The 72,089-nt window shown below is 39.4% G+C and overlaps 1 protein-coding gene across 1 annotated transcript; it reads left to right on the top strand.

The window, feature by feature from the left end:
* The first annotated feature begins 37,707 nt into the window (after window positions 1-37,707).
* Med30 (mediator complex subunit 30) lies at window positions 37,708-58,967 on the top strand. The gene is made up of 4 exons (XM_021642843.2): window positions 37,708-37,965; window positions 45,735-45,893; window positions 47,471-47,575; window positions 58,556-58,967. The coding sequence occupies exons 1-4, from the start codon at window positions 37,789-37,791 to the stop codon at window positions 58,649-58,651; spliced, it is 537 nt and encodes a 178-aa protein (XP_021498518.1). The 5' UTR covers window positions 37,708-37,788; the 3' UTR covers window positions 58,652-58,967.
* The last annotated feature ends 13,122 nt before the right edge of the window (window positions 58,968-72,089 follow it).

Raw genomic sequence — 72,089 nt, 5'->3', positions numbered from 1 at the left:
GATGACTGGTAGGAAATTGTCTTTGGACCTAATAGTTGTGCCAACTGAGGAATCCAGGTAAAATGTGTTTCTGGGTTTTGGAAGCTCATGTTTAGGAATGGCGGTAGGCTAGGGGTCTGAGGGGGTCCACAGGAGGGAGGAAGACAGAATGCTCAGCAAAGATATGTTTATTTTCTCTCCTTGGAATGGGGGAAGATAGTGAAAAGAGGTCACCTTTGAGGGTCTGCTATAGTGCTGGGGATGAGAGGGGGATGATTCTAGAGACAAAGAAGGAAAGGGAAAGATCTACAGACAATATGACTGCTTTCTTGTCAGGAGTAGTCTGTGGATTATTGAAGAGTGCCTGCTAAAGTTAGGGGCAGAGATAAAGTAGGATAAGGGAGGTTAGGAAGAAGAGGTCTGTGGGCAAAGGGAAGAAAGCAGCTGCAGAAGGTGCTCTGCAGAAGAGCTGGGAATGAGCCTTGGGAATTGGTTCTGGGGAACAGAGGGAAAGGCAGAGATTTGCAGGCAGCCTAACTGGTCTTTGAGTAATCATGGCCTGTGGGTTAGCAGGGATGCCTGGGATATTGTGACAAAGGTAGGTTAGAATTGGAAGATCTGTGAGATCCACAGGAAAGGGGAGCAGGGTGGCCAGGAAAGGCTGCCAAGGGTCCTCTGTTGCAGAACTGTGGATGAGACTGGGTGCTTAGATTTGGAGGGACGGAGGGAGTGATTAAGGTCTTCATCTGGCTTACCTGTTTTCCTGGCCATGCTCAGCTGGTGTTTTTTCAGTGGGTGCTTGTTGGTATTAGAGGCTGGGATACTGGGATGACTTGGGTGACTGAAGGTTGGAGGAGATCTTTGTGATCCACTGGGCATGGAGTCAGAAAGGAAAGGGAAAACACAGCAAGTTTTCTGTCTTTATATTTAACTTTAACATGTACTTTAATAAAGACTTAGAAATCTTCATGAACACAGGCATTCCTAAGTACCACATCAGGCCTCAATACAGAAAAGAATATTAAAGAACCCCTGCTCTTCTCGTTTCTCCCCTTCTTATCACTACTTTGCTCATAGAAACCATGTTTCATGACAGGACATGAATGAGTCCTTCAGAAGTTATTACAGAGATGGTCTGTGTTGTCCCTTTACTAATATACAAATGAATCTAGCAGAAGGAATGTCCTTTGCATCTTTACCAAGAGAATCTTGATAAAGACAGCAATATCAACTAAAACAAGCACTTATGAAAAGCTTCCCTGCATCTATGTTGTTAGTTTTGATGTTGGCTTAAAGTCCCTAATGAGCCACCTATTAATTTCCTGTTATATATCATTATTCTGACTGTCTCAACAACAAATACTGTGGCATGTGGCTTCTCACCTGGAAATCTCTGACTTTTAAAACTATTTGGAAGAATGATCAACTAATTACTTTTAACTCTTGCCAATCTTCCATTTTCTTAGGCTCTGGAGTTTCAGCAGACCTGTATCTCTCCCTATTTACTCATGTGAGCAAAGCTCCCCAATGGGTCCACTTTATAAGCAAGTCTTTACACTGCCTTGTTTCAGGATGTACATCTGCTGTATATTTTTAGAAAAATAAATAAATTAGTTTCCTATGAGAGGTAAGCTATTGACACCATTTTATATTGCATGATGGTTCTTCTCTACAGGCCAGAGAGGTTCCTATTATCTTAGAGACAACTTGAGAAGTGACATGATCTATGCTAAGTTGGCTTTTATTGTCTTTACAGCCATCTTAATAGGGCAATGACTCAGTGTAATAGAGAAAGTAGTTGGCAGTAAAATGACTTGTTTGTGCAAATTTTATAGCAAACAACTCCTGAGATGGCCAGGCATGAAATCTTCCCTAGAACATTACTAATAATCCTATAGACACATGCTAACAGAATGCTCCATACACATGGACATGTGCACACATATATAAACATCCAAATATTTAGTCATTGTGGCTAAAACTCATGAGTACTCTTATTATTAAAACCAATAGGACATAACTAAGTAGAATCAGCTATATTTCCTTCCAAATGTCATTCTATTTAGTTATAGAATATTGGGCAAGGAGAAGATGATTCCTTGTAATGCATAATAGAAAATTAAAGACACCTCCAAATGGCATAGTGGATGAAGCATGGGAGGAGGACAACATAGTGTCTCCTACAGAGTTAGCATCAGGCTGATAGACTGAAAATGAAGAATTAAAATACACCACAAGCACAAGGTTTGGTCTTACCAAAGATGTATAGAACAGAAATGGTTAGGAGTCAGAAAGAACAACCATCTATTAGCTACTAAGTTTGATCTTCCATAATGTAGAATTTCAATTGAAAACACTTGCATTTTAACAAGGTTGCTATATATAGTATAATTTGAGTGACATTGTTTAGCCCAATGTTGTATTAATATATTCCACTGAGATTGGAACACTTCATCATGCAGGGAAGCTCCTTAAGCAGGAAAGTAAACAAGTCAAAACAGCTACAGGAGGTCCTTGAAACTGGCCATATTTACCAGTCCTCTCCTTATCAGATTTTGCAATAAAAGCTAACAGTATCTTCCAGACTAGCAGAGTCAAGCTGCAAAGAAGATTCTCACATCATGCCACCTGCCTGAAAGAAACAAAACCTAGCAAAGCTGCCTAGAGGACTTTTAGGCCAACTGAGGCACCTGGAAAGGACACTCTCCAACCTGCTCAGATGCCTGAAGGCTGTTCAACATGCTCCAGGTTCTCAGCTTTGTGAACCGTCACACACGCTGGCCTGGGCCTTGATGATGCAGTTGTCTTTTAGTCATTTCTGCTCCTGAAAGCAACCCCTCAGCCATATTCCTCTAAGTAACTTCAATAAAACGTATTGGTTCACCAATCAGACTTTAGTAGTATCCTTACTTTGGTCTGTCATGAGATCCCTCTCTGGGGTGAGTAGACATGTGTCTCTTACATCTCCCCAGGAAAAGTTTTGTCACATAACACACAGTTATAAGGGATATAATGTATATGGTGAGATCGTTGTCTTCAGCTTCAAGAATAGAGTGTTTACCTGATTTTGAGCTCCCATAAAGCTTGAGAGAAACTAACATTGACCGTACACATATGGGAAAAATATGAGTGCAGTGTGCAGATATGCAGGACCCATGATTTCACATGGCATAAGTCTCTCCTTAAGGAGTACATGGAATGAGCACTCTGGTAAATTGCCTGCACCAAGTCAAGGCCTGAGGAAGGAAATTCAAGGGAGTTGTAGTTTAAGCAGAGGTAAGAGTGTCATATCAATAAGAATTTAAAGAATGTGCATAAACAATTACTATTGAAAAAATCTCTTTGTTGTGGATTGCAAAGCTTTTGAAAATGACTGATCTACACTAAAAAAAGGAAAGGGAACTCTAAATTCAGATGCCAAGCCCTGAACGCCATCCAGTTTTAAAAATCACTATGAAATCCTTAATGGTTAATGAGGAACTGGTGGCAAATTTTGAAATGTTCCGCTTTGCTAATGGCTTGCCCTATCCTGTTTTAAAATGAAATCTCTAAAACTTGAACACATAGTAGCTGACTGACATATTTGTTAACTCCTATGAGGTCTTAAATGACAATAATTGCAAGAATGAGAAGACTCCACTTGGGGGCTGGGAACCATGAAGAACCGTAAAGAGTAAAAGTTTAAATAACCTTCCTCTTTCCACGATTCTTGATTCTGTGTCGCATGAGTGAAAAGGGACAGAAAAACAAATGACCAAGGTCAGGTATTTATCTCCATCCTTACACAGAAGCTTCCAGCTGGAGAAATCCTACTTACACCTGTTTTCAAAAGGTAGGATATTTAGGGTCATGTCCAACAGCTTCCAAGCTTTCTCATCTTCACATCTGCAACTGGAGTGTACACACACACACACACACACACACACACACACACACAGGGGGGGATAAGATGATGACTCTATTTCTTGAATGAATCTGTACTAGATTTTTGTGTAGCAATTAGCAGATGGCCTGTGATTAAAGATGAGAGCTGAGCAAATGTGCTGGGGTAGTGGTGGTGATTGTGTTCCCTCGTAAAGCTCAGGGCCGGATATCAATTCCAGATGCTGAGTCAAAATTCCGGGCTTACTTACTATGACACATTTTAGATTGAGTATTTTTCTTTGCTTCCACTGAACTCCCCATTTAAGAAGAGATTAACATTCCCAAATTAGCTGGCTTTCAATAGAGAAAACCCTTTTCTATAAACAATGATTCCTCTCTCTCTCTCTCTCTCTCTCTCTGTCTCTCTCTCTCTCTCTCCATCATTAATTTAATGTGAATGGTGCAATTATAGAAATTAAAGAAAGTGCAATCACAAACACTTCTCTGCTGCTCACTCTTACTGTGATTAAAAATAAAAGATACCCTTCCAGCAAATGTTCTTTACAAAAATATAAGTTGCATATAGAATTATTCCATGACTTCAAATGAGCTGTCTTATTGTAAGAAAAAAACAACCCCCAAAGTTTCTAAAAGTTTAGCTGAGGTGCAATATAAACAAGCAGTTTAAATATGACTAAGACAGTATCTTCCTCCACCCCGTCCAACCGTTTATTAAAAAGCACACACTTTATTTCAACATTCTGAGCAGGTCCTAGACAACTCTGTGCATATAAGTCCCAGAGCAGACATAAAAACCAGATGGGAAAGAGATTTACAAGAACCAATCTCAAAAGAATATTTGCAAGCAGAATGTCAACTCAACATTGATTTCAGCAATGTATTTTGATTTACAATACAGATGTCTTTCCAGAATTTCCATTTCTCCTTATGTATGAACAAAGTGCAAAGAGGATATAGTCCCAGATGCTCGCTTGAAATGTTCCAGCCCTAAACAACAACAAAACAAAAAACTCCCCAAATTATCATTTACTTTGTTCTTCTGGGAAGTTCAGGAGTTTCTGTAGACTTTATAGGCAAACTGTTAAATTGAACAGGTAGTTCCTGTGTTTATGAATTTTTCCTGAGGCTGTGATGCTGTTACATCTCAAGGACCTGAACAAGGTGGAGAGAAAAATCAAAGTATTTTCCTTTTTAACTCTCCCATTATATAACAAAAGTGTATTTAGTTCATAGTGGTGACACTGGGCACTGTGATAGAGACAAACGATGCACAATACACCTTCAAGGAGTTCATCGTCTTCTTGAAAGAGAGGTGAGAAAAATGAAATGTGAAGTAGACTATACGAAGGATTATTTGAACACAAACAAAGCAGTGCATAATTCAACTAGGTGAGACAGGGAAACTAGGAGGGGATGAGCCATGTTGAAACCTAACGTTTAAAGACTGCTTCTTGTTTATCCTCATTGGTCACAGGAAACAAAGTAAGTTCTGAAGTATAATCATCAACAAAAATTATTGAAAATAAAATTAGAATATTTTCTAGTTCATAAGTAATAAGTGTTCCATAGAAATTCTGAAACAGTTTTGTAGCTTATGTGAAATATGCCCCTAGTTTTGTAACAATATTTAAATTTGTTTTCTGGAGCTTATTTTTTTTATTATTTTGTTTATCTACTTTGCATCCCTATCACAGCTTCCTTTCCCTCCTCTCCTCTGAGAGCACTCTGTCTCCCGTGCCCTCCCTCACTACCCCCTCCCTTTCTTCTCTGAGGCACAAAGGCCTCCCATTGGATATCAACCAGCCTTGGCATGTCAAGTTGGAGTAGGGCTGGAGCATCTTCTTCTGTTGAGGCTAGACAAGGCAGCCCAGTTAGGGAAAAGGGATCCAAAGGCAGGCAATAAAGTCAGAGGCAGCCCCCGCTCCTGCTGTTAGGGGTCCCTTGCGAAGACCAAGCTCTACTTCTGTCTGTAGGGAGCCTAGTACTGTCCCGAGCATGTGGAGCTTAATATTTCTGTCATATGTAAGCATCATCCAACATTCCAAGGTTTACTGAGTTCTCACTAATGTGACTGGATGCACTGTGGGTAAAGATAAAATGTGGTATGAGTCAAATGACGCTCAGACTGATCACAGTCAGTATGTGTGCATTCACAAAAGACTATAATCACAATCTAATATTTTTGGAAGGCTGTATGCATTAATTGGTATATATGAGCTTTGATGGTGCTACTTTAAAAGATCGTCAAACTTTACTGACTCTATCACTGTATTATAATTTTGAAGGGTTTGCTCATTCAAATAAGAAATCCACAGTAATCCTCCAAAGATAAATTTTTACTTTTACTTTCTTGCTTGCTTGCTTCTTTCCCTCCTTGTTCTTTCTTTCTTTCTTTTAATAATTGAAGAAGAATGAATTTGGAAGAAAAAAAACCAGTTGGTTTTTTTTAAATTCCTTTTTGTGTTGAGAGACACAAATTCCAGTGTCTTGAGAGACAATGGCTTTGATCTCTAATCGCTCCAATGTCATTTTTGTGGCCACCTCACTTGGCCAGTACTTCCCTAGTCTTTGGTGTGAAATATATCCCCAAAATGATAGTATCAAGTCTACCTGTGCTACAGCCAGCCAGTCACCCTACAGTCATTTCTTTGTTTCGCAACCAATTTTCATCATCAGTGTCCATGATTTGAAAGCACTTTTGCATTCATCATTTCATCTACTCTCTGAAGTAAGAATCAGGGGTTAGTAAAGTGTTAATAGGCCTATTTTTAGATGAGTAAACATTTTCAAAATACTTGTGTATCTTAGCAAAGGTTATGCAGCCAGCAATGCATATTCATATTGGTGAACTCTAGACCTAATAAGAATAGCTGAACATGGTGTACACTGTTTGTGTCAATTATCCAGTTTTTCTTCCTTCCAACTCATTGAAAATATGCAATCTAAGTATAATAAAAAGGGGCACTCAGGATTAGCCAGGATATTTGACTAACCTAAATGCCCTAAAACAGTGTTGACTATCCCAGTTTTCATGTTTTAGAAATACAGCTCAACTTTGTAAATGACTTTAGGAAAGCAGAGCAACCCTGGGTTAGATTTTCTGAGGTGTAAATTTCCAACTTTCCCTTGAAAGCAATAATTCATCAAAATGCGTGTTTGATGAAAAGCTGGGCTGAGACCTTGAAGGCATGTGATTACAGTCGGTTCATGCTCTGAGCTTCCAAGAACATATTCCACACTGCTGACAGCTTCGGGAATGACAGGGAGATCTGCGAGAATTTTTCTTTCTCTCTCCAGTTCGGCCTCCTTAGATTGACAAATGGGCTTCCCTGCATCCTTTCTGAAGGACATTACTCAGGGCTCTGCGGATTTCATTGCCCAGCGCTGGGTAGAGTCCAGGAAGAGATCTTGAAGGAAGGTAAGAACTGGGTGTCAAATTCAGACTCCAGTGGAGGGAGCTCTTACTTAAGAGCTCTGTGGGCCTCAGTCTGAGAACATTCTGAAATTCTTGACTTTGATTATCTATGCTTAAGAAAAACACAGTATCTCCAACACACAAAGCTGCCTCTGGGTCTGTGTTTGCATGTTACAGAGGAAAGTGTATTATTTTTCATCTGCTAAGGCTTATTTGGCAAACTGTTTCTGTATACAGCTCCTCTATTGGTTCCACAAATGCTTACTATTGAAAAGACCAAAGAATTAACTGAGGAATCCTGATTCTAAAAGCAAAATTTTGTTTTAAAAGGCCTGTCTCGTTTTGCTGTGGTAATTCCTTTTAAAAGTATTATTGCTCTCTCCCTGAATTTTTAAGGCAGGCCTAGAAATAATTTTATCACTATTAGGAAATATTTTTTGTCCCTTTGTGATCAAATACTTCTAAAAGATTCTAAAAGATTTAGCAAGAATAAGCAAATAACCTAGGTCTCCAAGGAACTCAATGCTCTCTACAGGCAATACGGTACTCATCGTGCACACTAGTGGAAGTCTGTTGTGATGAGTTCCTCAAGGAACGCAAGGCACATGTGGTTCTGTGTAATTATGAAGGCATTGGCAGAAACCACTTCCCAGTCTTCCCTGGCAGAGAGTAGTCTAGCTACTTCACAGAAAACTAGCAGGGGTTGAGTGGGAGGAGGCCAGGGATCAGCTCTAAATCCAATAGTGACCAAATGAACACAGCCTCATGCCCATTCTTCTTCTCCAAACCCTCTTTTCAGTAAATGTGAGAAGGAAGAAGAATGAGAAAATGTTAACTCTCCTTAACAGTTAACTCTTCTTCCTGATCCTTAGTTTTTCCAACCCACAGGACCTTGTTTATGTGTCCATGCTAGCTTCTCTCACCACACTATTTTTAATGAACTTGATGGCTATGGAGATAACCTATGAGAAAAATGGACACGTTTTTAGGAGGGCACTGACCGTCATCATTCTGTCTCTATTTCCTTCCTGTCTCCTGATTCCATGTACTAGGTTGTGTGTGATTCCGTTTTGTATTCCCTAACTGCTGCCCCCTTCTTGTTCACTCTGCCTACTCATCAACACCCCATCATGTAGATGACTTGAAGGATGTCCATATGATCTAGAGTGCTGCTACTTCACATTTCAGGGACTGAGAAAATTCTGTCTTGAGGCAAAATGATAGGAAAAAATAGGGTGTCTGGTTTTTGTGAATGGGAATTATTTCTAACCCCCTTTCCTTGCTAAAAGAGAAACAAAGACACACTCACTCTATCAATGGATCTATGTTAACTAATCCATATTCATCCTTTCTAGCAATGAAACAATGCCACATGCAGTAGATATCATTAGTGCTACAGTGCAACTGACTTGTGGTGTCTGTAGTTATTTCCCAAGATACAGATGGTTTCTCTGTGGGGAGAATGAAAGGAGGCTGGGATGTACTTCAGACCACCACCACAGAATTCTTCAGATTTTAAAAATTAACATCTTCAACATCTGCCCCCTAGGTAGGGTACCTTGTTTTACTTATGAATATGGCCAGAGCATAAAGAGAAGTTTCAGCTTACTCAATACAATGGCTTATTATGCCATGATACCAGGATAAAATATAGAGATTATCATATGTCAATCTCAGTTATAAACATCAAATACTATGTCATTCTCAATGATAAATTACGGACTTCGGGTGACCATTAGGAGCCTACAGATTTACCAAGTCAAAACATCCATAATTGGTAAAGGCTTATTATCTGCCTCCAATATACTCCCCCAACATAAAGATGCTTTCCATTATTAGATATCCATGTCAGTACTGATATTACTCCAGTCTCAAGACAGTTAAGTATTATGCTTTCTTCAATGTAAAGTCACACATCTAGGTTGTTAGGTCTGGTGAAGAAGGACTGGAATGATCCTTGTGGTAGGCAACTGGCCTCTTAAGTCCCCTATCCTATTCACTCAACAGTTACTGCTTTTCAAACTATCTTAGGTCCAAACTTTATTCAAAATAATATGACTTTATTTGAGCAATAGGCCTCAGCCACCTGCTAAGCAAGCATTCCTCTTTTGTTGCAATTTATCTATTTTGCCCAAAGCATGCTCAGTAACCACCCCCATAGTTCTCTACAGGCCAAGACCCGTTGGCTAGCTTTCTGATCTAGTCTGTTCTTAAAACATATATATTATTATTTTGTGGCCGTTAGTGTTAAAAAAAGAAAAAACAAACAAACCTGTATCCTGATCTCTATTGCTTTAGGAATATTCTTTACACTTTGCTATCAATGAGCTGGGTTCTATAATGGTTTGTTTCATCTGCCTCCAGCCTTAGCCTACAGTAGAGAGCAAGTGCTGAACTCCAGAAAGATGCTTGTGTTTCAACAATGTACTCCTCTGTCACGGGTGAGCATGTGGTTTGGAAGCCCCCATGTAGCAGAATCTTCAGTTGCTTCATCTGGCCTCCACTAATATACCCGTTTTAGCATGTCAACTTTACTGAACTGTTGAATTTCACTCAGCAATGTTTTAACTCATTGTGGGACATCGCTTTGTTCAGAGACTGAGAACCATCCTAGCTACGCATTTGGATCATCATCTAGAATCTTTTCTAAGATGTTAAATCCTATGTCCCAAAAGGATACCTTGGAGTAAATAAACTTCCAATAACCAATCATAGGTCTTGATCTCCTTCATCTAGTTTTATAGCCTCCATAATTTCACTCTAGTCCTTGCTGGATAATTACAGTTAAGACTCACAGCTTCTTTTGAGTAGATTCCTTGCTCTCCCTTATCAAATGAATGTTCACTTAACCTGGAGGTACAAAAGCAATAGAAGTGTCTTCTTGCAACTGGTGAGATGGCTCAGAGGTTAAGAGAACTGGCTGCTTTTTCAGAGGTCCTGAGTTCAATTCCCACGAACCGCAGGGTGGTTCATAGCCATCTATAATAAGATCTGATGCCCTCTTCTGGCCTGCAGGCATACATGCAGGCAGAACACTATATACATAATAAGTAAAATAAATCTTTTTTTTAAGTGTCTTCTTAAGTGTGCTATCTATTTTCTTATCTCCTGAATTTTGAGGAATAAACTAGGCCTGAGGGGAGAAGTTGTCAACTTTTACAGCCTCAGAAGATCAGATAAAATCTACAGGCAAGTTTCCTGTACCACGTGCCACATTTCTAGGTGTGTCCAATTAGTCTCTTGACTTTCACGTAACTGATCTTCCTCACTTACATATTCAGCTGCCTTTGAAAGACAGCCATCTCGTGTTTGATCTTCATTCTTTTGTATACTGTACCTATTATGAAAGCTAAGGACTTCTTTAGGTAGTACAAAAATTTAGTGAAACTTAGCGATCTGATGCCATTTTCTTGAACGTTGTTACTCTAAGATATATTGAATTCCTGGGCAAGTACATATCTTCTAGGATACCACCCTTACTGAACATCTCACCTCACAGTGAGCGAGCATTTAACTAGCACACAACCATCTTGTTCTGTGAGGAACTTGTTCACCATTAGCAGTAAGCCAATGAGTAGCCCAGTTCCAAAATCCCATCTAAATACTTTCGGTACCAACCATGCCATTATGGACTTTTCAAGAAGGACTAGTTCAAATGTATGAACTACAAGAAGTTTCTTAAAGAGTGGTTATTGTATGTGTGTGTCTTTCTGCTTCTGGGATAGCTCACTCAGGATGATCCTTTCCAGATCCCACCATTTACCTGCAAATTTCATGATTTCCTTGTTTTTAATTGCTGAGTAGTATTTCCTCCCACAGAGGGCCTCTGAAAGGCTCTGCCCTGCAGACTATCAAAGCAGATGCTGAGATTTATGGCCAAACTTTGGGCAGAATGCAGGGAATCTTATGAAAGAAGTGGGAAATAATAGTAAGAGCTGGAGAAAACAGGAGGTCCAGAAGGAGAGCAACAGAACCAAAAAAATTGAACACAAGGGTATTTCCTGAGACTCATACTCCAACCAAGTACCATGCATGGAAATAACCTAGAACCCCTGCACAGATGTAGCCCATGGCAGTTCAGTGTCCAAGTGGGTTCCATAGTAATGGGAACAGGAACTGCTTCTGACATGAACTGATTGGCTGCTCTTTGATCATCTCCCCCTGAGTGGGGAGCAGCCTTACCAGGCCACAGAGGAAGACAGTGCAGCCACTCCTGATGAGACCTAACAGACTAGGATCAGAAGGAAGAAAAAGAAACCCTCCCCTACCAGTGGACTTGGGGAGGGGAGTGTGTGGAGAAGGGGGAGGAAGAGGAGGGATTGTGAGGGGAGAAGAGAGGGAACTAGAGGGGGATACAAAGTAAATAAAGTATAATAAAAAATAAAAAAGAGTAGTTATTGCCAAAGGAAGAGAATAGATATGTTCCGGGAATCCACTGCACTAAGAAAGAGATCTCACAAATTTCTCAGTCCAAAGAACATATCCAGAGTAAAGATCACTCATGTGAAGACTGCAGTGATGAACACAGACAAGCTCTGATAACACCAAATTTAGCCATTGGTCAGGAGTGTCCCTGGTAACTAGGTAAACTATACTAAAGAGGTGAGATAGCTTATTATGAAACAGGTAGTCGAAGACTTTCGGCTAATCACACCCTTTGAGCTTGGTGGAGAGTCCATAATGTTTCTTTTCATTATTATAGTTTTAGTTAGCATGCAACATGCTAGAGTTAACATGACATTTTCACAGGTGTATATCATTATACTTTGCTCTTATTCACTCCCTGTTCTCCTACTTCCTATGCCCACCAGTCCCTTTCCTCTGAATAGTCCTCTCTCTGCTTTCATGTCATATAAACAGTGATGATATATGTATGAATAGGTAGATGATAGATTAATACATACATTCATACATACATGTATGCATACATATAAAGACTGACTACAATGTGAAATAAGAAAATATCTGTTGATAGACATCTACATTGATCTTGTATGTTGGCTATTGTAAATAGTGCTGCATTGCACATAGATGCGAAAGCTTCTATGCAAATGCTGAATAGGTTGTCAGATACACACCGTCTTAGTCAGTGTCCTATTGTGAAGAAACACCATGAGCAAGACAACTCTCATAGGAGAAAGCCTTTTGTTGGTATGGCTTACAGCTTCAGAGATTTAGTCCATTATCATCATGTGGGGAGCATGGTAGCACCCAGGCAAACATAGCCTGGAGACATAGATGAGAGTTTTACATCCAAACCCACAGGCAGCTGGAAGGGAGAGCCACTGGTCCTGGTTTGGGTTTTTGAAACCTCAAGTCCATTCCTAGTAACACTTTCTCCAACAAGGCCACACCTCCTATTCCTTCGTAAGCAGTGCCACTGCCTGATGACTAAGCATTCAAATACATGAGCCTATCAGGGCCATTCTTACTCGAACTACCACACACATGTCAAATGTGGGATACATGGATTATGCAGTAATTTCACTTTGACTTTTATTTTGTTTTGTATGAGGATTCTTCAGATTAATTTCCATCACGGTTGTACTAGTTTACATTACCATGATTGGTGTATAAGAGTTCATTTCTATTCTTCTACTCCTGCTAGCATTGGTTGTCTTGTTCTTAAATGGCATGAAATGGAATTCCATATTCTAATTTGAATGAAATGGGATCTCAGAGGAGTTTTGGGTATCATTTTCCTGATGGCCAAGTATATCGATATCATCTGCTTCTTTTGAGAATTGTCTATTAAATTAAATTGACAATTTATTTATTAATTTATTGACAATTAAATTTATTGATAAGCAAAAATTTTTATTCTGGTATTCAACTTTTTGAGCTCTTTATAGATATTACTCTTCTGTCAGATGTACAGTTCATAATCCTTCCCATGTTAAGGCTGTCCCTTCATTCTCATAATTACTTTCTTTGCTCTTCTGAGACTTTCTAATTTCATGCATTTCTATGTATCTATTTTTTCAATTATTTTTCCAGCTATTGGAACCTTTAATTTTAAATCCTGGCTTAGCATATATTTTGAATAGATTTTCATTTCGAAGTTAAATATTTTTAGGGATTTTTATTAAGGCCTTTTATCCATTTTGAAATTAACTTCATAAAGGATGAGAGGGATGTAGTTTCATTATGCTATATCCAGTTTCTCAGTAATCATTTGTTAAAGGGGTTATCTCTTTTTCAGTGTATATATTTTTGGCAACTTTGTTGAAATTCTGTAGCCCATAACCATGTGGAGTTATGTTTAGATCTTCTATTCTATTTCATTCTATTCTATCTTCTTTTAACTGTTTCTATTTTTTTCTAGTCGGTCTGTGTTGTGACAGTACTGTGAAGGTTTTGTTATTATGCTACTACACTGTAAGTTGAGATTAGGTTTTGTGTTATTTCAGCACTGTTCTTTCTACCTAAGATTGCTTTGCTCATTCCGGTACATATTAAAATTTATTTATTTATTTTTATTTTTCCTCTAGCCAAGATGTTAAACACTATATTTAATAAGAATGAGAAATTTGACACTTTAGCTCAGTCCTGATTTTAGAAGAAATGCTCTCGGTTTCTTTTTCAGAATAGCATATACTAGCTACAGGATTGCCAAATGTTAGCTCCTTTTAGTCTTAGTTTGCCAGGGCTTTTAGAAGAGAGCAATGATGAACTTCGTCAAAGGCCTTTTCTGCATCTATGGAGATGATAATGCTAATTCTGCTCCTGGGTCTCCATACACACGATAAAGCTCTTATTGATTTGAGTATGTTGAACCATCCTTGCATTCCCTTTGTACTAACTTGAGTGTGGTGTATGACTTTTAGTGTAAATTTATGTTATTAAGTATTTAATTAATAATTTTTGTATTTTTGCTTATTGGGAAAATTGATCTAAAAATTTCTGATGTGGTCTTATTATGTTCTTATCTAGTTTTAGTATCAAAGTTATAATAAATCCATAAAATGGGTTGATAGTGTTTCTGGTTTGCTTTTTTTATTTAATAGAACAGGTTGAAGAGCGTTTGTTTTTCTTAAAAAATATGAGAAGTATTTGGTGAGTATTTCCATCCCTAGCCTTTTCTTTGTTTAGAGACTTTTTTATCAGTGCTTTAATTTTATTTCCTGTTATATATTTGTATAAGTTATTTACATCCTCTTGATTTGATTTTGTATCTCATGCAGTTTGAGAATTCATCATTTTCTTCTAGGTTTTTTTTAGATTTTTAAAGTACTCTCTAATGATCCACTGGTCTTACTTGTATCTATTATAACATCTTCTTTTTAATCTCTAACTTCATTTTCCTCTTCTCACACATTCCCTTGGTTAGTTTGGCTAAATATTTGTTGATATTGTTTATCTAATATTTCAGATCTAATAGCATTTCTAAAAATATTGCATGTTTTTTGTTTGGTACATATATGTTCAGATGTCCACCATGACAGACTGTATTGCCAGTGTTCTTGGTTACCCTCTAGAATGTGATGCTAAGAACCCATTGCAGAAGACCCGTTATACTTGAAGCATAGAACATGGAGGAATCGATCAGGTACTCACCTTGAAGCTTCATTCTTACTGGATAGCTTTAACAGTGCTGAGAGGTACTGAGTACTGGAGTACTGTGTACTCCAGAGGAGAAATAAAATCATCAATCTTACCCATGTGTGAATCTGGAAAACTTCAATAATGGCCAGCCTGGCAAGACATTGTCTACTTGTGTAATTGTGGCACTACTGTCATGGAAGTAATCAGCTGTTAGATTTAAAGCCAGCACCATAAAACTAAGCCCATGCCTGGCCAAGAACCCATTGTTAATCAGGCCATTGGTCTTAGAGGAGAAGGAGTCTTAGTATTACTCTACTAAATAGACGTATATTAAACTGATTCCTAATAACTTCTTATTATACTGATATATTATTACATCTTTCAACCCTTTTCAGATATTTTTTTTCTTTTGCATTAGGTGGTAACAATTAATACAGAGACCCAAAGCTGGTCAATGTGTGGCCCCTGGTAGGTTAAGGTACTTCATTAGGAGCCACACATTAAAGAGTATACAGGCAGCACAAATTGCACTTGATCCATTATTCTAAAAAGCACAAAAACCATTGAGCAAGGAATTAGAGGTGGATCTGAGAAGAATTAGGAAGAGGGGTAAATACAATAAAATATATTCTCTAAAATAAAATAAAAAGATGGCAAATCTATTTTAACAAAATTCAGTCCCATTTTACGTGTCAGTTTTTTAACTTGAATTTTTTATTCTTGTCATATGTTTTTAAAAATATGAAAATAGATTAAGGGAGTTAGTATTTTAAAAGTAGCTCAAGCTAGCTCCCCTGGTTCTTTTTCTTTTAGAAAGTTGGGCTATAATTCTCTTTAGTTTTAAAGGATAGATAAGGCTAACGCTTGTACATGTCATCTCCTGCATGGCGGTGAGATTGTTGACTCAGAGGATGTTTAAGCAAGATCAAGCAGAAATGGTAACTCCTCTGTCTTTCCTGATAACTGGGTTTGGAGTGCATTAAAGGGGGCTGTAGAAAAGCATATGCCATAAGTAGCTCAAATAAACCATTTTACTGGTAAGTTTCCTCCGTAGCCAGAAGAACACTGAAGTTATTATTGTACCATTATATTTGCAACCAGCTGATCTCACTAGTGCACAGAGCTGTTGAAGTTGTAAGTTTGTGCAGAGATCCCTAAAAATGACTTCAAGCTTCCATGTAGGATAGAAAGCTCAGAAGTTCTTCCTCTCAGTTTATCGTGTATTACGAAGTCCCAAATAAAGATGAAAAGTTTTAGAAATCACCAAATTTTAAAATTCTGAGCATAAAATAAATGTATTTTTAAGAGTGGTAACGAATGTTGGTTTTTTTTTTTATATAAATGATGGAGAAAATCATTCTCCCTTCTTTTGCTGAACTAAAAGGCATTCTTCTTCCTTAACTACACATAAAATATGAAATGCAAACGACTGACTGAAATATTGGAGAGATAGGAAATATGAGTGGTTAATGATTAAAATGGACTGTTCTCTAGTGAATGTGACCAAAATACACTCAGGAGAAGGATCTTGGAATGAAATTAAAGTCTATAGTTGGAAAAATAACTTTGGACGGATGCCATGGCAGACTTAGAGGCAGGCAAATTAACAGTAGTGAATTTCAAATTAATTTCACAGATGGTATCCAATTCTGGTATGGCTGGCAAGAGTCCATGTTATGTAGGAAACATAAAGAAAAAGAAAAAAAAATCTTACTTTAATTTTCTTGAGAGATGTAAGATGCCTGATCTCTGTAATTGTATGTCTCTGTGTGTGTGTGTTTGTGTGTGTGTGTGTGTGTTTGTGCACATCAGTGTGCATTGCTTATGTGTGTCTAGTCAATATGGTATAAAAATTAACAAGGAGAAAAAGTAAACCAGCCTGCTAGTCTGCTAGAAAATAAATTCTCAGACACTTGTCAAGGGAAATATCAAGTAAATATTTATTGGATCTAGTTTTAGGAACTGCCAGACACAGCTTGTTATGACATTGAAAATAAACTTGATCCTTACTCAGGGGACATAACTGTACACAAATGACATATAGACTAGAGCTGAAGTCTTGGATCTATGCTACTTATGTAGAAGTAGGAGAAAAACACAGCTGCCTGGAAACTATATAATATTCAATATTTAATGGCCAGTATCACATATATGCACATTTCACTATCCCAGAGAACTGCAGGACATTATTTTACTGATAGTTACATACATAAGGATGGTTTATCTGGTAATTCATTCTTGTCCCCTGAGAGATTTTCCTGTCTTTAAGTATTGCTAAGCATATCTATGTCAGTTTTGAGACTTCTTAGTTCCCCAGCATTATAGTTTAAAATCCCCCACTCTATATAGTCTCAAACATAAAACTCACATCAGATTTAAATAAAATTTCCTTATATTTTTAGACATTTTTCATAAATTTTAAATATGAGATTTCTTGAAGGTAAATGTTTACTTTATTCTCGGGGTTGACATTTATAATGTTCATATTTCAGCACAGATGGACTGAAATACACTTTACATAATATTGTACTGTGGGCACTTAGTTATACTTGTATTGCTTTCAATTTTTTAAACTTCTTCCTCCTGATTTGGAAGCCAATGTATGTTTTTCCACATTTTAAAAGTTCCATTGACAAGGTGGTAGACTCATCGCTGAACTTATGATGCCTAATGGAGAAAACGGCTGTTATGTCCCCACTAATGATGCTATGCTTGGTATAAAACCAAGGTTTCTACACTGCCTAAAATATTCCACAGGCCCCTTTTCATACATTTCTCAGTTTTGTCTCCTATATTCTTTTTCTTTTGACTTTGTCTAAGTCACACTGAGAATGTTTTGTTTTGTCTTAAGAATCTTCTTATGCTAAAAGGAAAAATGAATTTGTGAAAATATCTATCGAGGGAACTGTTTTTAGTATTTCATTGTGATTTGTACAAGACAAGGAAGATCAACCATGCTTACAGGCGGACAGGAAAAAGCTATAGAGAAAAATGGGCAGAAAACACCAAAAGACCTCCTTTCTATTACTGAACTTCTTCCCTAACTTAGTGCCAGATAAAACTCTAATGAGAGTTGTAAGTCAGGTGCAGTGGCACATGCCTGAAATCTTAGCAATTTGGGAGGTGGTGGCTTGATGATCAAGAGTCTTTGGCTAACATACCCTCAAAGGAAGAGCAGTGAATCTGGAAGACCTTGTCTCAAACAAACAAAATGATAGTGTTACATAGTGTATAATCCTTGCTCCTTTGGTAGCAAGGAGACATGGATTATCTTTTACTGGCAAAGAGTTTCTAGTAAGCTTTTTTCAAGGGACAGTGAACAGGACTGAGTTCTTGGGAGGCTGCTCACAGATTTCACTGCCTACCTGCCTTCAGCCACAGGCTCCCTTGTGACATAGGGTGCACTGCACACCATACAACACAACAGCTGTCTCTTCTAAAAAAAAAAAAGTTGTCTTAGCAACTGTTCTGTTGCTGTGAAGAGACACCATGACCAATGCAACTCTTTTAATGGAAAGCACTTACTTGGAGGATTGCTTACAGTTTCAGAGGCTTAGTCCATTATCATCATGGGGGAAGAGCTTAGTGACAGGCAGGCAGGCATGGTGCTGGAGAAGTAGTTGAAAGCTTACATTTAGATCCATACAGAGCATGTAGTTAGAGACAGAGAGAGGGAGAGAAAGGACAAGGGATGAGAGGGAGAGAGAAAAGAGAGAGGGAGAGAGAGATGGAAAAAGAGAGAGAGAGGGGAGGGAGAGGGACTGTCTTGAGCTTTTGAAACCTCAAAGCCCCCCTCACCTCCTCACTTCCATCACTGTGACATACCTCCTCCAGTGGCCACATCTACTCCAACAAGGCCACACCTCCTAATAGCTTCACTCTCTGCCAACAAAGTATTCAAATATGGGGACCATTCTTATTCAAAGCACAACAAAAACCAAGGCATGTCCTTACAAGCAATACTTCAACACGGGTCCTGTGTCTTCTGCTCAAACTCTAGGAAAGAAGTTTCACCTGGGCATGGCTCTCTGGCAGTAAGCACTGCATCAGAAAGCCACAGTGATTTCTACTAAAAGAGTCAGGTTATCTTAGCAAAAAATAAAATAAAATAAAAGTAACATTTTTTAATTTGTATTTTTTTATTAATCACAGGTTATTTACTTTGTATCCCAGCCATAACCCCCTCCCTCATTCCCTCCCAATACTACCTTCCCTCCCTCATCTCCTCCCTGCTCCTTTTCAAGTCCACTGATAGGGGAGGTCCTCCTCCCATTGTATCTGACCTTAGCTTATCAGGTATCTCCAGGATTGGCTGCAATGTCCTCCTCTGTGGCCTAGCAAGGCTGCTGCTCTGTAAAGTAACATTTTTTTAAAAGTAGAATAGTCATCCCTGTTTTATGCATTAAAAAAAATCCTTACTGAAAGTGGCATTTGAACTAAAATTTGAAGAAAACACAATAGAAATTCGAGCATGCCTGGAAAATACTGTGAAATGAGAAGCAGATGTATAGCTGTTTCTGGTACAATTTGAGGTTTCCAGAATTTTAATGAACTTGAATGATGTTACTGAAAAGGAGTTTCTCTTCCATTACACTGAAGAGTTTAGGTCCATCATCTATGTGTACAGAAGTATCCAAGAAGGAAATAATTAAAATAATATCTTAGAAAAATACCCCTGTTAACAGTGAAGAAAAACTGAGCATGTGAAAACACGGCAGTCAAGTACCATCCTGTAGCACGTTCTGCTCCTGTAGACATGGTGCTCTGAACTAAGTCAGAAACTGTGAAAGAGGAGAGGGAGGGGCATACGGGGCAGATATAGACAGGGATTGAAAGAAAAACACAACGAAGAATCGAAAAACTCCTGGCCTGCACACCTGAGCAGATGTTGTTGCCACGAGTCAGATAAGGAAAGAGAGAATGGCTTCCTTTGTAGACACACTGAGTTTTAAGGACTTTATAGCACATCACAGTTCAATATGGACAGGCTTGACTCCAGAGACAGGGGAAGGAGGAAGAGACACAGCTTTGGATGAAGACACGCAGGGCTGAATTTAGTTTGATGAATATTTATTAAACGCTTGCTGTGTTCTTGGCAACATCTTGACTGTGGTGTTATAACGCGTTGTACTGAAGCCCTAACACATAAATGATTTTATAAAGGAAAAATGAGATGTTCTGATTTATCAGTGAGTTCAACAGCACCATTCTCCCCACACACTGTCCTCAGAATCAATTCTGAACTTTCAAAATGAAGACAGCGCAGGATCGGAACGAAGAATGAGGAATACGAACAGCTGATACACACACCAAGCAGCTGTTTCACTGTGTTGGAGTCATCTACACTGTTTCCTTTCCCAGAGTTTACTTTATTGGTATCTATTTCCTCTTTATTCAATTAGAAATGTAGCCCATAATTTGGAAGTCAGTCCACACTTTATGTGAGTTAGTTTCACATGAACGGTTAACAAAATGTATTAAAAGACAATATTCAATGAATCTTGTAAGCACTGACTTGATTTCTAGAATTAACATGGCTAGTTACATTTAGCACACAATGCTTATATAGCTTAGCCCAGTTTGCATTTCACAGCTCAGTTAATTAAAGTTTGTAGTTACTTATTAAAAGTGTAATTGCACAGTACTATGTTTGGGGGACTTTTAAAAATTAAATTGTTATTTACCCAAGTGGTGCTGAAGTTTTAGTGTTGTGTCTTAAAAGTGAAATATTTAAGACATTTTCCCCTCATTAATCTGCTCTTTAAAAATTATATATGGCTACAGCTGTTCAGTTTGGGTAGCAAGTTAGTTTGCTCTGTCTCCGTGTGTGCTCCTCCCTGCTTTTACTCTGACTTTCCAGGAGCATGACTCCAAGATCTTTCTGTATTGTGTAAGGATGCTACACATATAAAATTTTGTTTATATTTATACCCACTTCAGAGGTGGATTATTTGGTAAAGGGCTGAACTTGAGTTTGGATTCCTAGCACATATGTAAAGAGTCAGCCATAGGAAGAGCCCTATCTCCCTAGCACTGAGGAAGGAGGAACAGGATGATCATGGAGTTCCCTGGCCACCAACCTAGTCAAACCGGTGAGCATCAGGTTCAGAGAGAGACCATGTCTGAAAACGCAGGGTGGACAGTGACGGAGGAAGATGCCCAATGTCAACCTATGGCCTCCGTATGAACACACATTCAAACATATACAAAGAAAGGCACACACACGCGCACACACACACACACACACACACACACACTTTTGTACAGGCCATCAATTTCAAGTCAGTTTGTTCATTTTAACCATACAGTTTAAACCAACAATGTTGAAATTTTTAAAAGCTATTAATGCTACCTACTGTTTCCAAGAAGTCATCATCACAAACCCACAATGGTTCTAACAATGACTCCAGATAGGGGAAAGAAAAATGAAAACACTTGGGATTAGGTTATTATAGGTTATTAAGTATAATTATGTGTTTTATCACATTGTCATAGATGTATGTACTGTCCTTTGACCATATTCACCTACACTTCCCTCTTGTTCACTTCCTTCTCTCCTCTCTCTCCTCTTCCCCTCCCTCTACTTCTCCCCTTCATTCCTACCATCCTCTTCTTCTTCCCAAACCATTCTCCGTCTTTTACAGCTTTTCTCCTAATTCAGATGAACTGAATTTTTTTTAACTGTTGTCAGCAGAACATAAAACTTCTCTTCTTAAAGAGTGAAAGAAAAAAAAGAGTTGTTTTTTTCCCCACAAATGTGGAAAGCAACACCTCTAAACCACAATAGCAGCTTTTTTGAGGGATGGGGGAACTCCTGGGTAAAGGTGGAAGTTAAACTCAAACAATCCCTATAGTTTCAGGTTGTGTGAAATAGTGTGGGTATTTATACCTTCCCCTTTTAGGAACTCCTGAGAAGTAATATTATAGCTTTACATCACATACTTGGCTACCTGTACCTTTTCTTTAATTCCCATTTGACTGGTGCTTTATAGAGATGTGATTGTGGAAGCAGAACAGACTTGAGCCTCACCTGGCACCATGCTGAACACACCTAGAAGCCCCTAGGTACCTCTAAGATGAGGAAGTAAGTGGTAGAGAGAAGAAAGAGAAAGAGAAGCAAAATGGTGTGTTCACAATAAAGAAAGGCAGATCTAGAAAATCAAAGGTAGTTAGTGACAAGCAGCTTGATGTGAGTAGCCTGTGATGCCACCTGAGAGGTGAGGTCCTGGCTCATTCTGCTCTTGAGGAATGGCCATGTCTGGGTCCATGGCCATGTAGCACTGGGGGTTTTTGTCCATGTCTCCCCGTGGCCTATGTTACCCCAAAGGCCATGCCCATGTTTCTGGTCTGGGCTGCTGCCTGAGGCCATGTTAATGTCTGAGGGCTGTGCAGAGCTGGCCCTACCCCTCATCTGTAAAGCATGGGAGAGCCGGCCCTGAGGGCATGAGAGCAGGAGAGTTGTCCCTACCCCTCACCTGCTGTAGCACTGAATAGGAGGCCCTGCACCTCACCTGGGTGTCACATTGACCAACCAGGCTGGGCAATCACCCAGGCCCAAATCTAGGGCTTTGAGTTGGCCTACCCCAACATCTACCCCTACAAACTACCGGAGCACATGAAGGGGATGATCCCCCAGAAGCAAAGCTGAAAAATCTCCACAACACAGAGCAACAAGCAACAAGAAAATATCTAAGAAGAGTCCAGTGAGGATCCAGTATTGTTAGTGTAGCAGAAGCCTGAAGCCTAAAACTAGACCAATGACACTTCAATGAACATTTGCAAGAAAAGCTGTTTGGGAAAAGAGTATACCATGGCACACCTCAGTTAGTTTTTTTGTCTGTCTGTTTGTTTTGTTTTGTTTTCTTTGCAAGGGCAGAGGACAGATATTGAGGGACAAGGAATTAAATGAAATTGAGGTGCAACAAGCTCTAAGAGCAACAATCAACAAATGGGACCTCATGAAACTGAAAAGTTTCTGTAAAGCAAAGGATACCGTCATCAAAACAAAACGACTGCCTACAGATTGGGAAAGAATCTTCACTAACCCTTTATCTGACAGAGGACTAATATCCAGTATATACAAAGAACTAAAGAAGCTGAAAAGCAGCAATCCAAGTAATCCAATTAAAAAATGGGGAACAGAGCTAAACAGAGAATTCTCGACAGAGGAATATCGAATGGCAGAAAAACACTTAAAGAAATGCTCATCCTCATTAGCCATCAGGGAAATGCAAATCAAAACGACCCTGAGATATCACCTTACACCCATCAGAATGGCCAAGATGAAAAACTCAAGGGATAACACATGCTGGAGAGGTTGTGGAGAAAGGGGAACCCTCCTCCACTGCTGGTGGGAATGTAAACTGGTACAACCACTCTGGAAAGCTATCTGGTGCTTTCTAAGACAAATAGGAATAGTGCTTCCTCCAGACCCAGCTATACCACTGCTAGGTATATACCCAAAGTTTGTTCAAGTACACAAAAAGGACACTTGCTCAACCATGTTTATAGCAGCTCTATTTGTAATAGCCAGAACCTGGAAACAACCCAGATGTCCATCAACGGTGGAATGGGTACAGAAATTGTGGTATTTTTATACAATGGAATACTACTCAGCAATCAAAAAGGAGGAAATCATGAAATTTGCAGGCAAATGGTGGGATCTAGAAAAGATCATTCTGAGTGAAATATCCCAGAAGGAGAAAGACAAACATGGGATATACTCACTTATATAGACCTATAAGATATGATAAACATAATGAAATCTATACACCTAAAAAAGATAATCAATTGAGCGGACATGGGGTAAGATGATCAATCCTCATTTAGAAAGACAGATGGGATGTGCATTGAACGTATGACAGGAGTCTACTGAGCGCATCTGAAAGACTCTAACTAGCAGTGTTTTCAAAGCAAAGACTCATGACCAAACCTTTGGCAGAGTACAGGGAATCATAAGAAAGAAGGGGAGTTAGTCTGATGGGGAAAGGATAGGAGCTCCACAAGGACCAAATATATCTGGGCACAGGGTCTTTTCTGAGACTGACATTCAACCAAGGACCATGTATGGATATAACCTAGAACCTCCACTCAGATGTAGCCTGTGGTAGCTCAGTAACCAATTGGTTTCCCAAAGTGAGGGGAACAGGGACTTTTTCTAACAGGAACTCAATGACTGGCTCTTTGGTCTCCCCACCCCCGAAGGGAGGAGCAGTCCTGTTAGGCCACAGAGGAGGGCTTTGCAGCCAGTCCTGAAGATACCTGATAAAACAGGATCAGATGTTTGGGGAGGAGGTCCCCCCTATCAGTGGACTTGGAAAGGGGCACGGTGGAGATGAGGGAGGGAGGGAGGGACTGGGAGGGAATGAGGGATCGGGACACGGCTGGGATACAGAGTTAATAAAATGTAACTGATAAAAAAAAATAAAATAAATAAAATAAAATGCTAAAAAAAAAAAGAAAATGAAAATCACATTGCTTTTGACATAGAAACTAAAAAGGAGTATGGAAACCACATACATTCATGTTACAGCAGCCCCAGATAGCTATAAATAGCTCAACAATAAGATTACTATTCATTAAGTAATGTTAATGGCTGAAAAGCTTTTCATTGCTTCCAAACTAAGTCTGGACCTAGCTTGGTAAGGCGATGCCTGTATTCTAAACACCTGGGAGCTAGAGCAGGAGAAAGGGAGTCAAGGTTTTCCTTGGCTACTAGTGAATTTGAGGCTGCTCCAGAGATCTAAGACACTGTCTCAAAAAACAAACACAAGCGCTAAAGGGGAAAACCCACAACTTCCTAAGACTTGGAATAAAGATATACAAATTATACCCAACAAAACAATAAGCTAGCTGTAAGCCAGTCCAGGATGGTAAGGTTCTAGAAACTCAGTCAAATGCATCACCTATAATGATGAGAACAAAGGAAAATCGCTGTAAAAAATGAGTGTTTTAGTTTGTTTATATGCCATGTACTGTGCAAACACCTAATTTTCATATTAAAATTTCTGTGAAATATTGTAAGCTTAAAAAAAAAGAAATTGAGGTGCAAGATGTGAAACCCACAAAGAATAAAAAAAAAAGAAATATGATTGTAAGATTTTTGGTTCCTTGCATTCTGTATTAATGCCTGCATAATACCTATACATATTCTCAATTTTTAGATTTAAAAAAATGATTGAAACATTAAAGTAATCATATTTTTAAAAGAAATGCAAGCATACAAGCAGTATTAAGTAAAGAAAAAAGACATCTATTTTACTCACTGTATTTACTGTGAACGTACCACGTACAATGCCCGACATATAGAAACCATTAAAAAACTATTTTCTGATTTAAAGATTTATCAATGACTGGAGATTTATGTTGCATTATAAAACCTAGCCCTATACAAAAATAAGAGAATCGGGAAAAGGAAAGTAAATAGGCAATAGGATGACAATTCTTCTTTGTGGCATGGCATGGACACATAGAGGGAGGTCAAAATGAAGTGTAAGTACTGAGATATACCAGGACCAAGGATGCATCCTAATAGGGGATCCGTCACCCTCTTCTGGCTTTCACAGGCTCCAGTAGTCATGGCACATACCTACATGCCTCCATACAGTTAAAAAAAAACCTTCTAATAGTCACAGTATGTTTGCCTGTTGGAACAGCAACTTCTGTAATGCCCAACAAATAAAAAGTAGTGAGCTCAAAGCATAACATTAAGAGATGAAAACCAGATGTGGTGCTACTAATTCTTCCAGCCTCTAGCTGAAAAGTTCTTGGTTCTAGTTCCCTCACGTTGACAGGTGAAATACCTGATTTCCTTCTAGGTTTACATTTTTCAATAAGCTCAATAATGTTTATTATGCCTTTGTATGATATGCCAAAATACTTTATATTTACATTTTTTCTTATTACTAAGACTTTTTGTTAATTGAAAAGAAATCCAGTATTCTTTGCCAAAATGTTCTGCCTCACTTCTCATTCCTCTGAATACAATGTTCACCCCTTTATCTTGATTCAAACCCCTCAAATCATTCTTACTTTTGTGCTCAGTAAACATCCCCATCTCTCCTGAACTATATTGCTCAGTTATTGGTTTAATCTAAGGAACACACAGACATACTGTGCCTTGTCCTATTTTATTAAAGAATAAGAATTGTCTTGAGTATCCATCTATCTCTAGCTACTCTGTATTGTTCTTCACTTTTAGAGAAAATCTCTAAAAAGTGTTATCTAAATTTGCTATCTGCAGTCTCCTTCCATCAGTTATCTCTGAGAGAGTGTGCAAGCAGTCTTTTGGACCCTCTACTCTGATTGGACTGACTTCACATTACCATGACTTCCAATGGCTTCCACGTTGCAGCTTCTTGCATTATTTGATATGACAGAATCGCTAGCACATTGATTGCCAATGCCTGAAGTCTTTTCTGCCTTTGGGATCTAGGAAATAACCATGTCTTCCTTTGCTTCTCACAAACAAGAGGCCACACATTGATGTTTAGAGGATCTCTCATTGATGTTCCTCATCTTATGTACCTATTTTAGAGCATCCTGAGGACAGTAGGATACATGGGCTAGTTACATTTCTGTTGAGGTGAAGAGATACCATGACCAAGGCAACTTATAAAAGTAAACATTTATTTGGGCTCATGGTTCTCAAGGGTTAGGTCCATGATTATCATGACCCTTGAGTATTAAGATCATGGCAGCAGGCAGGCATGCCACTGGAGCAGTATCTGAGAGCTTAAATGTTGAGACAACAGCACAAGGCAGACAGAGAGTTAACTCAAAGTTGTGGGCCTTTTGAATCCTCAAAGCCTGCTTCCAGAGACAAACCTCCTCCAACAAAGTTATGCCTTCTAAGCTTTCCTAAACAGTTCCACCAGCTTGGAACAAAGTATTCAAATACACGAATCTATACAGGTCATTCTCATTTAAACCACTACAAAACATAACCAAACTCACAGTATTAAATGACAGCTACCCTGTTTACATCTTTAGCCTAGTCATTAATTTAAATTCTGGATTTTTGTACCCAGCTTCTGACTCATAACTTCTACATGGGTATTTGTAGGCCATTTCACACTTTACATGTAAAAGCTATGTTCTCATTATTTTCTCCCCAGTGTGATTCTCCCACAGCCTTCCCTGTCTTCATTAATGGCAACTATATTCTTGCTGCTGCTGCTGCTGCTGCTGCTGCCGCTGCTGCTGCACTGACCCCAAGTTTAGAACCATCTTTGAGTTCTTCTATTATCTCATAATCTGTTCGTCAAGTCCTTTCATCCCTCCTTTCAAAAGGTACCACTGTTGTAAGCACTGTTCCTGTTTTCCCCCGTCATCGCCTTGACTCAAGTTTTCAAGATGTTATTTCAACAGCCTCACCTACTTTTACTGTCTGATCTCAATTTCCTACAGTTTCTCACGTCCCAAGCAATCCTGCTAAATAAGGGTTAGACCATTTATTTCCTCTGCTCAAACCACCTTCATGCCTTACCCAGAATAGATGCTTTTTGTGGTTTAGAATTCTCTCTCCCTCCCTGTCCTTTAGCTTCCTTCCCTGCTCGGTGCTACTCCCAGGAAGATTTCTGCTGAAACCCTCTACTCAAAGCCCCTTTCTAAGCCACTTCTTCAAGTCATTTGTTGTATAAGACAGACGGTAAACTGTACTCTGGGATGCATTTTTATCCAACACCCCTACAATGGATTTCTTATATTTTTAACTCTTTTGCTCTAAGCTTATATGGTATGAATATAAATTTTTCTTTAATTACCTTATTTAAAATGATGCAATCAAGTTTTCCTTTCTGATTTTATATTCCTTATGACCACCGAAACATTATATATTTTACTTTTTTGATTATTATTGCATGTAGCTAATCATTTATTGTGTGCTTCTCCCACTCACATGCGTAGCAATGATTTTTAAATTTTATTTGTTGTTTTAGACCCAGGTCCTAGAACATTGTTAGCCATTTTTTAGATTATAAATAAATATTTAGCAAGTGAACACTGAATGAATCAGAGAAAGAAAGAATAAAAGAAGGAAGAAAGAGCAAGCCATTTGGGGACTAATCATTGTTACAGGCACAAATATAAATACAGTATTATGTTAATAATATTAAAAATTCATAATATTTTCAATAAAATACAACTGACAAAGTCCCCCCCCAAAATGAACTCCACAAAAGAGTAATTATTTTAAGGCTATACAAAACTTCTTGATTTTGACATGTTTGTCTATTAGTCTTCATCGTTTCTTATGTGAAAAGGGACAAAAAAGAAAAAAATCTTGTAAGTGAAGGCAAACCATTGATCATCAGACACAGAAAACAAGCTCCTAATGAGTTCTGAGTCATTACAATGCCCACGTTAAGGTACAAACAAAGGAGCTAATAGATCTAAGCTCTGTACAATTCTAAGCAGGCATGGTTCGTTCAGCAATTCACTCGATCACACTAATACTTTCCCAAGGACTCAATTCATTTCAGAGAGCATCTATCTATTCAAGGTTTGTATGAGTAAAGACTTGGAGTGTACATTCTGATAATAGGAGAAGTGCCTAGGGAATAAGTCTCAAGTGTTTATGAGATCTGGAAATGCATTGCATGAATGAGTATCACTTGGAGGGATGTCTAGTTCCCTAAGTCATCAAAATTAAATGATGCCATGTCTAATAATATGGAGAGATGCCATTCTACAATTGGAGCCTGAGAGGGAGGTTGATGAAGCAAGCAAAAGGCAGTGCTTAGATGACAAAAGGAACCATTTTACGGGGACTAGAAAGGTGTCTCAGTGGTAAGAACAAGTAATGATTTTGCAGAGTTCCAGAGTTGGGTCCCTAGCATCCAAGTCCTGTAACTCACAATAGCCTGTAACTCTAGCCCCAGGGAGAGCTGATATCTCTGGACTCTGTAGGCGTCTTTTCTTCCCCACCACAAACCCTGCCTCCCTACCTTTTCTTGTCTGTCATGTTCTTTCATCTGTCTTGATTACCTATAGTTATGAAGAATCAGGACAGAAAAACTGTGACCTGATCTCTGAACCCCTGCTCTGGTTCTAAAGTGATGGGAGTGAAAGGGAAAATATGATAAAATAACAGTGTCATTCCTAATATAAAAAAAATAAAAATTATTAAAAAAAAGTGTTGTTCCACTTACAGTATGATGATGTCACTCCTCCCCAAACAAGTCCTCACATCTCTTATATTTTTGGTTGTGAGCCTAGCCTTTATCACATCTCAATCACAGACCCTGGACAACATCCAGATTTAAGGGTTTTGAAGAGTAAAGTGGCAGACTATAGAAGGAATCAGGAACTTAAATAGGTGCTGCTCACATTTGTGTTTCTTTACAGCTTTGACTTAGAAATGGGTTGTGGTCCCAGAATCTCAATGTAGAATAGGAAACTAAACTAAAGGATGCCACAGCGACAGACACCACAGGATACTAATGATGAACCCTTAGGAAAACAGAGAGGCATATTTTGTTCTATATCTGGGAACCAAATGAATGGCTCAGATTTATCCCTTATCTCTACAGAGAGCAGATTTAAAGCAACACAGCATAGGCTTAATTAATTGTGGTAAGATTTCAGTATTGTCCACAGAAGGCACACAGAAGATGTCCACGTTTTGGGGGAGAGAAGGAAGGAAGGAAGGAAGGAAGGAAGGAAGGAAGGAAGGAAGGAAGGAAGAAAAGGGGGAGTTCAGGGTCCAGATTGAAGGAAGAGAACAGAGAAGGCGAAGAGGGAAAGAAGGACACCAACAAACTGCCCTAGAGAAATATAATGCAATATAGAATGTATACAATAATATAATGGAATCTAGAATTTGTACAATGAAACCCTCAGAATGCTTATGATAGAACGTAAACTCAAAACAAAATGAACCAGAAGCATAAAAGACATTATTATTTACTAACTTAAAGTTCTTCTGTAAAGTTCTTCTTAAAGTAAGAAACTGAAAATATTCTGCAGTTATGACAGGAAAGACTTGAATTAAGACTACATAAAGAATTTTTAAAGATTTTTTTATTTTTATTTTTTTATTATTAGTTACATTTTATTAACTCTGTATCCCAGCGGTATCCCACTCCCTCATTCCCTCCCAACCCCTCCCTCTCTCCCTCCCTCATCTCCTTCCTGCCCCTCAAAAATTTTTATAATGTTCCAATTAAAAATATAAATAGTTTGAAAGAAATTCCACAAAAAAGATTTATGAATGAACAATGAGCACATGAAAAAGAAGTTCAAAGCCAGGATGGTGGCCTACACTCAGAATCTGCTCACACCTGGAATCCCAGAATTTAGGAGCTAAGGCAGGAGGAGGATAATCCCAACTCTGAAGCCATCCTGGGATGCATAGTGAGTTCCAGACTAGTCTTGCCACAGGGTGAGAGAGACCTTGTCTCAAAATGTGGTGAAAAAAAGAAAAGTTCATTATTTAGCATCAAGAGAAACATGAAAACAAGTTACCTTTAAACACATTTTTAGAATAACAAACATTAACCAGTGTCCAATGTTGAGAGTAATGTGCCCTAATAAACTGCTGCTGGAAGTGTGAGGGGTGAAACAGCCAGGCAGAGTTCCACACATCCACATAGAGACACTGCAAGCATGTTCAAAGAATCTTTTCTGTGACCATCCAAAACTGGGAAAACCAATAGTAGTGACTAGATAAGCAAAAGAGATGAAATTATATAACACAACTATAATCAACAGCCAAAAGGTGTTCTTCTCTAGTAAAACATGGATGTTCAATACAGATGACTTTACATCAAATAAAAGAATACTGTCAAAAAGAAGAACCTTTTACATGTTTTCATTCTTTGCAGAAACTTTGGTTTATTTCATACAAAAGCAAGCAGTGGGTCTGATTATTAATGCTAAGGCACAACATGTGCCCTAGATGCCTGTTTGAGCTTTAATTGAAAAGTACATTAGAACTGTGGTTAAAAATGCACCTTAACAGTTCCCCAGTGTTTACTTCAGAGCTCTGCATTCTTGTTCATTAGGACAATGATCATAGAAATTCTGGTTTCTTCCTACAAAGCTCCTGATGTGTGATGGGTAACAAGAAAGGGGGTCTGACCCTGTAGCTGACTTCTGGGGCCTCATCAACATTGGAAGGAGTAAGTGAGGAATTGGAGCTCTTGGCCTGGACAGCTCATTCCTAAGAACTTGGCATGTGGCACATACATATCTCCTTACATCTTGAATACCTGTGACTTCCCACTTTTGATTTGACAGCTGCTGCCACTGTCAACACTCAAGATATACTCTCTTCATCATTATCATCAACTCCTCTTTCAAAAGTTTGTTTAAGCCAAAGGTGAGGGCTTATACCTCTCATCCTGCAGAGGAGAAGCTGATGCAGGATCACACATGAATTGAAAGCCAGCATGAGTACCCTGTAAGAAGCTTTGTCAAAAATGAGGAGATAAAAAATATAGCAAAATCTTGTTTCCTTGAGTGCCTCCCAAGAGCAACCCCCTCACTTGACATACCTTCACTTTTTATCCCTTGGAGTATGAAAATACATTACAATCTGGATATATTTTACCTAACATTGTTATCCAATGTAAATGAAACCAATAAAGCAATACTCTCTGAAGTAATTACCTCTGTTTTTAGAGTCCAGTATGTTTATAGCAAATCTCATCTCTTACATACTAAAGCTGTAGAGTTTGTCTGATTTGGAACAGGAGAAGTGTAAGCAACAAAAGCATTTTTTAAACAGATGCACAATTTCTTTGCATTACAAAATCTTAAGACTACTCTGTAAGCCATTAACAATAATGCCAAACACATTTCACAAAGAACCCTCTGAAAAATCATGAGAGCAGGAAACTTCAGAGGAGGTGTATGAGAGAACACAGCAGAAACCCTGGCACATGGATTATTTGCTTTACACTGCCTCAAAAACTACTCCTCTTGAAATATTAACAATCACAGGAGCTTAATGTGTTTTTTACTGGTTCTTTTGATGTCTCTAAAACTTTGAAAAGAAGATGGGGAACTGACTTCTAGCATAGCCGAGAGTTCCTCCTCATCACGCACTGGGATATGTGGTTACAAAATGAATCAACCGCAAGCAACAGGCAAGCTCTCGTGCAGTGAGTCCTTTCATCCCAAACCATGTTTATTTAATTAAATCAGATGCCCTCGTTAATGGTGTTTCCAAATATCTTTTGATCCCAGCTAAGTGTTTCTAAATACTGGACTTCAGTTGGCAATAACCATGACATTAATGGAAAGATGTTAGGCATCTAAATTATCCAAAACAGCTGAAGAAAGCTTATAAAGTCACTAAACTGGCAAGAGGAGCTACTCTAGAATGTGAAGTTGTGATTTAAATCTTGCACGTCTTAAGTATGGGATTCTAAGTGAGCATTTGGGAAGCAAAGGAAACCTTCACTAATGAACCTTCAGGGACCAGTTAGCACAGTTTGTTAAATTGGAATGCTAATTAGGTCTAGGCAATAGTCTAAATCAACCTAAGTGCTTGTTAGTTTGACCAATTATAGGTGCCCAATAAGAGTTTGTTAAAATTCAATAATTTTGTGTCCAGAAGGGATAGTCTATGAGTGGCTGAACTGAAAAAAAAAAGCTATTAGTCATGAATAAATTGTAACAAACTTGGGCATTTTGTCACGACCACTACAGGACCAAGGTCACAACAGTGATGGCTCAGTTTTTGGAGGGAGGGGACAGGCCCTGTGCCCTGGTGAATGTGTGAATGCAGGTAATTTTGTGTGGCATATGTCATCTAACCAAGAAAGCAAGAGCTTAAAATCAAAGGCAGTACTTGGGTTATTAATCGGTCCAGGATATCAGAACATTTAATAACTGTGGTTGTTTGAATGATAATTGATCCACAGGCTCATATGATTGGATAAAATTGTTGGGTGGAGCTGGTTAGGAAGTGTAGCCTTAGTAGAATAGGTTTGTTACTCGAGGTGAGCTGTGAGGTTTCAAAAGGCCACACAATGCCCAATTAGAATTATCTGTCTGTCTATCTATAGGCTTGGGGATCAGATGTTCCACAATGGAAGTTCATAGCTACTGCTTCAGCGCCATGATTGCCTACCTGTTTCCATGATTTCTGCCTTGATGGTTAGAGATTCAACTGCTCTTTGAAACAATGAGCCCCAGATCAAATGTTCTCTTCTATGGGTTGCCTTGGCCATGGTATCTTAGCATGACAATACAAAAAAGTAAGACAATGACAAACCAAGTCTAGAACCCACCGGGGTCACCTGTGGGTAGAGTGGCTTCCATCCATATTGTTTTTTAAATATTTCCTCATTTTATAACTTCCTCTTCTGTTCATAAAACCTGCTACCTTTTTCACTCAGTGTACTTTCAAATGCTGATTCTTGGATTTAAACAAATGGTGGCCTGTGGCCTTTCAAAACACCCATCACAGTGTCCTAATTCCACAAACCCCTCTCAAGAATTGTTCATAATTTCCTAGGTGCTAGAAAATGCAAAGGCTGGCATTTCCCATGACAACATAGACATGGCTGACTTAACCTGAAATTACATAAGAGCCAGGGGCACTGCTATAGGGAGTGGGCAAGGCAAAAAGAGTTCATATGCCTTTTAGGTAACTTGAGTAGAGGCAGTGAATCACTGTGTTGGGGGAAGCTGTTTTAGTTTCAGACACAATTGTTTGGTATTTAGGGCAAATGTGACCAAACTGCTGGCTTCAGCAGTAAGTATTGAACTTAGTTGCAAGTAGCATAAAACCCCTAAGCAAGGATTTACTTGAGAAACAGTCATGATTTCTCTCTTTCATTTAATAGGAAGAAAGAAACAGGGGTCTTTTTTACACTAAGTCACATTCACTTAGAGCTCACTAGCTAGATGTTAGTGAAATAGCCTCAACAAGATGCAAGGCAGGCTGAGGCCTACCGCCTTCACCTCAGGTATCTTAATAAAAACATGTATTCTCTCATTCAAGAAGATAGTACAGAGGGATAGTAGGTGCTTTGTTTTATTCCATCACTATCTTTGGGACGTTGGGTAAGAATTTCCTGCTGAAAATCTGCCCTTTGTAAAAGAAGGTTGTCAGTATGCCACACACAGAGCAGATATTATATGAAAGAGATTTATTGGGTGGAGGTAGAGAGATGAAGAGGGAAAGAAGAGACAGACATAGTGGGGGTAGGCAAGGAAAGAAAGTGAGGCAGAGAGAACAAGAGGAGAGAGTAAGAGAGAGACAGAGTGGCAGGTTGGTCCTTTTATAGCCTGTGCCTGTGCAGCTGACCCACATCTGCCACACCCCTGGTGGGCGACACATGATGACATCATAGGTTAGAGGCAAGCTGCCTACACGCTAACAAAGGTAATATTTATTGTCTTGGTTTATTTTCCCATTGCTGAGATAAAACACCCTGACAAAAACAACTTATGGCAGAAGTGGCTTATTCTGGCTCACAGTTCAAGGGTATATAGTTCATAGTAGAAAAGGTATATAGTTCATCAAGGCGTCAGGATGAGCCTGAAGCAACAAGACATATTGAATTCACTATCAGGAAACCAAATGACTTCAATATGTGTGTGTGTGTGTGTGCTTAGCTCATTTTCTCTGTTTCACAGAGTCTTGCCCAGGGAATAGTCTTGCCCACAATTATTGCAGGGCTTTCAGGGTTCTCTCTGTCTCGATCTCTATTTTTATCTTTCTCTATATCTGTGTTTTTCTGCCTGTCTCTGTCTCTTTTTTTCTCCCTTTTTCACCTCTCTCTCTCTCTCCCTCTCTCTCTCTCTCTCTCTCTCCTGTGTGTGTGTGTGTATGTGTGTGTTTCTTGTTTGTGGTTTAAGACATGAGATTTCAGCTTGCTTTTCCAGCCTGTGACTACCTGCTCTTATACCTCTGAAACCATAAGCTCAAATAGACCTTCGTTCTATACATTGCCCTGGTCATGGTGTGCTATTCCAGAAATTCAAAAAATCTAGTGCATTTGTTGTAGCCACAAAACAAATCAACAGGCAATTGATAATAATAATAGCTACTGAAAACACTTACGCGGAGACCTTGAGGGATAGCTGAGAGTTTAATTCCCCAAACAGAAGGAATGACCAGAATGGGAAGTCCAAAATGAGCAGAGGCCTCTTTGGCTGGCATAAAAAGAGAGGTGAACAAAATAGCAGGAGAGTCCAGGGCCAGCACATATGGAGACGTGCATGCCATTCAGCTCTTATTTTTTCCCTAAGAATGATGGGAAGACACAGAGCTAATATTTAAATATCCCCAGAAAGCTTCCAGGCCTGAAGTGTTGATTCTTCCCCACCTACTCTAACTTTCCTCTAGTATAATTTTCTTCATCTCACTAACAGGCACTTCTATGTGCTTACTTGCTGGTCCTGGCATTTCTCTTTTCCATCCCAACGCTAAACTCCACTTGACGTAAGCTAACTTTTACATAGTAGTTGGTCTTCCAAATCAGGTGGCTGAATCTCCGCTCAAAGGTAGTTTAGAATGGAGGTGGTTGGTAAACAGAAGAGCTACTTTCCCCCCAAATATTTCCCTCCTGACCTTCTGAATCTGTGACTATATATTATATGACAAGGGGGCTAGAGATTAAAATAGTAAACAGAACTGTAGCTGTAGAACATGTGACCTTAAAATTAAAATGTATCCTGAACTATTTGGGGCATTCCAATGCAAACGTAGATTTTTAAATGGAGAAGGGGAAAAAGACTCAGAAGTAGGGGTAGTATTGTGAGAGAAGCTCAGTGTGGGGTTAGGGGGAGTCAATGGTGGCCCCAGAGAGTTGGGTTTTGAGCTAGTATGAAACAGCAAGACCAGAATGGATGCAGCCCTTAGTAACTGGAGAAAACATGAAATCAGAAACTCCCTGATAGTTTAGAAAAGGGCACAGGCCTGGCAACACCTGAAGTTGGTTTGGGGATCTGAGCTCTAAAACTGTTAGTTTTGGGTAATGCTTTATCACAACATTCAGAAAACAATAGAATGCATAGTTTCTTTGCATCTCGATTTTTTTCTTCAGGGCGTCCTATCTTGGTAAATGGTGGATGCTTCAGCCATTTATTCAGGGCAGAAATAGGTGCTTCCCTTGTGCCTTCTCGACATGCAGCCATCTGTGACAACATCGGGTTCTCTAGATCTTCAACACCAAGTCCTTCACCGTGCCCTGCCCCAATTCATATCATCAGCCTCAAGACCATTCAGAAGAATAGAGGGAGGCGGTGCTGACCCACCAGCCACTCTCCGCGGAACAGCAAGAGTGAAGTCTCCTGCCCTGAAGATTTCAAGTGTTTAGACCTCTCCTCAAAACACGGCTGTGACTTGCTTTTTCACACAGTCGGAGCTTCTTTACAGTCTGTTAGGTTCTCCAATGCTTATCTATTTTCAATCATATTCCCAATACTTGTCCTCGTAATAAATTTCTTTTAATGTCCTGGAAAGATTCCCTCCAGTGCTGGGGATGGATTGCGGGTCTCCAAAGCTCCAATTTGGCTGTGATTAACACTCCATTTTCATCTGTCTTTGAGTCCTAGATTACTCCCTTCACCTGTACCAGGTCCGCTAAAGAGCTAGCACCCTGACTTGGACCTTGGGCTTTCAGTCCAATATGATCATCACAGTAATTAGTGTTTATTCCCCATGAGAGCAGTTTTTACTGAACTCTTTCTCTATGCTACTTCTATCCTAGCACAGACTAGGGGCTTAGTAAATGCTCGTTTGCTAATGATCTATCACCAGAGCAGCAGATTAATATTGTTGAAATCTCTAGTGTTTCCTCTGACATTTCTAGTAGCCATTTTCTGGGAAGTCTGTATTACATACTTCGCATTTTGTCCCTGTTATCAATTTTCATATTCTTGATATGTTTTTTTTGTCTTTGAAATGTGCAATAAGTTGTAAGACAATATTTTTTCTTTTCTTTTTACAATTGTTTTTTCATTCTTTGTGCTACTTAAATATCATTTAATAATTACTTATTGAGCCATTTCAGTGTGCCAATCATTAAATCCTGAAACTAGAGTAAGTAAAAAATAAAAACAGAGCAAATTGTTTTTACTGAAATTTCATTTAAGCATGTTCATAGAGTAAGGGAAGGTCAGAAAGTAAACAAAACCACAGTATTAAGCAGTACAGCAACCCTTCTTTACTTGAGATTTCACATTTTACGATTTTATGTAGCTTAAATCAACTAAGGCTCAAAGCTGTTAAATCAAAATTTCTAGAGAGAATTGCCAAGTTTAAAATAACTGTAATAATCTAGTGTTATACTTACACTTTCATTAATGTCAGACTGCGTCTAATTATGTTCATATTTTTATAAATATTTTTGTATAGAAATCCAGGGAGATATCTGGGGTCGGGTACGCTGCAATTTTGAACTTACTTTGGGGTCCTCCTTATGAAGGTTTATTGCTGTACTTTCACTATCAGAACACAGTGCATGTGAATAGTTGCGTTACTTAGAGAAATTTCGAAAATATTCTAGCAGGAATCAAAAGTAATCCCGGGATGGGGTTCTTGTTACAATGAAGCATGCAAGAACAGAAATCATATTTTCTGCCTTTGAACAACAGATTGCTCGGGCAAGGTACATGCAGCTGACAAGTACTTCAAACCCTCTCAGCCTGCATTTTACCTGTCAAAAGACAATAATCAGACACGCCTCATAAGTTTGTTACAAGAAAAAAAAAATGCTCTGCAAGAACCCAGCACAAAAGCGGAAAACACATCCTGACACATAATTTAGGGCAAGACAGACAGGACTCTGGGAAAACCCGCCCCATCCAGCACTGGTACCGCCCCCTGGACAGAACTCTACTGGTGATTGGGTAGTTCCATGTCCGTCTTTGCGCGTAGCCCAATCGTGTCAGGCGTGGCGACATGCTTCCGGTAGGACGTTTGCGTCGCGGCGGGCGGAAGCAGCGCCGCTTGTTTGAAATCGGCGGCGAGGGCTCCAGCCGGGCTCGAGCCCCTGGGTGCCATGTCCACCCCTCCGCTGGCGCCCGGAGGCATGGCGTCCGGCCCCTTCGGCGGTCCGCAGGCGCAGCAGGCAGCGCGCGAGGTCAACACGGCCACGCTGTGCCGCATCGGCCAGGAGACGGTGCAGGACATCGTGTACCGCACCATGGAGATCTTCCAGCTGCTCAGGAACATGCAGGTGGGCGCCTGGAGTGACAGAGCTGGGGAAAGGGGGACTTCCAGGGCGACCTCAGGGTGCCTGGGTCGCCTCTATCCCCCAGGTCCTCATCCTCTGTCTGCCCCTTGCCCTGGAAGACCTCAGGTGTGGGCGTCCCACCCCCTTAGTCCTGTCCTGGAAAACCTCGGTGGCCGTCCCCCTGGCCACCCATGTACACAGATAGCATGTGTCTGTCCCATACGCTGGGAAACCCTCAGGCATGGACACACCCCCTTACACACAGTGTCCCCAGCATGCATCCAGCCCCTGATCAGGTGAACACCCTCGTACACCGTATGTCCTCCAGGATGAGTCTGCCTCCTGGCCTGAGCGATTCCAGACACGGTCACCCCCATTTTCCCCAGCACTTTACCCTCACATGCGTCTCTCCCCGACCCCAGGTACCTCCTGGAGTGGCTATGTCCATTACACCGAGAAGTGGCGCCAGCCTATGTCTGCCCAGCCCCCCCTATCCCAGGAGTCATCAGGTGTGGTCACCTTTACCACCAGACCCAAAGTATCCCCAGTATGTGCCAATCCCCAAAGATCGTGGGCTTAGTTGGTGGTGGTATTGAAGGGACCTTTCCTAGATTGGACCGAGTTATGCGGTTGTTTTATAAACTTTGGGTTTTTCAAAGGTATAAATACACCGTGCTTGTCTTTTAGGATATAAAATTTTTAGAGCAAATGCCCAGAAGCTGAAGAATTCAGACAATAGTTGTAACACTTTCTACGCATAACTAGATTACAGTAAGCTCTATTGATGTAGAGTTTTGACATATTTAGGAGTATACTTGTGACTTAGTCATAGTCACAATAGTGAAAATAGCCTTTACCCAAAAAGTTTCTTTACACCCCTATGAGTCGTTTGCCTCCATTACTCGGAGCCACTTGTTAGCATGTCCCAGTTTTACATGCTAGGAATCACATAAAGCATGTGAGCATTGTAGGACAAGGTTCTTTTCATTTTCTTTTTTTAAATTGAATTTTATTTTATTAATTACACTTTATTCACTTTGTATCTCCCATAAGCCCCTCCCTCCTTCCCTCCTAGCCCTACCCTCCCTCCCCCTTCTTCACCCATGCCCGTCCCCAAGTTCACTGATAGGGGGGGTCCTCCTCTCCTTCCTTCTGATCTTAGTCTATCAGACCACATCAGGAGTGGCTGCATTGTCATCTTTTGTGGCTTGGTAAGGCTGCTCCCCCATTAGGGGGAGGTGATCAAAGAGCAGGCCAATCAGATTATATCAGAGGCAGTCCCTCTTCCCATTACTATGTAACCCACTTGGACACTAAACTGCCATGGGCTACATCTGTGCAGGGGTTCTAAGTTATCTCCATGCATGGTACTTGGTTGGAGTATGAGTCTCTGGGAAGACCCCTGTGTTCAAATTTTCTGGTTCTGTTGCTCTCCTTGTGGGGTTCCTGTCCTCTCCAAATCTTACTATTTCCCACTTCTTACATAAGGTTCCATGCATTCTGCCCAACCGTTGGCCATAAGTCTCAGCATCTGCATTGATAGTGTGCAGGGCAGAGCCTTTCAGAGGCCCTCTGTGGCAGGTTTCTAGGTTGTTTCCTGTTTTCTTCTTCTGATGTCCATTCTCTTTGCCTTTCGGGATGGGGATTGAGCATTTTAGTCAGGGTCCTCTCTCTTGATTAGTTTCTTTAGATGTACAGATTTTAGTAGGTTTATCCTATGTTATATGTCTATATGAGTGAGTATATACCGTGTGTGTCTTTCTGCTTCTGGGACAGCTCACTCAGGATGATCCTTTCTAGGTCCCACCATTTACCTGCAAATGTCATGATTTCCTTATTTTTCATTACAGAGTAATACTCCATTGTGTAGATGTACCACCATTTCTGCATCCATTCTTCAGTTGAGGGGCATCTGGGCTGTTTCCAGCTTCTGGCTATTACAAATAAAGCTGCTACAAACATGGTTGAGCAAATGTCCTTATTGTGTCCTCTTTTGGGTATATGCCTAGGAGTGGTATGGCTGGATCTTGAGGAAGCGCTGTTCCTAGTTAGGACAAGGTTCTTTTAGTGTATATTTACATGCCATTTCTCTTTATTATTTTGTTGAATGAATACGTGGCAGCTTTTGCATTTGTACATCTATGGGTTCATGTTTGGGTTGTTTCCACTTTGAGCCGTTATAAACAGTTCTTTCCTTATAAATAATGTCAAAATTTGTTTTTCACAGACTATTGTGTGGGCATTTATTTCGGGTGGTTTCAGAGTGTAATAACTGAATCCCAAATATATCTTTAATTTTTTTATTTTTTTTAATATAGCTGATCTACCTGAGTTTCCATCCCCAAGCAGTTTCTGAGGGTTCTAGTTTCTCTTGTCTTTATCATTTGTTACTGTTTTACTTTTGCCAGATACTTCTGTCAGTCTGTGGCCCTCACTTCCTTTAATTCCAAACAGTTTTTGAAGAGCAAACGTTTTATGATTTTGGTGGAACCCCCTTGTTGATTTGTTCTGTAGATCTTGCTTTTGGTATCAAACTTAAAAATCTTTTGTGTAACCCAAAGTGGTGAATGTTTTCTCTAGAAGTCTTTGAGTTTTCCCCTTCTTTATAATCTGTCTTAATTCTGGATGGATGGTTATGGCGATCAGTTTGGGTCTACATTCATCTTTTTGCATCAGATATCCAGATTGTTGGGATACAGGTTGTAAGTCGTTATTTGTTGAGGATTCTCTAGGCCATAGAGGTAAACTGACTGCCCCAAAGCTATGTGGTATGGTATAATTGAAGCATGTCTTAAGACTCTTAGCAACTTTTACTTCTACAGATGCCCTAAGGAGTATTTTATTGCTTTGTTTAAGAAAAGATAGTTGAGATTTTCGTCTCTCATTTTTGTAAAAGTGATTCTTTTTTTGTGGAAATCTTTTAGTACTGTGTCAGTAACTCAGTGTAAAAATGTTATACAAAGAGTGTATCATTATGAATCGACTCAAAAGAGAAGACTGAAATTCTTTGGCAGTTTCAAGTGAATAGATTCAGAATGAAAATGAGTGGAGTGTAGATTACGTGATGTCTCAGAATTAAGCATGCCCTGTATTTCTTTCTTTTACTGTGTTAGCACCCAAATTAGAGAGTGTAGAAGCAGGTATGGTCGCAATCACAAAACACTTATCAATCGCTTTCCTTGGCCAGGTACATGACTGTAAGAACAATTTCAGGAGGTATTTTTTATTCCTATTTTTTAGTTAAGGAAACTGAGGATTAAAGAGAGAGTGAGTAGAGGATCCACCATCACAGATGATGCTAATAACCTGTTGCTGCAGCACTGGAGTTGTTGAGTCACTTGTATTACTAAGAGAGATAGAACTCAACTCCATCACCCGCACATGAAGAGACTTTTTCTGAAAGTTCCTGCCCATAACTGGGCTCCAGGTAGGCCTGTTTTTTCAAACTGATTTATAAGGGCTGCAACAGTTACATGTCTGCCTTTCACTTCAGGCTCAAAGTCCTCTCTTACCTTTTGGGGGACAGTCCAGTGATCCTAAAAGGCAACAACAGTGTGACCCTTGAGTTCCAAAAAGCAGAAGTGATGATGGAAATATGTTACCTGAACAATATGACTATTCATTTTAACCATAGGCTGCTTGTTCATTCTCCATTCTCTATGGTTCATTGTGGCTATTTTCACTGTTGTGACTATAATGAAGTCACAATGTATTCCTAAATATGTCAAAACTTTACATTAGTACAGCTTACCGTAATCTAGGATATCGGAGATATTTTAAGAAAAGGAATGCAGCAAGACTGTTTGTACCTAGCCTTCATTACAGCACTCATTGTTCTGCTTTATTAACCTTGTACTTTGTCATAGTCTGTATACACAGGAGCAAACCCTGTGAACAGGGATCTCATATCACAGTTTCTGGCATCTGCTGGGCAATGAGGCTTTTACCTGGATCCCAGCAGGAGGGACTACTCCGTGCTCTTCAAAATACTCAGATTTCAAAGCATTTGTCCACAAAAGGGAAGCAACATAATTGCACACTGCTATAGATACTTCTCGGATTTCCTTGAGAAAAAATGGTTCTTTGTGTAGTAGATGTCCTTTAGCTGCTTAAGATTCTGAAAACTAGATTTTCTTAGAAAAAAAATAGTAAACACATTTTTGAAAAGAACATTTTCAAGGTGTTAAGAAGTATCTACCAAATATCACTGAATCCCAGATTAAGATTCCCTGTGGAAAATAGCATTGCTTTGATTATCCTTTTAATCTTATTTCATATTTTGGCTACATAATGTATTCATAATTTAGGAACAACAGTACATTGCAGTGAGCATTCTCCTTTCTATTTCCTGTCTGCTGGGTACCTAATGCATCTCTGTAAGCAATGGTCGCTAATGATTCTAGCCACTGTTTATTGTCATGTTCCAAATGCTCTCTGTGTTTGTTTTCTCATCCGCCTTTTGCACAGATAACAGTATGATGTGCATGCTATTTTGTATTTTGTCTTTTTCATTTGATATATTTCAGAATTTATTTATATGTATATAGAAAGTACTCCTTCTCTCTCTCTTTCTTTCTTTCTTTCTTTCTTTCTTTCTTTCTTTCTTTCTCTCCTTCCTTCCTTCCTTCCTTCCTTCCTTCCTTCCTCCCTCCCTCCCTTCCTCCCTTCCTTCCTTCCCTCCTTCCCTCTTTCTCTCTCACTCTCTCTCTCTCTCTCTCTCTTTCTTCTTTTTTAATACCTTTATAGTATTCCACTGCATGGAAATACTCTAGTCAGAGCCTTTATACTGCTTTAAATGTCTCGCTCAATGATAATGCCCAACACAAAGGAGCAACTGTAACTGATGATGATGATGAAGAAAACCTTTTAGAGTACCTAACTTCAACTAATCAGGGCTCCCAGGGGCTCCCAGAGACTCAAGTGGGGTCTGCACTAGGTCCCTGCATACACCCTGTGGTTGTTTAGCTTGGGCTTCTTATGGGATTCCTAACAGTAGGAAAGTGTTGTCTCTGACTCTTTTCCCTGCTCTCGGAACCCCTTTTGTCCTACTGTACTGCCTTATTCAGCCTTTCTATGAGGGTCTGTGCCTAGTCTTGTAACTCCTTAGGCCAGTTCAGTGAAAGGATACATGCCTTTTTGTTGTTGTTGTTTTGTTTTTCTGAAGGGAAAGGATGAAGAGTAGTTCTGGGGGTCAAGGGGCAGTGGGAAGGGGGACTGGAGGACTGGATGGAAGGGAGGCTGTGGTTGGGATGTATTGTGTGAGAGAAGAATAAAGAAAAAGAAAAACAAAGAAAGCTCACCCCACTCCTCTATTGGTCCAGTTACAGCTTCTTACAAATATATGTGACTGTGGATGTTGATTGTTTTTCCCCGCAGCCGGTATCATTGATGCCTGGGTGCTTTATTCTCATACACTTATATTTTATGTTTTTAAATATTTTTTATATTTATATTTTATATATTTTTATATATCAAAATAGGAGTTCTTCGTTTACTTTTCCACATACAACTTAGATCCAGAAAAACCTGTTAGTGGTATTACTAGTGTATCAGCCTAGAAAACCTTGACATTGTTGAGTCTTAGTAACCAAGAACGTGGGATGTCCTTTTCTTGTTTGGCATTTTGAGTTTTTATTTTTCTAAGTTTATTCCTAGATATTTTTTTTATTATTGCTGTTGTAATAGGTTCTTGCCTTTCCATTTTCATTTTAGAGATGAAAGCAAAGCTATGATAACTTTCTGTTAATTTTATACTTAACTCCTTATAGCATTAGTTTATCATTAGTAGCTTGTTATGATGTCACTTGTAAACAGCGATCACTATACTGCTTCATTTTTAGTGTTTCAACCTTTCTCTCTTCAACCTGGCTGGCTCCCCTGCAACAGAATGTATCAATGGTAACTGTGGTCTTAGTATATGTCTTTTTCTGTTCATGACCTTAGTGAGAATTCCTCCAATGCCTGCACATCAATCATGAGGCTGACTTTATAACCTAAATATGTTTTTCATATATTGGGAATTTTACTATAAGAATAGATGATGAATTTAGTTGAATGCCTTTTTAGTATCTGGGAGTGTGATATATTTATGAGGGTTCATCCATATTCATGAGGGAGATGGTTATTGATGAGCTTTCCAGCTGAGTAGCTACGCCACAGCATGCAGCAAGGGATCTTAGGCGCTATTACCATAAGTTCTATACAGTATGGAAGCCTCATCACTCATTTTCCCTGCCACTCCTGCGTCCAGAGCAATGCTTGACATGCGAAAGGTAAGCAGTAAGCTGATATTGTATAAAAACTAATATCCAAACTCACTAAGTTGGCAGATTTCAGGTGGATAATTCTTTGCATTTCAACAAGATTGCTTTTCTTCATAATAAGACTCATCAATCTTTTTGTACCTGACACACACTTCTCATGAACACACAAGCATAGACTTGGGGGTGAAGTGCTTATTAAAATTATTCAGACTGTACACTAAAACTCTTGTGCTAAGTTTGTTACAAAGAGGAGTTCCAGTCTTCACTAAGTAGAGCATGTAGACAAAGTAGCAAACCCAGTAAGAGGCCAGGATCCAGGAGCCGGTGCTTCTCTAAGTGAGATGTGGTCTTCACATCCCTTGTTATCATTCAGATGGGAAAGTGGGGTCCTTTAACTGTTTCTCTGGATTATTGGTGCCTGTTAATGTCTGTAAATGGAGTTCTTAGGGGAAATTCTACACTGTATGGAAGCATGAACCCTTCTAGTGCCATCATATTTTAAAATGGGAACAAAACGCAATTGGTATTTATCACACTTCAGTGGAGCATTTTAAAATATATTAATGCTAAGGATTCCTAAAACTATAAATAATTCAGAAATGTCAAAAAATCTGTCTCCTGAGCTGAGAAACTGTAACGTTTTTAAAAGGGACTCTGATAATAAGAAACAAATTATTCAAGCCTACTCAAATTTCATTTGTATGTGACTATATGAATATTTCTGGCTTCTTTGTAAAAATTATGTCATTAATTAATTAGCTTCAATAGTTCCACCCCTGCAGTTGTTCCTAGGATGTTGTGTACATGGGGCAAATTCTTTTCTAGAGCTGTATCACCTGCCTGTCATTCACTTTTGTTTTGAAGCATGGTCTCATAAATTTCGGCAATCTGGTCTTGAAATCACATTATGTAGCAGGTTGACCTTGATCGTGTAATCCTCCTGAGGGAGGTTACAAGCCTGGCTGATAACATTCCCTTATTAAGAAAATTTGATGACTCAGAACAGATACTATCATAGTAGTTATTTGTAGTGATTTATTAATAATGTTTGAGTATATGTTGATTTGTACCCATAGCTTCTGTTAATGATTATTTTCAACAAACTTTGGTGGTTTATATTTAGTTTTTACTTTGCACATCTTAGTGTCTTTATTGTCATAGTTAAGATATTTTGCAAATGTTTTTGGAAATATGAGAGCATATTCTTTTTCTGCAAAACAAAACCCTAAGCTTCTAGATACATGTATATAATGTTTATGTGTGTATGTAATTATATATCTATAATTCCTGGGCAAGTTCAGCAGTTTGCTGCTTTTATGTGATAGTCGTATTAAAATTCTATGTTTATGACATTAAAGGACTAAGGCATTTCAGCTGTTAGCAGTATCGTCCCAAAGCCCTTTCTAAGGCTCTTTTATTGCAGTGAAACAATGTGCCAAGTTGCTAATAAATTGATGTGTGTTACTCTTAAAACCTCACTATTTTTGTTGTTTTCTTTTGCCTGCCAAGCTGCCAAATGGTGTCACTTACCATACTGGAACTTACCAAGACCGATTAACAAAGCTACAGGACCATCTTCGCCAACTTTCTATTCTCTTCAGGAAGCTACGGTTGGTCTATGACAAATGTAATGAGAACTGTGGTGGAATGGACCCCATTCCTGTTGAGGTGAGTTTCTGTGATAGGAGCATGCATGTCAGACGTAAAGTATACTCAGCACATCTGTAACTTTTCCTCTTTCTCCTTTTAGCAGTATTCCTCGTTTTTATTATATGTTTGACTTCTGAGAAGAGATGAAAATGTGAATAGAGATGTGCATTTTTTTCATTAATGATTTTTGTAGCATTTGTTTTCCAGGCTTGTAGCAGTATTTTTGTGTGCTTTGTATTGTGATTTTAATGACAGTGATTTCTTTTATTACTTTAGAAAAAATATTTAGTTATTAGTAGCGATTTTTTACCATTGCTGAAACAAGTTGTATTTCAGTAGAACTTCATCGAAATGGTAATAGCTACAAGTCAATTAATCTAACAATCGATTTAAGGTTAAAAAGGAAGAAATGAGCTGAAGCCAGCAGTTGGAGGTCAGTCTTTGAAGAAATATATATATTAAAAGTGAGAGGCAAGCAGTGACTGGGAGGATGGATGGAAGCAAGGGTTGAAAAATTGTCTTCTGCCACCAAATACAAGAGACCAATATGAAAATGAGGAAAAGTATATGCAGAGGTTGGAGGAATAAACAAGAGGCAGAAGAGTTAGTTCAAGGCTAGAGGCTGTCTTCAGAGAGTTCTGCAGTAGGAGAGGAGAACTAGAGGGCACTTGTTGATCTGGGTCAGTTATATGTGTGCAAGAATACAAAGCCATTTGCCAGGTGGCCCGTACTGCTCCTTCATTACAATATACGACAGTGGAGCCTGGTTGATTCCTAGTGTCGGCCACATTTACAAGGGGTTTCTTCCAGTGAGTGCCATCATAGGCCGCACATAATTAACTATGTCTCTGCTAGAGGGGTCGTTGCCCTGTCAATTCTTTATCCTATTTAAGAAATTCTCACAACTAAAAGAAATGAAGACAAATTAAGAGTCCCGAAGCCACTTACATTCTGAGTGACATCAGTGACATTTGCATCATAAATGTCCTCTGTTGTGTACAGGAAGCCTGACTTACTGTGGATAGACTGAATCTATGAGAGCAGGAGCTACATCAGTCTTTCAGTGTTTCTGCCAGCATGTAGCAATTGCATATTTACTGGTTGAATGAATAGATTATTACTTAGTATGTGACATCCAGTAGTTTTCTTGAGAGGAGAGTGAGTTTTGTTATTATTGTTGTTTTTAGTTAAGCACAGTAAATTTTATTAGAAAACCAAGGTCTTGTGGCGGTTAATTTTTTCTTTAATTTTTGAAATTAGAATATAATTACATCATCTTCCCCTTTCCTTTTCCTCCCTCCATTCCTTCCCATGTACCCATCCCACCCCTGGCCTTGCTTCCTCCCAAATCTGTGCCCTCTGGCCTCTTGCTTTGTTTGTATATATGCTGTTTTGCAGAAGAAAGAAGAAGTCTGGTTCATAGAATACACTGAAATGGTATGCTTTTAAAGCTGTAGTTTCAGGCATTTTCTTGAAAATAATTTATTTTGCAAACATTAAAAATATTTTTAAAATGGATTCTAAGCTAATGTAGTCTCTGTAGTAGTCTAATTCACATATTTGCCTCCCACATTATTCCTCTCTGTCACTTTCAGCAACTTATTCCATATGTGGATGAAGATGGCTCAAAGAATGACGACCGTGCTGGTCCACCACGTTTTGCTAGCGAAGAGAGACGAGAAATTGCAGAAGTAAATAAAGTAAGTTATTCGCTGGTGCATTTTAGATTTCAGAGTTCTTGATAAAAATTACTAAGGAACCTAGCATAACTCTAAAACACCTTTTGAATTTTGGAGTTGCCTGCTGTTTGTGTGGCCATATTTTGAGCAAGGCAAGAAATGAAAGGTAGGCAGGGCTCCTACTGAAGAGTAGGGAAAGAGCATGGATTTCCCTCCACAAAGCCCTCTGACAGCCCAAGGGGTGCTCAGTCTCAGCCCATCTGCTTCCCTGGACCGAACTCTGCCTTTCTACTTGACAGCAAATGATGAAAACCTACCAGGAGGAAATGTGACTTCCTCAACCCGTGACTCAGAAATTACAGGCGTCATGACAGCATTATCCTACCTCTGCCCCAAAAGGTTTTCACTCAGAAACATTTCTTTAACTTCAGCTAGTTCTCACGAAACAGAACAGTAGAAGAGAGTTGGGGGTTTATTCTGTCATGGAGATGTGGCTTCCCCCCCCCCCCCCGGAAGCTATTGAACAAGCTCTCAGCCTCACTCTTCTACTGACACGGATGACCCTGTCAGTCGCACTCTCTTGATAGGATCTACCAATAACAGTCTACCACAGCTGAGAAGTGTATAAAGTTAATTCAGTTCATGTTCATAATATACAGACTGTCAGTTACTGCGGAAAGCATTTGCTCTCAGGCAGCTAAAAGCCATTTGATACACTCCAGAACACTTGTGCTGACTCAGTACTTGAAAGAAGAACAAAGCTTCTCGTTCTACCTTTTAATTTTCCATAAATAGCCATAGTTTTTATATAAGTCGAGTGTAAAAATATTCCTGTTTAAGATGTCATATAATAAAATCTACCGGTGTATCTAATACTCTTGGAGAGGTTATACCCAGTTCAAAAAGATAAGAAATAAGTGCTCAAAAATAGGAATTATTCACAAGCCTGTTAGCATGCTCACAAAAAAACTCACCTGATAAACAAATAGAGTCTATAAAAAGTTCTGTAAAAGAAGAGTTTAATACCCAACTAAAACCATGCAGTTGCAATGCCGTAAGCCATCATAAGTCTCTTTAAAGCTCTCTCTTCACAGTTGCAACAAGACTAAGTGGATAGGAATTGTCACAGTAACTAGCCTTGTTAAGATACATAAAATAATTTTTGAATAATTAAAAAGAACATATAAAGCTCTTGGCAGAGCAGTAAATATTATAAAACTACCAGTCATAATTACTTTATAATTTTGTGCAGAATAATCCAAATCTAATAAAATGTAATACGAAAGCATGCAGAAAAGAAAACAAAACAAAAAGGAAGCTCTTAGTACAATATTAACCAAAAGTGTGTAAAACCAAAATGAGATTTTCTTCTGAAAATATACAAAAGTATTCTTCAGAAATCCGATAAATAAGATTAATAATGCAGGATTGTTTACGTCAAAAATTAAAACTAGTGTGAAGCATTTTATAAAGGTATAAATAAGCATGTAATGCTGGCCCAGGAATAAACAGATTGGTAAAGTAATAGCCAAAAAAACAGTTTTGCTGATGAATATGAGAATTTAATATGACAGGAAAGGGATTGTGTAGAAAATTAATTTTAGAAACACAAAATTGGGGGGAATTAACTAATTTTACACTACTGCATATTAAAATGAATTTCAAAGTTTAAAATTTATTTAAAAATTGGAAAAATAATAAGGAAAAAATGTACTTTAAAATCCAGGAGAAAGGGAGACAGATTTAAACATTGTAACTGAAGAATGTATTCTTGGAGAATTTTATACAGTATAGTGTAATCATTTTCTTTTCCTCCCCCGCCCCCGTCTTCCCAGACCTCTCCTCCAACCTCCAAATTCATCTTTTCTTAAAACAAAATAAAAGAAAAAAGCCACTAAAGCCATGGAATCTGATTTTCATTGACCAACCAATCTTTAGCATAGGGCCTGCCCTATGGTGTGGTTGATATACTCAGTGTCACACCATTGAAGAAAAAATGATTGTTCCTCTCCCAACAGCTGTCATTTGCAAATAGGTTCTTGGCCAGGGATTGGACTTTGTGCCTACTGGGTTTTGTCTTGCTTGAGTTTTATGGGTCTTATACTTGCTGTCATAGTCCCTTTGAGTTCACATATGAACTCACATATGTGCACCTCCCTGTTGTGTCTGGTTAAAGCTGTTTCCTTAAAAATGCGCTAATTTTGGCTCTTCTAATCTTTCTGCCTCCCTTTTCACATAGATGTCTGAGACAAGGGGAAGGGTGTGATAAAGATACTCTGTTTAGGGCTACTCCAAATTCTCACTCTATACACTCTCTATATATTTTCTGTATTAATTACAATGTACTGTGAGAAGCTTCTCTGATGAGGGTTAAGTGATATATAAGCTATAGTAGGAAATCATTAGGAGTTTTATTGCTTTGTTCCTTTAGCAGAATAATAATAGTAGGTTTTCTCCTTGACTCATGAACGATCTAGACTCAGATTCTTGGCTTCGTTAATAACACTGGGTATGGGTCCTGTTTCATGGTGGGGTCCCCAATCAAAAGGTGGTTGGTTACTCCCCTAGCATTCATGCCATGATTGCAGCAGGGAGCATATACTGTAAGCAGGGCATTACTGTAGCTTACAAAACCTGACTTTTTTTTTAACATGAACAATGATTTAAAAGAATATTTCTAACAAAATAGAAGTAATTACCATTATGACAAAAAAAAAAAAAAAACAACACAACTTATAGCAGGAAATTGGAATGAGGAGGGGCTGGGAAATGAAATTTAGATCTTGAAATCCTGAAACTGTGCTCATGTATTAAGAATTGTCAGGCTAAAAGTTTTTTTTTTTTTCAAACAGGTCTTTCACCTGCTTGGTTAGAGTCACCCCAATGTATTTTATGTTATTAGTGGCTATTGTGAAGGGTGTTGTTTTCCTGATTTCTTTCTTGGCCCTTTTGTCTTAGGTATATAGGAGGGCTTCTGATTTTTTTTTTTTTTTTTTTTTTTGAGTTAATTTTGTATCCAGCCACTTTGCTGAAGGTGTTTATCAGCTGAAGGAGTTTTCTGGTTGAGTTTTTGGAGTCACTTAAGTATACTATCATATCATCTGCGAATAATGAAACTTTGACTTCTTTCTTTCCGATTTGTATTCCCTTGATCTCCCTTACTTGTCTTATTGCTCTAGCTAGGACTTCAAGTACTATGTTGAAGAGATATGGAGATAATGGGCAGCCTTGCCTTGTCCCTGATTTCAGTGGGATTGATTTAAGTTTCTCTCTGTTGAGTTTGATGTTGGCTATAGGCTTGCTGTATATTGCTTTTACTATGTTTAGGTATGTTTCTTGTATCCCTGATCTCTCCAAGACTTTAAACATGAATGGGTGTTGGATTTTGTCAAATGCTTTTTTGGCATCTAAGGAGATGATCATGTGGTTTTTCTCCTTCAGTTTCTTTATGTGATGGATTACAATAATGGATTTCCGTATATTGAACCACCCTTGCATGCCTGGGATGAAGCCTACTTGGTCATGGTGGATGATATCTTTGATGTGTTCTTGGATTCGGTTTGCAAGTATTTTATTGAGTATCTTTGCATCAATGTTCATAAGAGATATCGGTGTGAAGTACTCTTTTTTTTTTGGTTGTTGGATCTTTGTGTGGTTTAGGTATTAAGGTGACTGTGGCTTCATAGAATGACTTTGGTAATGTTCCTTCTGTTTCTATTTCGTGGAATAATTTGGAGAGAATTGGAGTTAGCACTCCTTTGATGGTCTGGTAGAATTCTGCATTGAAACCATCTGGCCCTGGGCTTTTTTTGGAAGGGAGGCTGTTGATGGCTGCTTCTATTTCCTTGGGGGATATAGGACTGTTCAGTCTTTCTACCTGGTCTTGACTTAATTTTGGTAGATGGAATCTGTCAAGAAAATTGTCCATTTCTTTTAGATTTTCGAACTTTGTGGCATATAGGCTTTTGTAGTACAACCTAATGATTGTATTTCCTCATTGTCTGTAGTTATGTCCCCCTTTTCATTCTGATTTTGCTGATTTGGATAGTTTCTCTCTGCCTTTTAGTTAGTTTGGCTAAGGGTTTGTCTATCTTGTTAATTTTCTCAAAGAACCAGCCTTTCATTTCATTGATTCTTTGAATTGTTTTATTTGTTTCTAATTGGTTGATTTCAGCCCTTAGTTTGATTATTTCCAGCCGTCTGGGTGTTTCTACTTCTTTTTTTTCTAGGGCTTTTAGTTGTGCCATTAAGTTGTTTGTATGAGATGTCACAAATTTCTTCTTAAAGGCACTTAGTGCTATTAGTTTTCCTCTAAGTACTGCTTTCATTGTGTCCCACAAATTTGGGTATGTTGTACCTTCCTTTTCATTGAATTCTAGGAAGTCTTTAATTTCTTTATTTATTTCATCCTTAACCCAGCTGTCATTGAGAAGTAAGTTGTTAAGGTTCCATGTGCATGTAGGCTTTTTGCTATTCCCATTGTTGTTGAGGTCCAGCTTTAGTCCATGGTAATCAGATAGTACACAGGGAATTATTTCCATCTTGTATCTGTTGAGGCTTGCTTTGTGACCTACTATATGAAGATAAACAAGAAAGAGGTCCAGGGGTAAGATGATCAATCCTCATCTAGAAAGACAAAGGGAATGGACATTGGAAATAGGAGAAAACAAGTAACAGGACAGTAGCCTACCACAGAAGCCACCTGAAAGACTCTACCTAGCAGTGTATCAAAGCAGATGCTGCGACCCATAACCAAACCTTCGGCAGAGTGTAGGGAATCATATGAAGGAAGGAGAAATTAGTATATCCTAGAGGGGACAGGGAGCCCCACAAGGTCCAAATGTATCTGAGCACAGGGGTCTTCTATGAGACTGTTTATCCAACCAAGGACCATACATGGATATAACCTACAACCCCTGCTCAGACATAGCCCATGGTAGCTCAGTATCCAAGTGGGTTCCCTAGTAAGGGGGACAGGAATTGTTTCTGACATGAACTCATGAGCTTCCCCTCCCCCCTAAGGGAGGAGCAGCCTTGCTAGGCCACAGATAAGGACACTGCAACCATCCTGAAGATACCTGATAAACTAGGGCCAGATGGAAGGAGAGGAGGACACCTCCCCATCAGGGGACTCGGAAGGGGGCAGGGAGGAAAGGAGGGAGGGAGGGGAGGATTGGGAGGGAAAGAGGGAGAGGGCTACAGCTGGGATACAAGTGAATGTATAAAATTATTTAAAAATAAAAACTATTAAAAAAAAAAAAAGAATTGCCAGGCTAAAGATAAGCTGAGAGGTAGAACACTTGCCTACCAATCACAAAAAAGAGAAAGGGAGGAAGGACAAGCAAGCTGTTATCTTGTTTCTGATAACTGTTCTCTAAGTAGCTTTATAACTGTTTTGTTGCTGTGGAAAAAAAAAAGATAATCATGCAAAATTTTACCACAGTATCTTCCTGGGACAAGTTTATTACAGTTCAGCAAACAGGTAGATATACAGATTTCCCTAAGTTTGTCTACTTTGCAGTAGCAGCTAATGTTTCCTTGTTTGTTTTCTGGTTTACACTGACTGACTTAACTCAGGTTCTAGGTGCCATAGACATTATTGAATTGTAGGTTGTTACAAAGAAGAAACAATCAATGTAGATATTTTTAAATTCCCTATGTAAAACCAAATGGCATTGTGTGAAAATTCAGTGTATCTTCTCTTGACAGGCCAGAGATAGCAGCCCTCTTATACCTCCAACTTCAGGAGTACAGTTGTTCTCTTCTGTATACGTATGTATATGTGCATGTGTAGGCCAGAGATGAAGGCTATCTACCCTGTCACAGTTTATCTTTTTCTTGTTTTGGTTTATTTGTTTGTTTGTTTGAGTCAGGGCTTCTCTGTGTAGCCCTGGCTGTACTGGAGAACTCTCTTTGTAGACCAGGCTGGCCTCGAACTCAGAGGTCTGCCTGCTTCTGCCTCCCAAGTGCTGAGATTAAAGGTGAGCACTATCATGCCCTGTTTTTGTGGCAGTTTTTGGCATCTGGGGGATTTGGGATTTTTTAACTGGAACAGTTGTTCAACAAGCTCATGAGACTCACACATGCATGCTAGGGTTATAGATGTATACAGACACACCTGACTTCTATGTGGGTGCTAGGGATACCCACACATATCTTCATGCTTACAAAGCAAACACTTTACTCGCTGTGTAATCTCCCCAGCCCGGGTTGAGCACTAGAGAATGGTGGTGACAGAAGGGGACTAAGAACTGGTTAACTTAAATTTCAAACCAGAAAGATAAAGAGAGTAAAATTCACTGCAGAAAAGCAAGGATGTCCAGGTCAGAGGGCAATTTGCAGGTATGGGTGCTCTCTACCATGTGTGCCAGGGATCAAATTCAGGTACTTGGACCAAGTCTTTAACACACGAGGCTCTGGCAGATACTTACGTGAACTGTTGTAGCTAGTTGCACTAGAAAATGCAAAATATTATGCAAAATATCTTGCCTATTATGAGTATGAAGCATGAAAATGAATAGTTTAAAATAATAGCCCTGGCTGGTTTTGATGCTGAAAGGCAACATTAAACAATAAAAACAGTAAAACAGAAAAACCAAGTTTTGAAATGAGTGCCAGGGATTTTTAGTTTTCTGTCTCTGAGGGTTTTATAAGTTTTCTATTGAATGTACTTTTAACTTCACCTTTTAATATTCAAGTATCTGAGTGCCTGCAGTATGCCAAGTGTTGCTGAGTGGCAGAAGTCCTGCCATGTAGTAACCCCATGTTTGGTCTGCCCTCCTGTGCATGGTGGACAGGTGGATACTTCAGATTCTAAGACTAAAGAAAGCAGCAGCATTTCCTGTGCTCCTGGTATGCTTAGAGAAATATTTACAGAAAGAAGAATATTGTGTCCTATTTCAATATATTATTTTTAGATTAAATAATGCTTCATGGATCTGTATAATCAGTAACAAAATTTTCTTGAAAATGCATCCAGAACTTCATTCTAACACGTGGTCTTTCTTCTAAACAGAATAGTAGGCTTAAAGTTCTGGTTTTACTCTGGCGGGTCATTTTCAGATGTTGCATCATGTCGCAGAGGCTGCAGGGCAGCAGGCTGACTTTGGTGAGGCTGGTTGCCATGGCATCTGTCAGCAGTCCTGTCATGCTGGGAAACTGGGCTGTGCACCTGGTCCTCACTCTGCAGTTGATGGAAATCATCCTAGGGAAAACGGCCTAGTTGTAATAGACTCTGCTTTATTTTAATACTTTAGTGTTTGCATCTTGTTTTTGAGATCCTTCAGCCCTGTTTCCAAGCAAAGGAGGAATTCTTGTTTGAGACTATCTGCTTTGGGAACATCAGAATTGAGTTTTATTTTGCTTCAAAGTGCTCTGTTGATGGGCAATGAAAGTGAAAGAGGTACTGGCTAGTATCAAAAGATTGACAAGTAATCGAGCCCAAGCATTTGGAAATTAAAGCATTTTTCATCAAGTGTCACAGCCTTTATATGAATATTAAATTACATGGTATGACTTAGCATAAACATACTTTGTAAGGATCCACACTGCTTACGCGCTCACCTGTTAATGGAACAAATTATGCACAGCTGATGGATTTTGAAAATAGCAGCTGTCAGCTTCTGTTAAAATCAATCAGTGGCAAGATTGTGTATATTAAATCTTATATCGTGTCATGAAAATGTCTTTACAGTTTTACCACTAATAAGCATAACTGTCAGTTTCACTGTTGACGGTATTGTGGTGTGCTTTGAGTCCAGATATTTTACTTGTGTGCTACTTTTAATTAAAACTTTGTTATTGTTAGTAAAACTCGCTAACCTAGTGTTATACTTTAAAAAAAATATTGCCCAGATTTTGGTGTTAGCTTGGAAATACCCTGCATTCTCTTGTAAATTTTATTTGCCAAGAGCTAGCACGTGAGAGCAGCATATTTCCCAATGAGTCTGCTTGAAAGTGGTGTTAGTGGGGTTTCACACCCAGTCATAGTGCCTTTGAGGGAGTCCTCTGCAGGTGCTTTTGGAATACTGATTATAATAATGTCTGTTGTTAATTACCCAAGAGCATGATTTTATTTTTTCTAATTGCTCCTTAGCTTTCATTGACAGTGTAGGCTGACTTGGTCATCTGGCTTAGTGTTAGATGGTGCTCAGCTGCTTCTGAAACTCAAGTCTCTGCTCCTGCCCACTTTGTCATCACAGATTCAGTCAGTCTTTGCTCTTCTTTTCAGTTGTATGTCTTAATGGTCTTCCTTACCTATCATCATAGCCAGGTCCTTTCATTCTTTGCTCCCAACCAGCTGTTGGAGATCCCAGGCGGGTTCTTTGGCTCGCTGACCTTTCCTGTCAGAGGCAGGGTCTACCCTTCTAACCGCCTTATCCTCCACCAGCCAGCTACTGGGTGTAGTCTGTCTGTGCTGTCCTCATCTTGATATGAGGTTCTGAACTTAGCAAAGTGATCACACTTAAAATAATGATGTAACTTATTAGTTCAAATTATCATTTTCTTTTGTGAGAAAGTGTCCCACGATGTAGCCCTGGGTGGTGTTGAACTCACTGTGTAACTCAAGCTGACCTCAGACTTGCAGCAATCGTTCTCCTTCAGCATCTCAGATGGTGGAATACAGGCGTGTGCTACCACACCCCACTGTCAAAATTAGATTTTTATATCAACCCATATTCCTGTTCATCTTTTTATTCTTTTTCAGTAACTCTTTTGTTTTTTGTTTTTTTGTTTTTTGCTTTTTTTTTTTTTGTTTTTTTTTATGTAGCTACTGAAAACCTGGAGTTAAAAAGGAAAGCATGGTAGCCAAAGTATTTCACAGCTAGAAGTGGTGATTCAGTGATGTGCCATAGACTTTAACGTCGATAAAGAGCAGCCAGCCACTTGGAACCATTGTGAAGCCATGTGTTAGCCCAAACGCAGTACTTTTCAGCCATAAGTCTGTGTAACTATCACTTTTTGTGTGGCTGCGCAGAAAGCACAGTGGGCAGGACCTTAAGCTCTAGCCCATTCATACCTGAGGAAACTGATTTAGTCTGGGGTCAAATGACAGGTCAGGTTACAGAGGTAAAGACTGCGACTGAGATTGCCAACCTACCAGCTTAACTCCTCGCTTGGTGTCCTTCCAGGGAAGTGTCCCTGTCTGGGTCTCTGAGGTGTGTGGTTGATTTTATTAGACAGTATATACATGCCACTGTGCTGACTGACTAACGCATAGTCATGGTGAGATGGGTAGTCTGAAATCCTGGTCAGAGGCTCACTGTATCAGTCCTCTTTCCCAGAGACCCCTTCAAGTCCTGAGAGAGACAAGGCCTGTGTGCTGCATGCTTGGATGTCCTGAGAGGCAAGGCCTATGTGATATGCACTTGGATGTTTCGTCTGACTGAGTCTTGTGCTATTCTGTTTTCAAACACGAATTTAATTTAATCACTGTTATTAGTATCATTAAAGTGTCTGTAATTGCTTTTTGCTTCCTAGTGAAAGTGTTTAATGTCCCCTTTAGTGACCTTCTTCTTGTTTGTGACTTCTGAGTCTGGATACAAGCAATAAAAGAAGTTCATTTAATCTCAGCTTATATTTTAATAAAGTAACAAGACTTTCAACCTCATCCTAGTACACATGTAATAGTTTACCTGGAGGCAATTAAATAGAGTACTTTAAAAATAATCTAGTTAAAACATTGTATCTTTTAATCTAATGTTTCACAAGTATTAATGAATAATTATTATTATAATAATTGGTATGAACACTAACCAGAGTGTCTATTTGTATCACATGTAATCTAAGCTAGTATTTATCACAGAACTCAAGAAAGGCTTCTGAAGATATGCATAAACCATATTTCAGTAGTGCCCGGGAATAGAGAGCTGGGGCATGTGTGAGGCTCATGCAGACCTTATCGTGGGAGTCTTCCTTGTCTCCAGGCCACCTTCATCTCGAGGATTAGAAGGAGGACAGGCCACATTTTAAGACAGTAACCTCTGCTATATTTCTGGAACACTAACTTTATATGAGCCATCATATTTTTATTATATTTCATGGTTTTTATATTGACAGCTTCCATTCTGTACCTATCAACAATGTGTCAAATGCTTACTTTGGTATCAGACAACTGAAATATTTTAGGCAAATCAAACCATTTGGTTCTCCCATGAACTCTTCATCCTTCTGGTGTGAGGTGAAACACCCGTGGCCAGTGTGATCCATTTCTAATTGGTCAAGAGCTGAGCTTCCAATCACATACAGCATCTGATGGACAGTGTCATGCCAGCCATTATGTGCCGCTGTCCTTACTGCATCTAAATACTAGGTTATCACAATTGAATGTGCCATATATTTTATGGTGGAATGGGTGCAGGGATCAGGGGCCTCTGTGGAATTGAGTTAGAAATCAAGGTATCTGTCAGAGACTGAGAGATCAGAAAAGGGTAGAAACTGTGATGCTTTGAGTAACAATGGCTCCCATAGCTCATTTATTTGAATACTTGGTCCCTAGTTGGCAAAACTGTTTGGGGAATATGTGGCCTTGTTGGAAGAGTTGTGTCACTAAGGATGGGCTTTGAGGTTTCAAAAGACTGAAGCCATTAGCGGTGTCTCTCTCTCTCTGCCTCTCTGCACCTCTGCCTAACCCTCCTTTTCTCTTTCTCTCTACCTGGTAGTGGTTGTCTCAAGATGAGAGCTGTCAGCTACTGCTCCAGCGTCAGGTCTGCCTCCCTGCTGCCGTCCTCCCCACCAGGGTAGTCATGACAGGTCCAGTGGGGAGTCATGGCTTCTAACCCTCTGGACCTGTCAGCTCCATGTAAACTCTTCTATAAGTTGCCTTGGTCTTGATGTCTTATCACAGCAATAGAAAAGGAGCTAAGAAAGAGACCTTTTGTTTTACAGGAAGATTTGGGCTAGCTTCTGTCTGGATCATTAGGGTCCTAATTTGCTACACTTCTAATTTCATTATCTATATATTTCACATCACATTGTTGGTAAATCCTTTTGTTTTCACAGAAACTCAAACAGAAGAATCAACAGCTGAAGCAGATTATGGATCAATTACGGAATCTCATCTGGGACATAAATGCCATGCTGGCAATGAGGAACTAAACTGATATTTAAATCTTCTGCTCTACTCATGTGATGCGATCGGCTGTTTTTCCCCTTGAGTATTCCTCCCTGTGCAAAGATTATTTATTTCTTTATTTTAAGGGCTAGCACTGGACTTACTATTTTCACACTGCAGTGTTTACTATACCCTCCTGTTTAAATGCCATTGGTTTTAAGATTGTTGCAGTAGCCTTTGATAGAGTGAGAGTTGATGAAAGATTATTGTACTGGCCTTTGATAGGGTGGGAGAGGATTCATAGTTAATATTCATGATTTGAATAAGTTGAAAAGTTTATAAATAAAAATTCAAACATAACCAGTGTTTTTTCTTATTTTAGTTGCCGTGTTCAAAGAGAGGGAAAATGTAAATATTTTAGCAACCATATTTTCTCTGAAAGAAGTTAATTAAAATTAAAAATATTACCATTTCACCTCATTTTTTTAAATTCAATTTTATTTTCAAACCAGTAACTAGTTTGCTGCTCTGAAATTACTTTTATCATGTTCTTAAAGTGTTTTTCTGAATTGAAATGAGAGAGGTGATTTAAAGAAGATAAAAATTGGTTACAGATACTTGCGTATCTGTGACCTGCCTTAGGCCTGATAGCAGGGAATTTGCTTTTCATAGACATCCCAATTCTGACTATGTTTAGAAACAGTGCATTTTTAAGAATTCTAATCTAGACTATTCTTTAGAACAGTGGTTCTTTCTCATTATTATTAATTTTTATTATTATTATTTAAAATGTATTCACTTTGTATCCCAGTTGTAGTTCCCTCCCTCACCTCTTCCCAGTCCCACTCTCTCTCCTTTTTCCTTCCCTGTCCCTCTCCCTGTACAATGATAGGGGACATCCTCCCCTACTGTCTGATCCTAGCCTATCAAGTCCCATCAGGACAGCCTGAATCCTCTTCCTCTGTAGGCCAGCTAGGTTGCCCCCACCAGGGAGAATTGATCAAGAAGTAGGCAACTGAGTTCATGTCAGAGACTGTCTCTTCTCCCTTACTAGGGATCTCACATGGAGACTGAGCTGTTTATGGGCTACATCTGAGCAGGGACTCTAGGTCTTCTCTATGCATGGTCTTTGGTTGATGCATCAGTCTCTGCAGTACCCCCTGGGCACAGCCTTTTTGGCTTTGTTGGTCTCCTTGTGGGGCTCCTGCCCTCCCCCCAACTCCTTCTATATACCCTTCTTCCATAAGACTTTCTGCGCTCTAGGACAGTGGCTCTCAGCCTTCCTAATACTGTGACCCCTTATCATGGTGACCCAGCCGTAAAATTATTTTCTTTGCTACCTCATAACTAATTTTGCTACCATTATGAATTGTACTGTAAATATCTAATATGCAGATGGATTTAGGTGATTCCTGTGAAAGTGTTGTTCATCCCACAGATTGAGAGCTGATACCTTAAGATAAAAGTACTTTTTCAGTTTACAGGTCTGTCTGGCGGCTTTCTAGCCTTTGTCACAAGGTCCTACCTGGTCTGGCTTGACTATGAAAATCCTGCTGTTTGATTCTTGTTTGTGGATTAAGTTTCTCCAAAAGGTTACCTAAGAAATGAGTAGCCAGCTTCCTCTGAGAAAGGGAACCGGTACTTGGGGATCAGAGTTCAGAATTTGCTGATCTTTCATTGTCTACTCTTTTGTACCTTCTCAGTGTTATAGCCTGTACAGATATTACCTAATCAAAACTGTACATTTCATGCTGAGCTATGCAGATTGCCAGCAGTATCAGGTGACAGAGTGCAAGAAGACTTGAGTTTACTTTTGCTGATACAGTTCTAAGCAAGCCCACTGTTGATGAGAATCATCGGGGAAGCTCTGTATAGTTGCAGGGCAAAAGCAACTATGTGAACCTGAGACACAGAGAAGCATGTAGGACAAAGTCTAGGTTAGCATGGTACTCCACAGGACCTAAGGATTGTACAGCTTGTTAAGACATGCAGGATTTCTGTAGGTTTTCCTATGCACCATAGTCTGTTTAGCATTTGCTGTTGTGACTTTAATATACTATTGTACTAATGATAATGAGGCATGCATGCATGTAGAACAGTATTAATCTAAGCTCCACTTGACTTGGACTAAGCACATACAAAACACTTGGCAGTCTGAAACCATACCTGTACATATGGGAAATGCACTTTCCTAACAATTCACCTAGCAGGGTAGGATCCCTACTTGCATAAAGCTGCACACTACCATCTCTGAATAATGGAATAAATTTCTTTTCCTTTAATGACCATCTTCCTTAGTATCTCCAGTTATACCAACAAGGTGGAGAGGGCTAGATCTGTCTTAGACTAGGAAGGCCTAAACAGTTGAAATCAGGGCCTTTGGGTATCTTCACTCAGTGTATTCTGGTAAATTCTGTTACTTCCCTTTGAATAAACTTCCCTTGTTACTTTCCAATCTGTGTTGAACTTTTTATTTCAGTCTTGAATAAGATGCCAAGAATTAGTAAATACATACCCTGAACAGTGCTATAATCACCACACTTGTTAATTTAGTGTTTCATTCGTGTCAACCATTATGGTAGTAAAAAGGTTTGACGTAGGGTTTGGGTGTCTTAAATATGTCACTCAGCCATTTAGATCATCTACAGTGGCACAAAGCCGTTCTCAGGGTGGTAGAAACTCCATGCTGTAGGCCTTGAATGACATAGAGAATGACTCTGGTAGAGCAGAAATGAGTGTGGTTACACTAATGCAGAGCTCTAGCCAAAATTACGGGCAGCTGCACATGCTCCTTCAGAACGGGGGCTCTCAAGATTCCATGTGGTCAGTCGTGGCTGTGGTGGGGCTGTTGTAAATGCAGATCTTGCTAGCTCTCCATCTCTACCAGTAGACTAAAGTGCCAAGAAAGATAGCTTTAGTGTAATATATGTCCTTGGGCAAGACAGCCTGTTCTCTCACCTATGAAATGATATGTGAGGTTGGTTGATTGTTCTACTCTATGTTAAGACTTTTGCTTGCAAATTTTAGAAACTCAGTTCAAAACAGTTTAAGCCTACAAGAAGTATTTCCTAGTTTCTACAGTGACAAAAGATGTGAGAGAAGATAGGACAAAGATGTCATGGAACAATAACAGCAAAAGCTGCAGTACCTAAAGCACCAGGAATTGCAGCCCAGATCCCACAAAGATTTCTTGGTCCACCCTAATTCCTACTTATGTCTGCTCCATTCTCTTTCAGTAAAGACAGGATGTTTCAAATGGTGGGAAAGATGCTCCTCTGTGGTCTGAACATTTTTTTTTTCTCTATCCTGACCCTAAAAGTTGAGAGACTTTAACTCCTAAGTTAAAAATCTTCACCGTAGACTCAAAACCCTTGGGTAATAAAACCAGCAATGGATCTGTTGTGTGCATAGACAGTACAATAGAACTAACCCATGTTATAAATCTGTCTGTAGCCAGGACTTAAGTGTAGATGTCATAGAAAAACACACTCCAGGGAACAAGAATTATAGAAGAAAAGAGGACCAAACAGGAACATTTTGAAGAAAATCTAACTACAAGCAGTGATATTCTTCATTCATTATATTACCATCTCAGACATAGTAATGGAAGTTATTTAGCCTTCAACTCCACCCCCACATCTCCCCCTCAAAAAAAAAAACTTTTACAAAAGCCTAAATATACCATTCACCACCATAGGGAGATATCCTTTTCTTTTTGTAGACTTGTCTACTAGGGTTTTTGCTCTGCAGCTGTTTTCTTTGCAGCTGTTGGGGTTCATAACAGTGTTCAATTCATCACAGTCAGGTTTTCCTGAGATGGGTTAAAAAAGCAGACAGATAGGAGAGAGTTAAGAAAAACTGAAGGTTCCAGCATACTAGTAAGGACATCATCTTTAAATGACTTGGCAACCTCCGGCCTTGATCATTCAGACATTACGTCCCATGGCACTGTTACAAGCCGAAATGTGTTAATTTGACGTTTTGACGTAGTTCCAGCTTGAGTGATTCATTTTCTTTCCCTAAATTCCCACTGCAGCATATGCTAGACAGAGGAGATTTTTAGCCTTAAACTAAAATGTGTGCTTATCCTAAAGCCTGAAAGTGTAAGTTACCCCAGGCATCTTTTTTACATATTGGATGCTTTAAATTCTTCTCTAATCCTCTAAACACAGACGTGTCAAGGGTTATTTTTTTCAAGCAAGTTAAAAACATTCTTGGAGGAATTTTTTTAAACACAAGAATGTTAAAATTTTTTTGTTGTCACTTTTTAAACTAAAAAATTACAGTTATTGAGTTTATTGAGTATTTTCTTAAATTATATTTTATATAGATTGACATTGCCTAGATATATTGTTTTCTTTCTCCTTGAAAGTCACGCTTTCACCAACATGTGTTTGTATTCAAATCATTACTAGAAAACTATCAGAATAAATGTGTGTTTTCTCTGTAGTCTAAAGTGTATATTAATCTTCTAATGATTGTAGCACAAAACTGTAGAACCTTGAACCCGTTTCTCATGTTCTCAATAGATGAATTTTTTAAGCAGTATTCAAGCACACACAAGAATCACTATGGTTAATGCTTTTCATATGCATATTTAGGATATATCACAAATGGACAGAATCAGAAACTAAAGTGAACTTCTAAAAATCTGCATATTTAATGAGTTTTCCAGGTGACTGAAAAATATTCTAAGCAGTTTACTGAAAAATGTTGCAAGTATTTTAGTAGGAGAAGCTTCACAGATAGTAGTAATGGCATAAAATAAAACAAACGAAACCGTATTTAGAATTCTGGTTTTGAGTATTCACTGTTCTATCAGCACTACTTAACCTCAACTGCACATTCAAACCCTCGGGGGAAATGTTAAAATTCTCTATACCAAAGCCACATCTCAGACCAGTTAAATCAGAATCTTGTGTGGGAGCCAGACTTCGGTGGGCTTTACTGTCCTCTGGTGATTTCTACATGAAGCCAGAGTGAGTGAGAGCCGTTGCTGTATTTAGGTTTGTAGGCATGGAAAGAATCTTGAGGAGGGTCTAGCTAGGATATAGAGTGAAGAAATCTGAGAGGACAGAAATCTGAAAACCACCTATGCATACAAGTGTTTGGGGGTTGTAGATTTTATTTTTGGTTTTAATTCTTATTTTTAATGTATATAGGTGCTTTGCCTGCATGTATGTCTGTATACTGTGTGTGTGTGTGTGTGTGTGTGTGTGTGTGTGTGTGTGTTTGCCTGGAATCCTACAGAGGCCAAAAGAAGGCATAGGATTCCCTAGGAATGGAGTTACATGTGATTGTTAGCTATGATTTGGGACTGGGATCATGCTCTTTAACTGCTGAATCATCTCTCCAGCTTCATAATTTGTTAACGATACTCTTGCCATCCACACTGCTACCACTGGTAGAAGAGATGACACCATACTGCAAGCAATGTTTTTAGGCAAAAGCAAAGAACATTTTTGTTGAAGAATCCTCCCCTTCTAAGCAGCCTTGGCATTTGGAAGACATTATACAGGTCCAGGGGAGTCAAAAGAAAGACCATATTCCCTTTGTTCCCAGTTCCAAGCTGAACATGGCCACAGCTTGTTTTACACTGACAAGGTAATTAACCCGGATCCCTAATTTATTTTCTAACTACCATTCATCACTCTAGGCAGCAGACAAGGTATGTGTGTACCTGGTTGAGAATTACAAAGCTCTGGAGTGCAAATAACAAGAGAGCCATTCATTTATAGGGACTCTAGAACAGCTCTTAGATTTTACTTTCATAAATTGAATATTCACCCCTCTCTGAAAAAAAAAAAAAGTTAATGGACTGACTTTATTCTACTGAAATTTAAATTTTTCATGGTGCTAAAAGCAAAGTTCAAATCAGGGTCTTCTGCTTATTCTACTTATTCTACAAAACATCTCAGTGGTTAAAAATTATAGCTGTATATGCCCAAACCTGTAACAATATAAGCAGACAAAGACACAAGCTGACAGTGCTATAGAGATGTTCAGCTCTGGAAGATGAGGAAGTAGTGCAGCTTTAATTGTAAGAAGGTGGGGGAAACAGTTTTCAAAGCAGCTTTAAGAATCGGGGAATAAAGTCATTTGTGAAAGCGCAGTAGCTAAAATCTGCAGATGGCATAGCTAACAAATAAATCAATTAAAGAATACAAAGTGTGAACAGAAACATAAATGTGAATTAAAACCATACAGGCTTCAAGTTATGTATGAAGAAAGTATTTTAACCACTGGTACTAAAATCTTAAATTGAATTCTCTGATGAAACAGAAAGCTGATATAATTGCCTACATAAAGGGTGGTTTGAGAATTACAGCTGGTGGGATAAAAGAGAGAAATGTCTCTGTGTTTTGAATAGACAGTAAAAGCATGACAGATGAATAGAGAGCTTGCCAAGACAGCAACAATAGTCCAGGTGAGGAGTAACTAAAGCGTAATGCAGTTTCCACGGCAGACTCTGAGTTAAGTAGTAGCGAGCTTCCTCATTGAGGATGCTCACGATGGGAGACTCCTACATGAGACGCCTAGCCCACCCATGCTCTGCTGTTTTTCCTTCTGTTGGCCTAGTGACTTCAAAGAGTTCAGAGTGTTTCCTGGATAAACTGGCTTCTGTTTTTTTACCCCCTCCCCCCCAGGCCTTCAAGAATTCATGAGTACTTTGTTCAAGTATTGGGTTATTTTGGTTTAAAATTTATTGTTATTATTATTACTATTGTTATTGTGTGTGGTGTTACGATATGTGTGTGTGTGTGCATGCACATATGAGTAGAGATCAGAGGATAGATAGCTTTGGGGAGTTGGTTTTCTGCTTCTACTTTGGGACCTAGAAATCTAAGTTAAGTTGTCAAGTTTTCACAGAAAGGTCCTATGACCCGCCAAAACATTGCATTTCCTTACTTGTTGATAATACTTGCTGTATTTGGGACCACAGGGGATGTTCCATTACAGGTCACAGAAGCACTGCTGCCTTAGCTCAGAGGTCTCGCTCTCCCAAAGTGGAACTCTGAAGGGTCAGACAGCTTATGACCCTTGGGACTTGAATTCCCATTTTGATTAGTATCTGTTGTTATTAAATCCACCACGATATATTTAATATAAGGAAATAAATTTATTATGAAAGGAGGTAAGGGAGAGGGGGAAAGGGGCTCCTTAGAAAGGAGATAAATCGAGAAAGTCGGAAAGAGTCGGAAAGAAAGAGCCAGAGAGAGGGAGCGAGAGGGAGAACCCAAGCCGCTGCCTTTTCTGGCTTGCCTCCATGGTAGAGGCAGGTGATGATGTCAGAGGTTGCTAGGCAACCTAAGCAGGTTATTGGGAGGTTATCCCTCCCCTTTTCTGTAATTAAAAAATGTCAACCTTAGGAAGGGGTAGCGAGACAAGAATGAGGGTGTTGTGTTCAGAATCTGTTCCCTTCAGACTTAAGGACAACAAGATTTTTAGGGAGCCTAAGGGAATTGGAGGCAGTTGGCAAAGTCCTGGAAGAACCAACTGTCTCATTGCTTTGTCCACGATCTGTGAGAACGTTGGCAGCTAGGAGGGAAAGTGCGGGTCCAGCTTGGTGCAGTCTGAGAAGTTCGACTGGAGCACCTATAGATGCTTTAGGGATGTAGGAAATCTGGCAGGACAGTGGCAATTATAAGGGTGAAAGACAAAAGTTAAGTAGGTTAGGGAAAAATTTTTTCTTCGGTGTACATTTGATACCTTTAGGACCACAGACTTTCAGGCCCGTGGTCTTGGTAGCTGGGGACGGGGAGTCCCAAAACCAGGGAATGGAGGAGGAATCCCACCATCTGAACAAGGCAGTAGGTGGGAAACTTGGGCTGTTTTTTGGCAGTACTTATCTGGAGTTCATTCGATCTGAGAGGTTGATTCTGGTGGATTTTCTGTAGCTTATAAGAATCCTTTTTTAAGTTTTAAGGGAGACAAACTTCAGACATGTTAGCATTTTAGACATGTTAGCATTACTATTGTGATCTGCAGTGAAGTAAATTGTAATAAATAAATAAAAAGAAATCCCTTGACTCACCAACCTGGACTTAAATAGAACTGTTTGTTTGATCAGTTTTCGCCCTCTCTACCTGGAGTAAAGAACTATACCCACCGAGAAATGCCAAGCGACACAAGCGATGGGCGTAGCGTCTCCACAGCCCCTGGAGAAATGTGTACATGTCAAATGTCAGTATCACTACCTGGATTAAAAAAAATGGTTTTGAAAAAATGGATATCCATCTTCATTTATTTTCCTCTTACCTCAAACCAGTATCCCTCCTCTAATTCCCTTCAGCAGGTAGCATCAGCGCCTTTCCACCCACAGCCGTCTCCAGCCTGGGCTGGGCCTTCCTCGGAGCTGGATGCCCTGTCTCCTCCTTTTTCTTTTCTTTCTAAGCAGGGGTCCTCAACCTTCCTAATTCTGCAACTCTTTAATCCAGTTCCTCACAGTGCGGTGACCCCCAACCACAAAATTATTTTTGTTGCTACTTTGTAATTTTGCTGCTGTTATGAATTGTAATATAAACATCTGTGTTTTCCAGTGGTGGTAGGCGCCCCTGTGAAAAGAACGGTTGAGCCCCAAAGGGGTTGTGTTCCACAGGCTGAGAACACTGGTCTAAAACCGAAAGGTTTAAATGCATATGCTTCCCTTGAGTCATTCCCTAATGATTTCCTCCATCTCTGGACTCTCAACACAGATAATCAATATTCGAAGCCCCCTGCTCCAGGTTCACTTGTGCGTGACTTTTATCCCCAGACAGATGTGAAGCTCTGCCCAGTCTCAACACCATCTTTTTCCTCACCCACTACAGTGCGAACAACCTCACCAATATTCAGTTGTTAGTGGCATCCAATTCCCCATTTAGAAAATCATCTTTTAATTTTGTGTTCATTGCCTCAAGGAGTATTTTTTTTTCTTTTTTAAAGTCACACTTGGTACAAGAAGTAATATTTTTGGTGCCAGAGAGATGGCTCAGTGGCTAAAAGCTCTGGCTGTTTTTCCAAAATTCAATTGCCAGCACCCACATGATGGCTCCCAACTATCTTTTACTCTAGTCCCAGAAGACACTCTCTTCTAGTCTTTACAGTGATCAGGCATGCATATGGTACACTTAGGCACATAAAATATACTTAGGCACACATAAAGCCAATAATTTTGTAAAAAGAAATAACATTTTAAGTAAAAATAATTTTATATTAATTCATTTTTATGCATTTTAATTAAAATATTATTACACTACATTCTTGCATCCTTTCCCTCCTTCTAGCTCCTCCAAAATACCTTCTCTCTGATTCCTTTCATGTTCTTCCCTTGCTCGCAAATGGATAGCTTCTTTTTCCCCCAATTATTATTGTCACATATATATATATGTGTGTATGTAGATGTATGTACAAACATATAACATAATCTGCTGTATTCGTTTTTGTTTCTGTGTATGCTGTTCAGGTCTGACTACTTTGTATTGGACAACCAGTTAGGGGCCTCATCCCTGGGAGAGGCCAACTGTCCCCCTCTCACCAGTTATCAGCAGCCTATAGCTCCTTATCAACGGGTGTGTCCCCATGAGACTGTCCCACCTCCGTGTAAGCCTGTCTGCTGATAATGCCTTTGTTCACATGTTTGTGCAGCCTTGTCTAAGAGAGAGTATTTCCTGACATGCTGGCTTTTACAATCATTTCTCCCTCTTCTTCTATGAATCATGACTTCACAAGCCTCAGGAACTTAGTTGGTTTCTAGGTCTAGCCATGGCTTCCCCTGTGTTGAGCAGGTCCTAAGAGCAAGTAAACAGATGTCTGTTGCCACCAGCCTAGGAGTGACACTTATTGCACCTTTATGCTCATGTTGCCATGCTGGTCATTGCTGGGGTTCGTAGGTGTCTTAGCAGGGTAGGACTGTTGATGGTGTCAGTCCCTTGGCAGCTAGCTTAGTATATTCTAGTACCGTGAAACCCAAACTGCAGGAAAGAGGACCTCAGAGTAGATCTAGCTTGAATAATCCGAGTCCTGTGTCTCAAGCGTGTGGTGTCTTCAGCAGTGGGGGTTTACCATCGACCTTAGAGACTACCAAGGGCAACAGCTATAATCTGTATTGTTTGGGGAATCACTTGGACTACTGTGACCAACCACTCTAAAGGAGGGTTCTCATGTTTGATACTAGGGTTTTATTAGTTTGTGGTTATTATTGTCGGGCCCAGTGGCATAAATTCCATATATATTGTATATATGTATATATCTCTGTGTAATTATATATAAATATTACCGTATATAAACACTTATATGTATACTATTTCTTTCCTGCCTCCCACCCCTCTTTCTTTCCTCCTTTCATTGCTGGGATTTAATCCCAGTGCCTTGTACAAGCTGAGACAAACCTTTATATACTCACCACTGAACCATACCTTTATCCACCGATTAATTTTATTTTGAGACCAGTCACACTAGGTTGCCCAGCCTGGCCTCCAACTTTGACCCTCCTGCCTAACTTTAACAAGTTGAGAGTAGAGGTCCTAGCTCAATATACTTTTTCTTTTCTGCCCTTGTGTCACATTTATTTACTGAAGTATGTGTTCACTCAATACCTATTAGCTGGTCGTGTGGAGGGGATGTTTATGTGTCTCAGAACCTACCTACTTACTGTTGAACCAGAAGGAATGAAGGATTCATTCACACACACACACACACACACACACACACACACACACACACACCCGTGATGAGGTAAATTTTTTGCATTACTCATCTGAGTCACAGCTTACCAGGGCCCTCTGGTTTCTGCCTGAGGCAGACAATGAGAACTGCCCTGTTCCACTTGAGGACTGGAGCTCTCCTTTCCCCCACTACACTGAGGGTACCCTCTGATGTCCAGAGGGTCAGCCTCTCCTTTCTACCCTGCTCCTTCCCTTGCCATGAGGAATGGTATTCTCCACAGTATCCCTTCTTCACTGAACTGACTGTACAGCCTCTGTCTCACAAGTCAGTCCCCTCAGTATTGCCCGACTGCTCTGTGCATAGGAGGTACTGTAGGCATTCAAGGCTGGATGTTGAGGCCTTTGATCCAAGCTCGGATCCTTGGGCTGACACAGCAGACACTTTGCCCAGTCAACCATTTCCCCAGGCCCTAAACTGCAGTCTTAGAATAAATCTCTGTTCTATGATATCAAGAGAATTCCAAACTCAGATGAGATGCTATAACAGAGGATGAACATTTAACCTGTACAAATTCCTGAAACAGAAGTACATCATTGCTCTTACTACACAGAAATGTAAACCCACAGAAGTTAAACCTCTTGCTCTAGGCTAGGATTCACATCTTCATCACCCTGGCTTCAAAACCCCATTTTAAGCCAGTATACCAACCATGTGATTAAAAGCATAAATAAAAACATTACAAAATAGTTGAATGTGTAGAGAAAAAAAAAAAAAACAACTAGAAGATTAGACTCTTCAGACTTTTAAGCCTTTCCAAGCATCCACTGGACAATGAATTTATCAAGTCAGTGCAGTATTGTATAGACTTAGCACAGGCCTGGCTGGTGATAAATGCTTGGTGAGTGAACTATCATCACATCTATCACTACTCCCCTTCTCTGACAACATAGCCAGTTGACTGGCATCACTTAAGAACTATCTTTTCCTAGAACATACCCACTTTTTGTTTGCTTTCTTGAATTCTTGTCTTATGACATTTTATCAAGCTTTCTCCTTTTGAAACACTGGAGAGGGCTGAAAGAGAAAGAGAGCGAGTGACTTTTCATACATAAATTTATCAGAAAAGATGTGTTTTTATCTGATAAATGTATTTTCTCATAAGTTGATTTAAAATTAACAAATACTACCCTGAAATCATTTGGTAGAAGAATTGAACTCCTTTCAAAAAGGACTTGTTGACCAGATCACAGAAAGAGAGAAGGCTCTCTACCTAACAAAAGCTAGCCTTGTCTTCCTTCATATTTCCACAGAGGACCTTCTGCTTTCTTCCTTTCTTATATCTGTAAACCCAGCTTTCTCAAAAGCCACTAGATTCTAGACTTTCCACCATGAGAACAACTGAACATATCTACCAAACCAAAGATAACTTACAGAGTGAGACACTTCACAATGTGGGGACTGATCTGCAGAAATTTGGGGAAAACAGAATAGTTTGCAGTGTTCTCACAAACCAAGCTTGATGATCATGGTAGGTGAGATTGTATTTGCTAAAAAAGTAGTTGCCTTAAGAAGAATGCAGCTCTCAGTGGGCTCACTCTCACCACGGCTGTATGGGGGGCTTGTGTTGGTGTGTAAGCCATGCATCTTCCAAGGTGTGTGAAGCAGTCTGAATGTCAGCAAAGGGTAATATTTTCTACACATCATGGGCATTGAATAAAGATTCATTGGATGAAAGAGTGGCTCAGAGAAGGTTAAATGGGATATGCAAAAGCACAGGGCGTCATATATAGACTTCTGTGTCATGCATTGTTTATAGAGTCTTTATAACTCACTTTATCCTTACAAGACATTATTATGAACTAGATTTTATCAAAACCCTCATTTTACAAATGAGGAAACTCAGCCAAATAACCTGCCCATGGGAACTTTTTAGTGATACGTGTTAGAAGGGAGATTCAAATTCAGGCTGTCACTGTAAGACTTTCGTTCACGAGTACTGCAGTCAACTCTTGAAGGACTACCCCTACTTGACTAGATACAAAACAGAATTATCTAAAAAGGAAATATGGAGCTTCTGCCTCCAAATGTTGACTTTATACTCATGAAAACTATTTTTCAAGCAATGATTTGGTTCTCAATTTAGTGACATGTCACAATCACAGGGTGTCATGCTCTGTGGCCAATTTTTACTAAAGAAAGAGTTCTCGAATCTTGAGGTGCAATGTACTGTAAAGAAAAAGCTGATCAGAGGAATTCACATAAGTGGTCAATTCTGTACTCTTGAAAATTTTACAAGAAGGAAGTACCGGTTCTGCACCCTGTGGAGAAGGAAGAGAGACAGAGTACTTTACCCAGCACTACAGTAGCACAGCCTTACCCGCTCCCTTCCCCTCTAGAGTTGGAAGAGACTGCTGCCTTTTGAATTCTACTTGAAGACAGAGAAGAGGCTGCAGGAGCATTGTTGTCTGGACAATGGAGGATGATTTTCATAGACAAGTTGATTGCTTTTGAAGCTGCAGAAAAATAAAGGCGATTTCGACAACTACCTATGACTGTGAGAGCAGCCGCTTTTGAAGGGACAAAGCTAAGGGAAGTGAAGGCAGCTTTGCCAGTCAGCTGTTCCCCATCTGGGGAACAATGGGGCTCACAATGTTTTCCTATTAGATCAATGTGCGTCCTTCCAAGCTTCTGGCATCGTTTGTGCCTGCTGGAGCTTACACAAACTTGTAGAATGTAGCTAGGAAAATGGAATAATGAAACTTAAACAAGCCCAAACCCATCTTTGAGCTCTCTATTAACAAAGTGCATATAGTTAGTGTAGATAAGAAGGCGGTT

This window comes from Meriones unguiculatus, chromosome 8 (genome assembly GCF_030254825.1).
Source record: "Meriones unguiculatus strain TT.TT164.6M chromosome 8, Bangor_MerUng_6.1, whole genome shotgun sequence".
Classification (NCBI taxonomy): Eukaryota; Metazoa; Chordata; class Mammalia; order Rodentia; family Muridae; genus Meriones; species Meriones unguiculatus.
Note: the sequence above shows the minus strand (reverse complement) of the source record. Positions and strands in the feature narration are given on the sequence as shown.

What these genes read in the sequence shown, in the direction of transcription:
- Med30 (XM_021642843.2), top strand. Translation starts at nt 37,789, where the DNA reads ATGTCCACCCCTCCGCTGGCGCCCGGAGGCATGGCGTCCGGCCCCTTC. An exon ending in AGCTGCTCAGGAACATGCAG is followed by an intron (nt 37,966 to 45,734) that starts GTGGGCGCCTGG and finishes TTGCCTGCCAAG; the next exon opens with CTGCCAAATGGTGTCACTTA. An exon ending in AAATTGCAGAAGTAAATAAA is followed by an intron (nt 47,576 to 58,555) that starts GTAAGTTATTCG and finishes TTGTTTTCACAG; the next exon opens with AAACTCAAACAGAAGAATCA.